Genomic DNA, 59,313 nt, shown 5'->3' on the forward strand with positions numbered 1-59,313 from the left:
GCTATATCTTTTAGTGTTTATAACGTAAAGGAGTTGATATTCACAAATATACATTGTATAAAATTCCATGCTTGTGGATGCAAATTAAAAATGTTTAATTTCTCCTCCCTTTGAATCGTATATTTTGGCTTTCTCAGAGAACAAAATCTTGAATGATCAAAACAGAATCAGAGCTCTCGCCTACAACATGGCTGATGAAGACATGAGATTGAAAGATCTGAGTGAATATTGTCGTAAACAAACGGAATATAAACAAACCGTGATTTGTTCATTTATTTTTAAAGGTATTCTTATTTGCTAAAAAAATTATTTTATTTTTTCATATTTGTTTATTTAAATAATAAATTATTTACGTTTTGTTCGTATTTATTCAATTAAGTTAAATAAATTCGTTTGTGAACATTAAACGAATATGTTCACAATATATATTAACGAACATATTCATAAATAATAAATAAATTATAATCAAACAAACCTTAAATGAATATAAAAGAATTTTAGTAAATATAAACAAATTTTAAAATACGATTAAGATAAAAAATAAAAATATAATTTTATTAGTATTATTATAAACAAACAATAAATAAATAATAAACGAACGAATTTTAAATAAATTTTAAACGAATTTATTTATGAACATAAACGAATCAGACAAATTTTTGTTGATATTCAATTCATTTAATAAATAAATATAAAAATATTATTCAAAATCATTTGTTATGCTTAATAAATGAATATAAATAGAATATAATAATAAATATATTTATGAATAATTCATCAAAAATTTTATTTATTTACACTCGATAAAAATCGTGACTTTATGCATATTTCCAATCAAGGAAATGTTTAAGGGGGGTTTTTGGATTTTACCTTTTTATAATATGCAGCTGATTGGGTACTTGGGCCGTCATTGATGCAGTAAAAGGTCGTTTTTGGGTTGGGCCATGGCAACAATCCACCTTTTTTTCTCTTCATTTTCTTCTCCTTTGCTTGTTTTAGCCCAAACCAGAGGCCACTTCAAAACCCTAGAGTCGGGAATCAATATATTTGTGCAATTGTTACATTCTGTTCGCCGCTCTTCTAACATCTTCTGCTAGGCAGACCCCCAAAAAGCACCTTAGGCAGCAGAAGCAGCAACCAGATCAGCCGCCATGGTACTCATTTTTCATCAATCGCTTCCTCAATTTATGTTTTAAAGTCTCTTCTTTTTTTATGAGATTATATAACATTAAACTCGATTTTGTTTTTAATCGTTTTTCAGGTGAAGTATTCGAAGGAGCCCGATAATACCACCAAGTGTAAAGTCCCATTTGTTCCTTTTTTGAGTTTTTTCTACTTCTTTTTATGAATCCCAATTTTTTGGTTGGAAACTGATGATCCTTGGTGTTGATTATTTGCAGCCTGCAAGGCAAGGGGCTCTGATCTCAGGGTTCATTTCAAGGTATCATCATCATATAATTTGATTTAATTCTTGATATAAATTTCTGGGTATTGGTTGGATTGTTGTTGAGAAACATCAGTCCATTATATATTGTTTAAGATCCAGTAAATCATGTGACACTAATAAATGATTGTTAAAATTAGATGTAGATTAGCTTGGCACAGTAGTTTCTTGAAATCTTGTATACTCGTATTGTTTTCATCGTTCATAATTGGATTAAATGATTGAAGGGTGATGTGAAGTTTCTCTGTTCTTATTTTTTATTTCTATTTTTGCTTGAGGGAGGACTTTTAAGTGATTTGGTTAACCTTTTTAGAATGTGTTGTTTATGGCTATAGACTTTTTTTGGCCGAGTATTTGGATCCTTATATGATGAAAGAAGCGGGGTCTTGTTGTCTTATGTGAACGAGGCTCTCCTGAACTTCGGGAAAATTACTTTCATTGCTATTGGGTGAATCTCTGGATTTTCTTGGTGACTGAAGATTCAGTAAATGATGCTGCATTTTGTAATCCTTTGGAAAGAATTTGGTTTTTATTTTAGTTATGGTATGAGAATGATAAGAATGAGTTTGTGCAATTGTTTTTTGGAGTCCCGTTGACGATTGTTGATTTTTGTGAACTATCATAGTATTGGTTTTATTATATATTCCCCATCATTTTTGGTCTTTCTAGCCTATTTTTTGTTGTTATGGTTTGCTGGTTGCCATCAATGAGTCTCATACCTGGTTATTGTTCTATAGAACACAAGGGAGACAGCTTTTGCCATTAGAAAGTTGCCTTTGGGTAAGGCTAAGAGGTATTTGGAGGATGTTATGGCCCACAAGCAAGCCATACCCTTCCGACGCTTTTGTCGTGGTGTTGGACGTACAGCTCAGGCAAAGAACAGGCATTCTAATGGACAAGGTCGCTGGCCTGTAAAATCTGCCAAGTTCATTCTAGATTTGCTGAAGAATGCTGAGAGTAATGCTGAGGTATGCCTACTCTGGTTTTTAATTTTTTTTTTTTTTCAGCTCTATTTCTTTCCTTTTCTAACAATCTGAAATTAATTTCTCAGGTTAAGGGTTTGGATGTCGATGCACTCTATATTTCTCACATCCAGGTAAACCAGGCTCAGAAACAGAGGCGTCGTACCTACCGAGCTCATGGAAGAATCAACCGTATGTTTTAGAACCACGCACTTGTTATTTTATGAAGTCTATTTTGCTTTCAGATGTTAATAGGAGACTTTGTTCTTTTTCCCAGCTTACATGTCTTCACCTTGCCACATTGAACTAATTTTGTCTGAGAAGGAAGAGCCTGTCAAGAAAGAGGTAATTTAATTAAACTTAAATGTCCTTAATGAATGAAAACAATGCTGTTTTTGTTGATAATCTTCATTTCCTTTCAGCCTGAGACTCAATTGGCTGCCAGAAAGTCCAAGAAGTCCCAAGCTCTGCGCAGCGGTGCTTCCTCTTGAGTGAAAGTTTGAAACTTTAGTCAGTGAAGGAGTGCTTTCTGGCCTTTTAATTTCTTACTTTTGAGGAAGTTTTGATATTTTTTCCAAAACAGGATGAGTTGTTTAGGTGTATTGGATGGTTTCTTTTGTTTTCAAACAATGTTCGGTCCAATGTTATCTGAGATTTTATTTTGGACATTTTTGTTTAATCTAGTCTCAGTTCAAATGTCTTTTAGTATTAAGTTGCATTGGAAAAAAGAGTAAAATATACATACTTTTTCTCAAAAATTGGCCGAGGGTTTTTAAAATTTTAATTTTTATTTGTTTTTATTAAAATTAATAATCAAAATAATTTTTTAAGATTCGCGATAAGATTACGAACATAATAAAATTTGTTTATATTTGAAGTGTAAATCATAATTAGTGAATAAATTTGATTTTTAACTGTTGGATTCGATTTTCAAACCTTTTTTGTTCGATTATTAAATTTATTAATCACGAATAATATTTCAGAGGATACGAAATAAATATAACAAAGATCCTTTAGGTTATGATCGATTACTTTCGCAACCGTGCATGAACAATTATTTTCTTTTTTTTTTTTTTAATTTGGATGCTTGCTTTCGAAACTATTTGTCCTTTTATCAGGATATATTTCTTGAATCTTACCGTCCTTTGTTGTCCGAATTCCGACTTTTGCTTTCGACAGGCGCTTTAAGGTTTCAAAGACTCAAAACATTAAAATGTTGGATATTTCAGGATATTGTCAATATGATTTAATTATAAATTATACTAATAATTTAACGGTTATGGTCTACATTGTAATTTCATCTCTAAAATAAGGTTTTATGTTGAAATTTTCTAATTCCAACTGGTATAAAATTAAGCGGCTTTTTTCTTAAAAATAAATAAATAAAAGCGGTCTTAAAAAACTATAAATAAAATAAATAATCTGCGATGAACGTGAACAAGGATAAAAGGGTAAATATCATTCATAATGTTTAATCTTTTATTATAATTTCATTTTAATTATTAATTTTTAAATTGTTACATTGAAGTTTTTAATTTTTAAAAAATAATTTTATTTAATTTGTTCGTTATATTATTTATTAATAATTAAAAAAAATCTACCATTTACGTTCCTGCTTTGATCGTGCGGCCATGAAATATCGCCAGTTCCCAATATATTAAAATCTGTACTTAAATTTTTCAGTTGTTCTTTCTTCTTTGTTTTTGACTTTCACCTTCAGACATCTTCTCGCTGTCTTCGCTTCTCACTTAACTTTCAGGTAAGTTTTACTCTTTCTCCTCTCTCATTCAATAGTAAATCACAATTCTAGGTTTAGGGTTTCAAATTCAACTTTTTTTTTTTTTTGCTTCTCTTCGAATTTAAGGATAAGTTTATTTGCGAAATTTATGAATTATGTGGAAATGGAAAGGGAATGGGCATTCCCGCTGTAAAGGAGAGGAGGATTTAAAGTTTATTTTCTCTGAAACCAAACATAGCCCTATTAGCCATCACTTTTTGATTCTCGATTTCCTATTTTAGATTATAATTAACAATTAGCTTCCATGGATTAAAGTTTCTGTTTTCTTTTGATTTCTCGCTAACCGAGCAGCATCTAGGGCTTTGATTTAGCGATCTTCGCTCCTAAATCACAATTAATGATCTCTAGGGTTTAACAAAGAATTTTACTTGAAGGAAGCAATTTGGGGATCGGGATTCTTGTGTGTAGCGAATTTGGGTATATTGGTACCTGCAATACCAGCGGAATGTGGAAATAAAATAAGCAGAGATTAATTGTAGGAATGAGAGTAGGAAGGTAAAAGAGCAATTGTTGAACTCAAGTTATAGCTTAGCTCAGTTGGGTCATGCAGGTACTCTTAAGAGATGCCATCTAGCAGGAAAGAGTTTTAATTTCAGTACTAGCAATCCCTTCTCTATTTTCTGAACGCGGCTTCATTTGTTAAAAATATATATATGTCAATTGTGCAGTGTTCCTATTGAATAAGTACAAAGCAGCTGCATATTCGAAAACTAAACCATTTTATCCAGTTGCTTTAGAAGTGTCACCAGGAGATATTAGTACTTCTGAAAAGCTTGATTAAGACTGGATGGAGTTTTAGTTATAGTTTCTTTAATTGTTTTGAGTCCTTGTTTTTGTTGTGGCTACTCAGATTTTGGCTTATGTTGATGTTGAATTGTATTACTATATTATAGATGGATTGGCAAGGGCAAAAGCTAGCAGAGCAGATAATGCAGGTAATGCTTTTGGTGTTTGCGGTGATTGCATTTGTTGCAGGTTATGTATTGGGATCGTTTCAGATGATGATTCTCATATATGCTGGTGGTGTGACTCTCACCACATTGATTACTGTTCCAAATTGGCCTTTCTTCAACCGCCACCCACTCAAATGGTTGGATCCCAGTGAAGCTGAGAAGCATCCTAAGCCACAGGTGGCTGTGAGTTCGAAGAAGAAAGCCACCAAGAAGTAGGGTCATTTTAATTTGATCTTAACATCATTAGAGTTTGGATACAGGGCTGAATTGATGTTTTATATCTTTATGTGCATCTATGGATACTGTAGTCTACTTGGTTCCCCCGAATTTTTTGAATTATAAAACAGTTAGTTGAAGAGAATCCTTATGCATCTTGTTCTCTTTGTTCTTGACGCCTCTAACATATAATTTTATGGCGTCACTATCAATTACTGGAAGTGGAGATGGGATTTGCCTTTTTATTCTTTGGTTGTGATTTAGATTTCCTTTGATTTCATTGTGGTGGCTGTTAAATTTTGTTTGCTCTGGAGAACCTTAGGATCTCATTTATGGTTCAGCCGCTGGCTTTGACAATTAATTTTGAATCAATAAAGAAAACATCTGAATTCTTTGTAGAGATTGTTATTGAGCAAAAAGTTTCTGTTTTGCTGGCTGCAGAAATAAAATCTGCTGCCCATTATACTTGTTTAAACCTGCTGAACGTCCACACTTTTCGGCGGCCAAGAAGCTTTAGTGGTAATCGACTTAAATGATATAAAAGACATTCTTACTACTTGCAATGGTACTCTTAAAGCAATGAAATAAACTGGTGGAGTTGGTTGCGGTGCGTTAGAACATCAAGTCATTCTTCACGGGCTCTAGTCCAAGACTAAAACCACTACAAAAAGTGAATTACATGCACTCTGGCAGCTGAGTAAAACCCGAAGCATGCTGTCAAATAAGGGTTTATACCAAAAAAGATTTGTCAAACCTCATTAGCATTAGAGATTTAGAAACATCAAGTTCACATTCTCTTCCACAAGGAAAGAAAGAACCTTATCATTTACACTGTGCATGCAAGGCCAGAGATTTTCCTACTGGTTTTCATTCTTTATTGCCCTTACAATTGGGTCATTGTCTAAGTCTAAGCTATTGTCATCATCGAGTTCATCTAATTCATCGAATATTGACTGGTTAATCCTTTTCCGTGATTGTCTCCTATGTTTCTTGGGTTCTAGTCGAGGTTCAGCTTGTTGAACACCCATATCTCCCACTTTGTACCTGCAAATGGCAATTTAGATTTCAGAACCAAGGCCTAAATGTTCACGAGTTAGCTATTAAAAAAACTTACCCATATCTTGGATGAAAAGGTGGGAAAAGAAGGAAAAGAAGAAGAAAATCAGTGCATTTCTTAAATTATTAACAGTACTTCATGAGCAGTAATACAAAAAAAGTGCATTGTGGACTTGGGTAAAACAAAAAATGAACATTGTAATAAAACAAAATTGGCTGCAACTTAAAAGTAAAAGGATCCTGTAGACATGAACAAGCACTTGAGAATTATGAAAATAGATCCCCTTATTGAAGATTTGGAATTAAACTATCTCATTAGAGAAAGATAAAAGCATTGGGCAGTTGTCATGATGACTATAAACAAAAGTATATGCATTTAACATAATGTAGTAACTTTTACTACTACAAATGAAGTTAGTACCTCTAATAGAATTATGTTACGTACAATATTATCAAAATATTAATGAAAACAAGACTCCTCTTTTCCTTTTGCATATTATTCTTGGCTCTTGTTGATCTATATGTCTACAGAATATATACCAACATATGAAAAGTGATTTTCTCTAAGAGTTAACTTGTAAGTGATGTGCATATGCTCCATATTTTAGTTTACATACCTAACATCACCCTCCCTCTTGGTCCCAAATGTCCTCAACTGAAATTCCTCTCTGATTCTGATCTCATCAAGAAGTTGAAAATAATATGAATATCTTTCCCAATCCCCTTTCACAACGCACCCTGGTTCACCAAGATGTAAGCAATTATTGAATGAGCATTTCGCAGGTTCACTGTCTTTTAGCATTTTCCGAATCTGAAAAGAAAAGTGGAAGAAAGATATAAGATGAAACAAACAAGTGCATATGTACATTTGAAATTGATGCAGTGCACGTAAAGAGCAAAGTGCAACCAAATTTTGTATAATAATCAGTCAACAGGCAAACAACCTCAGGGAAAGCTTGGGCAAGAGATTGCTTTGTCACTTTCATCAAACTAGGTTGGTTAAACCCAGGAGTATCAGCAACATAGCCCCCTCCTGATAGTGGAAGCAAAGAAACATGTCGAGTAGTATGTTTTCCTTTGCCACTTCTTGTTGAAACCTCCCCAACCCTTTGATCTTCAAACCACTTGCTGCCTAAAATCTAAGGAAATAACTGTTCTTTAAGTAAGAGAAAATATACAGCGCTTACCATTCTCAACACAGAAAAGAAAAATGAAGAAAGAAATCTTAAAGAATAAGCAAACAAACCCACTGGATCAAACCAATTATCTCCTTGAAGGGAATCAGAAGCATGGTGATTACTTCTGAGAACATTAATAAGGCTTGATTTGCCAACCCCACTTGGACCGACAATTACAGTTGTTTGATCCCTCAAGTAAAATGCAAGAGAGTTAAGGCCCTTTTTGGTATCAACACTGCAAAAGAGCGGTTCATAGCCCCATCTTCGCAACCTTCTCCTCCAAGCAATAAGAGTCTGCAAATGCATTTCAGAGTCCCAAAATGTAATTTGTCAAGAAAACCACACACAACCACAAAACGGGGGGATAGCAGAAATAAGAGAAGAAAAAACAAAAGTTATTTGAAAATATAAATGTGATTAGGAGATAACAAAACAGAAATTTGGGGGACTCGATAAGCAGAACCACATAAAGTGCAATAAACATTACTTTCAGCAGCAATTCATTCATTTCTTTCTCATCGTTGAATCCAAATTAAGGCAAGTAAAATTATCATGCCATAAACAAACAACCAAAAATTGGGGTAAGTTCAACTAAGAGAACGTCGAGATTCGAACCTCTTCATCAACGAGTTCCGTTTTGTTCAAAGCAAGCGTGAGGGGAATTCCAGAGGACTCAGCTTCAACTAAGAATCTTGTAAGCATAAAGGGCTCGATCCTCGGCTGTTCCATCGAGAAAAGCACGAGCAAATGATCGACATTAGCGACAGGTGGGTCAAAGATCTCGGAGCTCCGTTGAAACACATTCTCTATCAGGCCACGTCGATCCACCCAATCAATGGACCCCACCACCACCTTGTCCCCTACCAGAACCCTCCTCTTTATCTTCTTTAAAACTGCCTTCACCACGCACAGCAACTCCACCCCGATTTTAGTGCTGGAATCTTCTTCCTCGGGACCGCTAGAAGTTTCTTCTCCCTGAGGTTTCTGTTCCGCTTGCACGATGACGCGCATGAAGTTGGCCTGGGCGGCGGCGACGGTGCCGAGAGCTTGGGATTCGGAGAGGAAAGGGATTTCATTAGGAGCAAGGACAGGGGCTAGGGAGGAGTAGTCTTTGAAGAGGTGTTTGGCTTTAAGGAGATTCTTGTTCGGCTGGGGTTTCTTGGAAACGTTTTGTCTGGAGTTCGAGGGGGACTGTTTGGCAGAGAGAATAACAAGGTGGCGATTGGGTGACAAGTGGCGGAGTAGAGTGGTGGTAATGGCGGGTGCTCGGTTGCGGAACAGAGAAAACGAAGTGATCGGCATGGGGAGCAGTAGAAATTGATTGGTTGTTGAATTCGTTGTCAAATGATTTTTATATCAGAGGGAGAGACGATGAGAGTGATGAAATGTGTGAGGAGTTGTTGTGGGCGGTTGAGGAGTTTTATCCATTTTCTGTTGAGGTAGCGTTCAGCGCTTTCTTCGCGTACTTTAGGTCCGTATGGACAGTGCGAGGACCTTTTTTATTATTTCTTTTTTACCCTGCTCTGGGTTCGCCCTTTAACGGTAGATCCACGGTATTTGTTTTGGAAAAAAATGGAAGATCATTGGGGTTTTAGGGCCCATTTAAATAGCATTTCTACAGGTCAAGGCCCAGACTTTTGTAATAAATGCTAAACATTCCAATATGGAAGGTAGCCATTTTTGGGTTGGGCTAGAAGCAGTGGGTTCCCAAGCAACTGCATAAAAATGTTCTTCTTCTTTTTTTATATAAAAAAAAAAATTTACCCATGGCTGAAGAGTTGGGAGTCCTAAATGCTAAATAAATGGGATAATTAGGGAAGGAAAATTTATATGCGTTCGAAATTGAATTTTAATTTTGTGAAAATTAAAATTTTTTTAAGAGAGTTGAGTGAATCATTTGAACTAAATCTCATGTTCCTCTTTTCATTGTATTACTACAAGGAAACTATACACTATTTGTTCCCCTATGTATTTTTAAGTATCAATTGGTTCTTCTAATTTCTTAGATATTTTATATGAGTTATAACATTCAAAAAGGTTATTGTGAGACGTTTAGACACACAAATTCATTAATCTTGAGCTAAAATTTTCATTTATAATTATAAGTTGGCTAAAATTATGATTCTTATAATAGTTCATATATTTTTTATTGGTGTTTGTTAGGCAGAAAGTCCTTTAATTGATCATCCAAACAAGTAGAGGTAAAATCAAATCATAAATCATTCATGCAAGAAGATGATAATTTTAACATGGTTTGATACTTAACTTATTTAACTCTATAGATAAAAGAAAATATTTATTAATTGTAAAAAATTATAAATATACAATATCTCAATTCCAAAATGATATCTAACGATCTAAAAATGATCTTTAACAATTCCAGTTCAATATTTACACACGAGTATATCACTTATAAATTTTTTTATTAAAATATTACATTGTTCAATCATAATAAAAAATTATGTAAAGATCTATCACTTATAAGTGTGGGTTTCATATAATTTTTTATAGACTGCATATAATTATAAATTATGATTGGTTAATTGTATTACAATTATTGTAGGTGAAATGCTCTCTATATACATACTCATGTAAATTCTTTCATTCTCTTTTAATTTATTCACAAACATAACAATCTTCATATTCGTACTTTTTCAATTTCCTCTTATCCATCTAAATAAATATATATATATATATTTATATGGATCATCTCAATCTATTCTAATTTTATAAGTATTTATCTCATAAAATATTATAATTCTCTTACATATTTTTGTCATATGTAACCTGCTAACTTTATAAAGACTCACACTATTTGTAAGTCTACTAAGAATTATTTTTAATATTTCTCTTATAATTTTTTTTATCAAATAATTTATAATCAATTTTTAAAATTTTTTAACAAATATGATATACCATTTGAGTTATTATTTTAATATTGATATGTAAGAACATAAATAAAAGGCTGTCTTGGTGTGACAAAGGGTCATTAATTCTTAGTTGAGCCCAAAAATATGTGTTGATTAAATGATATTATCTCTATGAAGGGATGGAGGTTGACCATTTCTAAATTATGAAGAAGCTTTCTAGGAAAACTTAATGAGCAAAGTGAGGTTGAATTTGTAAATTGCTTTTGTCTAATGGTCATATATCTTTCTCGTCATAGGATAGAATCAAATTTCCAATTCTTGATGTGATGAATCAGCCATAGGATTGTTTCCAAGTATTTTATCTACCAAGATTATAGCATTCAATTTTCCTACTCATGATTTGGGTTAATTTTGCTCCCAAGTCCCAACTCATGTATTATCATTCCCCTGCCTATCAAATCTACTCCCAATTCCCAACAGCATGCCTTTCAGCACTCTGATCTTGATCCCTTTTTTTTTTCCTTGTTTAGCCTATTTCCTATAATGAAGAAAAAAAGTATATGTATTTTCCTAGATAGAAAATAAACTTTTCCTCTTTTAACTTGAAAAACTTCTTCTTACTTAAACTTTGTTAATTATTAAAAATCATTTCTCTAATAATTTTTTTTTCTTACTTTTACTCCAGACCCTTTTCTATCTACAAATTAAAGAGAATTCAATTAATTTTAAATTTATCTTTAATTACTATACAATTAAATTTCAATTAAGTTCTCTTTTAATTCAAGTATCTATTAAATATTTTTAATTTATCTTTAATTTAATTATATATAAATTTTGCGATGAATTAATTAAACTATCTTTAATTGCTAACCATATGTTTTTTTTTTTTTTTATCAAACGACACCAGGTCAGCGTGTTTTTCCCATCATATAATGAAAAAATCTGATAAGGACAACATTTTAAAAATGTTAATTAGTTAGGAACCGAGAAAGCCTCTCAAGTAAGGTAATGCATTTAATCAGAAATAGGCAATGACATTTCCAATATAGAATTGCATTCAATGAAAAAATAATAGATCTCATAATTTATATATTTATAATATTTAAAATATTATTAGTTTATATTTTTACATCATATTTTATATAAAAAATTATGTATTATAATTTGTGTTAACATAAAAATATAAAATTTATTTTTAATTTTTATTAAAATTTTTAATTATATTATTTTTATATTTTTATATTATATCATTATATTATATTTTAAATTATTAAATCTAAAAAAAAGGCGCATAAACTTTTTCTATTGTCTAATTATTATTATTATTATTATTTTTTAAATAATCAGTTATGTTACAATATGGGTTGCTTTAGGCCTCCTGGTGCGCTGCGCACTTTACACTTTTCACTGTTTCATTGGTGAACATTTGGTCTTTCTCTGGAGTTGCGTTTCGTGATTAATTATATAAGCCGACAGACAATGTCGGCCACTTTTCACTAGACGATGGCTGTACTGATGAAATATCAGGCGTTGGAAGAGGCAAGGCTGACTGTGAGTATCTGACTTTTTTTTTTAATTTATTTTTAACCGCTGGGTTTTGCCTCTGAAGATAGATTTTGAAGTCAGGTCCATATGAACGAATGATAAAATTAATTTAAATAAAATTAAAAAAATAATAAATTTATTATAATTATGATCGAAAAAAATTATATAAAAAATGTAATATTAAATAAATTTTATTAAAATTAATATTTAAATTTAATTAATAATATAATAAATTATATTGTATTACATTAAAAATACGATAAAATCTGAACTCCCCACTCATACACTTACAAGCATGGCATGGGTGGTGCTTTCAAAAGTTCGGGCCGAAAAGCTATAATTGTTCTTTGAACGAAGGAACCATGCCGATAAATTGGACCGCAGGGCTATCCTGAACCAGTTATAAATTTTAGTGCTGTCCTGGACAGGCCTCCATCACTATGCCCGACCACACGTCTCTTTCTTTCCTTTCTAAAAAACCAAGCTAACCCAACCAAAAACTGGCCTTTATGGCCTTTGGGCAGGCAAACTGTCAAAGTTAGCTAGCCTCATCAACTTGCGTCCCACCGAGATCCAAATCGCCCACTGGCCGTCAACTTCGACTCGGTTCCACCACCCTTCTTGACCCCAAAAAAACAAACTATTCAATTCAACCACCTGTCAAAACAAGCCTAAGAATCTTGACAGAAATTATGTCAATGCCGTAACCACACACGTAAACAAAACTGCCCAGTCGATGTCGTCGACGGGGGGCGACCCCGAAAGTGCACATCCAAAGCTCTGTATCATCCCTTGTCCCGTGATGAATCCTTATCCACACGGAGAGTGAAGATACTGGGAAAAAAAAGTCTATGGCATGAAGGAAATGCCGACTCCAAGTGAATCTCTTTGAATTGATTGTTTTTATCTTAAAACACCACAAATATGGTATGAGGTGAAGACTGCTTGCAGCAACCACAGAAACAATGAAAATTATTTGTCCATATCAAGCTATATTTGTGAAAACACCATCCATCGATTTCTATCAGAAATGAAAGATATAGAATACTAATATATACAGCACCATAAAAATTTCAAACTACGAACTAAAAAAAAAACGCAAATCCAAACTACAAAATAATTGATAATCTGAATATTAACCTCATTGCTTTTTGTTAAAGAACCAACATTCGGTTCAATCATAAATGCATGTATCAATGTAAAGAAAAATATCGAATCTCTTTCTTCTTTTAAATATAAAAAATCCTACCACTCATTGTTTTAATTGCAATTGGAAGATTTTATATTACTAAGCTTAGTTTTAAATTTCATCACATCTTTGATGTAGTGTAATTGAATTCATTATACCATTAATTAAATTTAAATGTTAATTTTAATGAAATTCATTTAGCATATATTTTTTATTGAATTTTTTTCAATTATAATTATAATAACTTTTATAAGTGAATTAGATGTAATCCCTTAATAATAAGTAAGTTTTTTAAAAAAATTTTAATTTACGTATATTTATTTTAAAAATTAATAATTATTTAATAATAAAATATAATCATAATTTATTAATAATATATAAAATTTGTATACTAACAATATATCAAATATGAATTATAAATCCATTGCTTTTTTGTTTAAAAATTAATATCCGGTTCAACCATAAAATGCATGTATCAATGTAAAATATATATATATATATATATATATATATGAAATCTCTCTTTTTCAAGTATTTAAATTTATACTATTCATTATTTTAAGTGTAATTGGAAGATTTTCTATTACTAAATTAACGATTCATTGATAATTCTACTACTCATTTATGATTGGTGCGATTGAGTCAATATTGGCGAGCACTCGTATGCAACGACCTAGTCAGCTAGACCACGAGGGACAAAGAAAATAATAAGTCAGCTGAAATTGAATGAAGGTTGATTAGCGTGGGAGATTTGAACATGCAGGTTGAAATTAAGCTAGAAGTTTGTGTTGCAATCAAGGTGATGCGTCTATTCCAACTGACAAAAACTAAAAAATTATTACTTAATAGACAAACAAATATCGTAATTCTTATCCTGGGAACCTTATTTTGCTGCGACAAGCTTGTATTTTTTTTTTTTTTGGCCAGAAAGAAAGAAAGACGCTGGTAAGAATCTTGAACTAATTGTTTGGTGACAACAGGAAAACAATCAGCCACTGACAGTGCCAGCCATGGGAATTAACAAAGATAATGACACTGTGAAAATTATGGAGCAAATTCTGGAAAAGATTTAAAGGAAACTTTTAAGGTGAATTTTGTAAAATTTTTTATTAAAAATGATTAAATAAAAATTAAATTTAAAATTAATAAATTAAAAAGATCAAGTATGTAAAATTAAAAAAAATTAATGATATACTTTTAATAAAATTTTTACTTTTCAATAAGTATTAATTAAATTTAAATTATAAATTATATTTTTAATTTTTTTTACATATTACTAGTTTTTATATTAAATTCTATCAATTTTTTATTTAAATTTTTATTCAAAATTTTATCTAAATTTTGTCCATCAAATTCTTACATCATCTCTGGCCTTTTATCTGTCAATTTCAAATGATGTTATTTTGACTTTGAAATTGATGCTCAGTCAAATATGGTAGTAAATTTATTATGTGAAAGCAAGTAAATTTTTAGTTTAACATTTTCATTGCAATAAAATACGAATTCCACTTCTTTTAAAATACTTATAATTTTGATTAGAAAAATCTAATCAAAGTGGAATTCATTAAAAAAAAATCAAACGACCTAAGAATTGCGTAGAGCAAGCACAAACGCTCAACAACTTAGAATCCATTTGAATTGAACTGGAGCTACGGTAAGCAGCGTTTATCATCAAAAAGCTCCATTTGGATGTCACCCTTCGGTGCTATTGGAAGCTTTGGCCCTGCACCAGAGCTAGAGTTTTAACTGGACGAAATTCTTCAGTCGCCAACATCACTTTGTTCCTGTTTACCTCTTATTTTTAAATAAATTTATGTTATTGATTTTTAAATAATAATAATTCCTTTAATTTGGGAATGGAAAAAATCGTGTCTTTCCTCATATGTGGCAGCGCATTGTCTGTTTTTTCTTTGTTGCTACTTTTATGGCTATATATTCGTTCCCTCATTCCTCGCTCTTTCGTATCAAACAAACACAACCCACCTCCATTTCCGCTTATCTTATAACAAAAACTCACTATTTCCTATTTTTCAGGTATCTTTTTTACATTATCTTCATGGTTTCTCTTACTTTTTTCTGTTCTAAATCTCCATATATATATGTATGAAATTTATCTACTTTCATAATCAGATTTGGATAAAAATATTTTTCCAAATGTTGTTGGGTTTTTTTCTTCCTTTTTAAAGCTGTTTTTTTAGATGTGTTACAGTCATGATTGTTCTTGTTGTTTACACCTACTAGGTAACATATGGCTTGGGATATGTATTTTTTTTGGCATTTTTTCTGTGGGTGTTTTAGTGTTCATGATCAGATCTAATGGGTCTTAATGTTCTTTGCTCCAAGCTGTTTTATTTCTTACTAGAAAACACTCTGCCCTTTGTTGTATTTTCTCACCTTTATTTTTCAGGGAATCTGGATTTCATAGTTTTGATTGATTTTTTTTTTGTTCCAATCCGAAATGGAATCAAGTTTTCCATTAATTTACACAAGTCTACTGTCCTAACTTGCTGTCCTGCCCTTTGTTTTAACTTTTCTGATTTTCTGATATACCTCATCATGATTGATGAAATTACGTCTGATCTCTCCATAGCTTAAGAACTCATTTTATGATTTTAGTTATAGTTGATTTTTTTTCTCTTATTTTTCGTTTTATTTCATTTTAATTTTCAATAGAAATGGAAGGAATCCTTTTATATATGAGATTTCAGCCCAAGTTTAGGTTGGTTTTCATGCTCTGTCTGATGGTGGGTAGGGTAGGTGAAATTGAGATCTGGGCTTTTCCAAGTTAGGGGAATATAATAATGCCTTTGAGTCGTTGTTCTTCCCATTTGTCTATTTACCACTGCAAATAAAGTATTTTTTTTTCTTTTGGGGTCACAATTGCAGCACGTTGAACTTTTAAGTTTAGAATCATAGAATTGAAGCACTTGTTCTACCAATATTAGTATTTTTTTTTTTTTTTTGTTCTTGTGATTGGATTTGGGATGTTTCCAAGCAGTACCAGGGTGCTGCTGCAGGCCTGCAAAAGTGTAGTCAAAAGAGGTTTTGTATTTTGTAGAAAAATCGCCTTATTGCTATCATGATTAATGTTATTAACTTATTTTTATATGAAATGGGTTTGTTTAAATTTGAATTGATCTTTCGTTTTTATACTTTATATGTTCAGGTGATTACTGGTTCCATCGAAATGGAAGTTATTGGGGGCTAAAACTGCTGAATTTTATGGCCTTCACAGGTATGATTTTTCTGATTTCTTCGAGTATTACCTATAGTTAAATTGTTGTTTCGTTGGTTTCCTATCTTTATACTAATTTTCTATGGTTTGCACTCTTGTATTTAGATATTTGGGCGATGTGTGGGCAAAGGAACGGGTATACAGGTGTGCAAAGAACTTTACATAGTGCAATACAAATTAACTACTCAGAGAGCAAGGCCTCTGGCATGGAATATGAATCAGACTGGATGAAGCATAGAGTATCCTCAGCATTCGCAGCTCAAGTGATCCGTTCTGCAACATCGCTTATGCCTTGGTGTTGTAAAATCCCTATAGGTGATGGGTTTCATGAGTTTCTTTAATTAGTTTACTAGTATTTAGAAATATTGACACATTCTTCGGGAGATATATTTGTACTGAATACGAGAATCATCTAGAAAATGCCTGGTTTTGTGAGAGGAAAAAAGAGAATCACAGAACCCAGTATGTGTCTCACCTCCCCGGTTAAGCAAGATATACTGATACATTCAAAAGGCGATCCTCATTCATCTGCTCAGGCCAGTGACGAATTACAAAGCCCTCTGCTTCCAGGGCTTCCAGATGATGTTGCCAAGTATTGCCTTGCTCTTGTTCCTCGTTCCAGCTTCCCTGCCATGGGTGGTGTATGCAAGAGATGGAGGTCTTTCATCCAAAGCAAAGAATTCTTAACAGAGCGAAGAATAGCTGGAATGATTGAAGAGTGGCTTTATGTTCTAACAATGGATTCTGAAGGGAAGAAAAGCCACTGGGAGGTTTTGGATTCTTTGGGACAGAAACATCAGCTACTTCCACCAATGCCTGGTCCTGCAAGAGTTGGGTTTGGGATAGCTGTCCTAAATGGAAAGCTTCTTGTCATGGCAGGCTATTCATTGATCAATGGGACTGCCTCTGTCTCAGCAGATGTTTATCAATATGATTCTTTCCTCAACAGGTTTGTTTTCAATTTTCACTTTTTATAGGAAGCTTGAAATTCTACATAGGACTGATTAAGAACTTTAGAAACTGAACCATTTTGTATGGTGGGGAGGTTTAATCCTTTTTAATATTTGAATATCTTCCAGCCAAAAATTAGGTTATTAAATTAAAAGATTTGGTTTAAAACTATTTCTATATTGAAGTATGAAATATTGTAAGATTGGTTAGACTCGAACAGAATTTAAGGTTTCTTGAATGGCCCCTCTTGTTATATTGGTTTTTATGAATCTTAAATAGTTGAGCTATCTATTTTGAACATTTATCAAATTAACTTGAAATAGTAATAGACAACTTACTGCTGGAAATTGTTACGTTCTTTACTGGCTAGGAAAATCAATAACTATTTGGAAGTCTTCATCCATTTGAATTGAGACTACAGACAATATGAATGGTCCCCCATTCCATGTTACTCTTAGAAACTCCCTCCCATTTCCTCCCTTGCCTAACATGCGTAATAAGAATTGCAACAGTTTTTCATTCTTGACGGTTTTAACACATCTTCATAACTGCAGCTGGAGCAAATTACCTGACTTGAATATTGCTCGCTATGATTTTGCTTGTGCGGAGGTAAATGGCATGGTTTATGTTGCTGGAGGCTATGGGATTGAAGGTGAGAGCCTCTCCACTGCAGAGGTGTATGACCCCGACACCGATAAGTGGACCCTTATTGAAAGCCTACGCCGACCACGCAGGGGTTGTTTTGCTTGTGGATTGAATGGAAAACTTTACGTCTTGGGTGGAAGGTCAAGCTTCACTATTGGACACTCAAGGTTTATGGATGTGTACAACCCTGAGAAGCACACTTGGTGTGAGATGAAGAATGGTTGTGTCATGGTCACTGCCCATGCTGTGCTGGAGAAGAAGCTTTTCTGCATGGAGTGGAAGAACCAGCGGAAGCTGGCAATATTCAACCCGGATGACAATTCCTGGAAGATGGTTCCTGTTCCTTTGACAGGGAGCACAAGTATAGGGTTTCGTTTCGGTATACTGGATGGGAAACTTTTACTATTCTCAGTGGAAGGAGACCCTGGTTACAATACCCTTTTGTATGATCCAAATGCAGCCCCTGGATCAGAATGGCAGACTTCTGATATAAAACCTTCTGGTTTGTGCCTATGCAGTGTGACAATCAAAGCTTGAAAGAAGTATTGCCTAGTAGTTAAGGATCTCCATTAAGTCTAGAATTTCTTTGTGCATTTGCTAGACATTTTCTCGTTAAGTTTCATTTGACTGTATTGTCATATGGCAATTACTTTGTATGAGACAATGAACACGTCTGGTTCCAAAACTTTCTTTCTGTTGAATTATCTTGATGATGTTCATATTAGTTGGATTTGCATCCACAGAGCTGTTAAAGAGATAAGCTACTCTTGGAGTCACAGGAACATGCCAGAGAGTTATACTATTTAAACCCAAAAGTTTAATTTATCGGATTTTTTGGTATAAGATATTTAATTTAAATTTTTTAGTAATATGAGATTCTTTATTAATATGTGAATTTTATTCCAACCAACAACAGCACCCTTCATTTTATAATGAAATTGAATAACTATTTTGAATATAATGAAATGGAATAACTACATTTTGTATTTGCATCCAATAAGCACCCTTCACTTTATAGATGTGATAATTTTAAATAAAATATAGTACTATAACACAATAAAATTTAAAATTTTAGGCAAAAATCACATGAGTGTTTAATAAAAATAAAAAATTATATTTTTTGTTTAATATGTTTATATAAATTATGGCATACATGTTTAATACAAAATAAACATTGTATAAATATACAAATTATTAGATTTATTTAATTAATCAACACTTTTTTTTTTCAAAAAGTCAAACACCCCTCTAAAATCTAACATTGTTATTCATCCAAACATATTAAAAGGGTTAATGTCATGAATAACCTTTGAATTATAATAAAATATTTAATTTGATATTAAAATTTAAAATTTTTTTTAATATAATATATAAATTATGAATTTATTAACTAATTTAACACTCACCATTAACGTGATTAATTTCATATAATAATACATAAGGAATAAACAACCCTCCAATGAATTTTTTCTTTAAAGTAGTTTAAAATTTTTATTTCCCAAATAAGATACTTTTAAACTTATTTCTTTATTCAAGGTATTTTAATCCAACTAGAGGTCATGTCATTTTTTAAAAAATAAAATAACAGATTGGAAAATTTGAAAAAATAATTTTTGTTCTTAACAAACATTAAAAATTAAATAATCTGTTTCTTTCTCTTTTCAACCTTAAATATATAAAAAAAAATCCACGTAAAAAATTCGTAAGGGTCAATATAATTCCAAGAACAAGGGAATGAAAACAATAGTTGCCCAACCCAACTACTAAAGGCTGATTATTGTTCAGTTAAATCAACTAACTCCTTTGGGCAGAATTAAGGTTGCATCACATGCAGGGCACACGTCAAAATCTAAGCCAGCAGAAGCCGAAGCTTTCCATTTAGTTTTCACCACTATGTTTCTTCAATTTGTTTATTTTTTGTTTGAATTGGTACCAAAGAAGCCAAGCCATTCTTCGTTATTTCAAATGGTTAATTTACCAAACAGTTATTTTGGCCCATTAAATTTAGAAAGACGTGGAAGGGGGTGGGTTAAGAAAGGAGGAGTGCATTAATTATGATTGTAAATAATATATTAGTATTCGTAAATTATTTAAATTTTATTTGAATAAAATTTAAATTTAATTTAATTATTATTTAATCGAACTTGAACTTAAGTAATTTGATTCATTGATCAAGTTAAATTTGAGTATTTTTATACTCAATTTAAATAGCTCGTAAATTTAATCAAATTTTTATATTTAAATATATTTTTATTATTTTAATTAATAAAATATTTCAAACTAAAACTTGAGCTCAAACTCAAATATAAATAATCAAATTTTTATCGAATATAAAAATTAAACTTATTTTTATATATTAATCGAACTCAATTGAACGAATTTAAATAGCTTGATTTTTATAAAATTCGATCGAATTTTAAGTCTCAAATTTCAAATTAAATTTAAACTTAAATTTAATATTACATCGACTCGAATTAAATTGATTATACTCGTAGTGCCAACTAATGTTTTAAATCTTTCAACATGTAAAAACATACAAAATTGTAAATTAGGGAGACAGAGAGGAAAGAGTATCTAAATCTAAAATCCCCAAAAAAAAAAATTGAATCAAGAAATTTTAGGGAAGGGAGAATGAGATCTGTGGGTGACAAATGGGTAAAAAGGCATATATTATTGCATTTAATAATAGTGAGTGATGAATGAGAATGATCTGAACAAAAGAGACACTGGGATTGAGGGAGATGTGAAGTATAGTTTTTAAGTTTTAAACAACTAATTTTATAGTTTTATAAAATGGAGAGCAGACGTGGAATCCAAATGTACAAAATTACCTTATTTTAGGAATAAAATTTTACATTAGTTTGGAAAATAAAATCATAAATCAGGAAAAAAATTATTTTTTTAATACTATATTAATTAACAAATTTATAATTTATATATTAAATTAAAAAAATTTTAAATTTAAATATTATATTAAAATTTTTATTATAATTTAAAATATTTATAACATTAACTCAATTTAAAAATAAATAAAAATGTCCAACTCCAAAGAGGAAAACTGAGGCAGAAAATTGAGCCTCACTCTCGAATGGCGCCTTCATCTTAAAAACGAACACGGCAATTCCTCTCTCGATTTGAGCTTTCAACAAACTCGACATTCAAGAGAATTCAACAATGTTCGGAGCTCAGGCTTCCACTTCCGCATTCGGCACTCCTCTTTCCACGCTAGCGTTTGTCACTCCTTCTTTCATACCTGCTTCGCCGCCGGCGTTTGGCACTCCGTCAACTCCGTCGGCTTTGGCGGCTCCACTCCATTCTCTTCTCAAACGCAACAGCAACAGACTCCGTTATTTCTGCAACAACAGCCAGCCGCAGCAGCACCTTCTAGTGGTCGATTGTGGATGCTTAACAAGGAGGAGGCTGGGAACCCTAAGTATGCTTTCAAGGTTCCTTTTTTTTTTCAATGCTTAATTCATATTTTAATTATTTTTAATTCAAATCAAGAGGAAGAACAATTGCAGTTTTATTATCCTGAAGCTACATTGCTCCTTTTTCATGCGGTTATTTAACTGTGAGAAATGTAATATTTTGAATCCTTGTTGATTTTCTTTTTATTCCACGCAGCCGAATAAAAGATTAGGGTTTTGGGTGGTTCACATGTGTATTGATGGTTGAGTTAATTTTTTATGCAGCATTTGTTGTTTAGTGTAATAGACCCACAATTCAGGGCAATGCCGGCTGGTGTATCGGATGTAAGTTTTCTTAAGCAATTTTTCACTTCTAATTTTTCATTCCTTATTGTTAGGTTCATTGAGCTCTACTTTTACTAAGATTGGATGATAGTATGATAAGAGATATGAATGGGTAGGATACAGAGATGATACAGTATTTTTCATTTTCATTTTCATTTTCGTTTTCAAAATTTTATATTATATCTATTTTTGTATTTATACTCAATGAGTATTTTAATTATATTCTCATTCCTATCCTATAGATATTTAACGGGTATAATCTCTATATTAATAGCTTTTTAAAATAAAATAAAATTTTATTTTTTAATTTTTTTTAAAATTTATATATTTAGATAATTTTTTATAAATATATGTTAAAATTTTTTAATAAAAATATATTAATTTTAATTACTTTAAAATAATAATTTATATTATTTAATAATAAAATCATTTTATTAATTATATATAAATATATATATAGGGTAAGATGGAGGTGTTATATTATCCCTCCCTATACTTTTGTTTAATAAAAATTTAAAATTATATCTATTTTCATTTTCATACTCACAATATAATCTCTATCTTCATCTTCATTCGAATAAAAAAATTAAATATTTCATTGAATATGAATAAAATTAACGTACCTATTTACATTTATAAATCATATAGACGTAAGGTATGGAGAGTGAGTGCCGATGGGGAAAGACTCTGGCCTCAGCTTGTTATGGGTTTTAAGGATCTTTCACAGCGGTTGAAGGTAATTATTGTTTTTATTTGAGATGTGGAGAGTGACTTTTCTTCGTTGTTTAGTTTCTTTGTGGTGGTATTGTCTGGAAAATCTTCAATGGCGAGTGATCCTAATAGCAATTTGTGCATGCATATAAGGTTTTGGTACCGGTAATTAGTGACTCCTATTTTTCCTAAGGAACTTGTCCTGATATAACTATCTAAAAGGAAGAATCTTATGCACTATTGTGCTTGTGATTTGCCAAACTGATGGAATTTTGCTGGTCGATACCTGTAGCTTTTAGAAAGGCTAGTCTTCCTATCCTGTGATCCTCTTGTTGTGTTTGCTATACTGTCATCAAGAGTTCGTGCTGACAAGCAGATAATATCACAGTTGAAAGGATCAGAAGCAGAACTTTCTAGGAGGGTTCTAAACCTGCTCATCGTGTCTTGTGTTAAAGCAAATAGTATTGGTGCTGGGATTCTCTTTATCTTCCAGGATCAACTAAAATACATGATCAGAGTCTTGCTGATACACAGGAGGTAGGACAAAGAAATTCTTGCTGATAGAAGATGTGAACTTGATGGCCGTTAACTCTGACAATTCTTTGCAATGCTTTTTTCTTTTTTTGGGTAGTTGGATTTGATAGGAACTTATAAGTTGATGTTTTGATGGTTCTCGCCAATGTTCAGTGATGCAAGCGTGTACCATGATTAATTCTATTATCATTGGCTATTATCCTATATAGAAATGTTCATGCAGTATTACATTTAATCTATGTCATCATCAACTCCATTACTAACCAATCAAAACAACACATTAATAAAGTCAACAACCACATAAACAAATCAATTATAACATCAATTTTTGTTTTTATGAAAAAATTTAACAAAATTAATAATTAAATTAAAATTATCAAATTAATTTAACACGATGACTAAATTTGTATGAATTACATTAAGCTTATAACACAGTTAATTTTTGGTTTGAAATAAGAATTTATTTACATGAAAATCAAAAGATAAAGACTTCTTTAGATATGATAAAAGTATAAAAGCTTATTTAAAAAAGTAAAATAATTCAAAGACTTTTTTAGTATTTAAGATTGAAATATCCTACATTTCATTGTAAGCTTCCGCCATGATTAATAGCACAAGCGATGTCCAACCAGTAAATAAACGTGAACGTTGTCCCTTTCCCTTCTCCTGATCATATTGTTCCCACAAGAATCCAGTTTGGTGATAGTTTTTAACTACATTTCTGCAACATTGTAGCAAAAGTATTTGAATTGAACTTAAGAAACGGTTTAGCTTGAGCATAGTAAGGTGGACAGAATGTGAATGGGTACCTTATCAAATTGTGTCTCAGCTCATCATGAATGGCTTTGGCTTTGTCTCTGTACGGTCCGTTCTCTGCAGACAATTACACGGTAGATCAGCAGAAACCAAAGATAAAGGAAAAGTATTAACTTTCTTCCTTTCATTTGTTTTCCTGTTCTTAATGTTGTGGCAGTTTTCGGGTGAAGGGGTGCGAGAGGGGAGTCGTTTACCTAGTGAGTAATGCCGGAGTGAAGAAAGAATCATGTAGTTCATGTTCATCCAAATTGGACCTCTCCAATAAGGTGCCTCGTGCTCTGTGTTGTATTTCATGTACAAGGAGCTATGGCATCCAAGAAAATGTGCAAGAGACACTCAGATTTATTGAAGCAAATAAATCAAGAAGATAAAGTATTCATTGCATTAAACCTAACAGAAAAACTAGTAATATATTTTTCTGGATTACCTGGTTTTTGCAAGCGATCGGAGTCCATAATTAGTCCACAAGATGCTCTGGTTTGAAATGAGGTCTAGCTGCTTTTCCAGAATCCATGATTCCTGTGCAAACAAAGTATAATATGAGAATTCTATTAAAAAAAAAAGTAAAGCATAAGAAATCTATAATGATGAATGAAAAGTAAAAAAGATAACAAGAGCTTCAAACTGTTTACAAAGACAACATAGAAAAAGCACAAACTGAGAATAAATTCGGCCATTAGACCATCTAGGAAACTTACAGGTGGAATAATTCTTGCTATAAATGGGAAAAGGCTAACATAACCAACATGAGGAACCAATTTCAGCTCCGGCTTTTCCAATACCTCCCGAACAAGCTCTTGATTCACATGATTATTTCCTACCATCACTTCTTTCCAAGTTAAACGGACCTATAATACGAACCAGCAGAGAGCTAATTGCAATGAAAAAGAAAAAAAGGGGTAACTCAATCACAACCTGAGATCTAAGCAAATGGCATGACAACATACTTAGCAGAAGAAAATCCATATTCACAATGTAATGTTGTGACATTTTAGCTTGTTGAATCAAAATGTTGACACACTCCATTTATGATAACAGGCACAGAACAGCCCAGGAAATTTCAATGCCCAAAAAGGAATTGTTTGCTTAAGATAATGTTTTAAATGTGCACTAAATAAGTGAGCCTTGTTCAAATTATCAACTAATGAGCACAAGGGGCAGAAACTACAAAAACATATCACTAAGTAACAACAGTTTAACAAGTAAGTGCATCAGCATATAATGCCACAGATAAAATGGAAAATATGTAAGATGTTAGATTTATTTTTGAACAAATTACAAGATAAATATCCTTTATCTAAAAAAAGCAAGATGCAAGCAGCATACCTTTTCTGTATGATTTCCAAAATCAAAATAAGTTCCAGAAGCACGGTCAAAGTGCATCTGGTAAAACATCAAGACAAGTGAGACAAGAAAAAACTAAGAGCAATTAGTAGGATTGTCTGGTGTATCTTGAAAAATATTCTAACACACTTTCATATTCTGCTCTTTGCAAAGAAGATGGGAGGAAAGAAAAAAAGGAAATCTGTGTAGAATAGCAATACTATAAAGAGTTGTCTATCACCCATTAAACGCATTGAAAGTAATAAGAAAGCAATTCAGACAACACAATGATAAAACACAAACCTGATTCAGGGTATCAAAGTCCGAAAGCAGCTTAACTATCGAACCATACTCCTGCACTAATTCGTTTCAAGATCTACTATTAATAGTTAAATTTACATTGAGGATGCTTTTTCTCATTACCATATTTCTACCTTTCCAGGTTTGTTTTCCTTATTAATCAATTTTCCAATCGAATCCATGCAATCTGCTGCAAGAACCATCCAACATCTAAGATCCACATGACGCTCATCTTCAGTTGGATGTGATGCACGAGGATAATCGTCCAGCCCAGAGGACAGTGTCTGGAGACAGCAGAAACCATTCCATTTACTACAGATGTCTTTATAAAGAAGCCCTTTTTTTAATTTTTTAATTTATTTATTTTTAATAAATCAAACTTATATAATGTAATATGAAAAAGGTAAACTGTCAGTGCAACCCAAAGCTCCACAAAAAGCTTGGATAAACTGACTTATCTCCAAAACCTTGGATTCAAAAAGCCCTTAGGCCTTTAGGTAAGGTCAGAATCCAACTACACCTAAAACATACAATCAGTAGCCCCAAATCCAAAAATAGTAAAAATTTTTTGTTTTAAACAGTTCGAGGAATTAGATTTTGCAAGCCAAGTTACTGATACATCATGCCAAAACAGCCGCAGCCTATCCTGAAAACATTATTGTTGCTGGGACCCCAGGCCCAAGCTCAGTGAGAAAAGCATGTATTTTTACAGAAACATAGCTAACATGGCATGTTCTGAGAAAAATATAAAATCATTTACTAGTTAAAAGCTTCAAAAGAAAGCAAAAAGTTATGTATATTTAGAACTGTCAATGTCATGAAATGCTCCAACATAGAACCTGTGGGTTTAGTTCACGAATTGTTGCATTGTCTCTCCCATGCCAGTAATAGCTACCACTATACTTCCCTGTAACCATAAAAATAATAGTAGAAAAGAGGGGTGGTGTCAGAAACGGCCAAATTCCATTATCTCAAGTTCCCAACAATTCAAAATGCCTACTCCAAGTATCCATGGCAAAGGCATTTGATGAACCTAGAAAACACTGATAAATATCTAATATAGAAAATCAATTCAAAGAATGTGCTTCCAAAAAGTTTCTTGCGTAACAAACTCAAGAAAGCCTTAACCCCAGCCATATTTTCTGTTCTTACATGTTAATAATTTACTATTACCATTCTACCAGCAAATCCAATGCAAAAATTTTAATAATTTTTAGTTTAGTTGTTTATTTTTGTATGAATTTGAGCTACATTGTCAATAGCATTGCTTAAACCTCAACCATATTGCCATTTATCCTTAACTGGTTGCTTTGGAAAAGTTATGACTAGAAATATGGCACAACACCCAAGGGATAAATGCTGTGAGTATGGTTAGATAGAACCTGCCAAAGTTTGGTCTGGCTCTGCATTCTTTAAATTTAACGTACTATCATAAGGCCATTGCAGATGCAAATAAATAAACTGATGACAGAAACTCAGTTCTAGTGCTTGATAAACTTCATCAGCATTGATCAAAATCTCAACCCAGCCCAAATCAACCCAACCCCCACCCCCCAAAAAAAATAATAATAATAATAATAAAAATGGAATGATCACCGCTGCCATAATAATATTCCTTTTGCCGACACCCTCCTAAAAATAAAATACTAGTAATATACCTGACTGGGTAGTATTGAACCACTGGAACCATGCTTCAAGTCGAACAAAAGCCTGTCCTAGGAAGGAAAGGATCTCATTGCTTTCAGTGGCTGTGAACTTGTTCTTCTTTATACCATTAACAAGATCTGGAAGAGACAATTTTAGACTACATTTTACATCATGTCCAGAGAATCATAATCCAGGAAAAATAATGCATATATATATATATATATATATATAATATGTGAATGTACATATATGAAAAAATTTTCTTAAGTGTCAGTAAACCCGAAACAGTAAATACACCAGTACTGGTACGTACCAGTACCAGAAAAAAGGTATGTCCACCGGTAAGGTACTGACTACCAGTGCCAGAAAAAAGATATGTCCACTGGTAAGGTACTGACTACTTTGCTCAAAATTGCTCTCCTTTCAGAAAATAACCGACTGAATTTAGATTAAAACGCCTCCTATTCACTTTAAGGAAAATAATTTTTAGTCATTTAAACCAGTATTTGTAGATTACCATCCAGTTATGCACTGGGCTGAAAAGCATACCATTGCAAGAAAGCCTAGGACCAAATCCTACAACATTCATGAATTATCATTGTGGCAATTTTTTCATGACAATGAAGTAATCCTTCTATGTCATATGAGTTGATGGACTTAAATCAGCTCCCCCCTCCCCACAGCATTATAGCATAATTCAATTTGAAAACAGCTTACCAAGTAAAACCAAAAAAAGTGTTGGAGGATTTCCATTACTTGGATGTTGTAGAACAAAGTCAGCAGGAACTTTACTGCAATTAAAGCACAGAACACCTCAGAATTATATCACCTGATATAACTTGGAACTATGAAATTACAGCAAGTTACCTTAGTGCTTCAGCACCCAAAATTTGCTCACGAGGAATCCAGCCATCGATATTTATCAGATCTAACCAGTGTCCTACAATATCCAAGCTTATATGAAGATCCCAACGCCTGCTCAACATTTTTGGACATGTGCAAGTACATGCCCCAAGCATAAGTATGATACATCCTATCAAACTATAGATTGTGTGGTATACTGAAGAAATACATTTAGGACAATGGCACAAGAAGTTTATCTTACAAAAATGTGCAACTAACCAGATTAGTAGTTGATGAAAACCTTCATCCCAGAGAAATCCCCTAGGAAAGACTGGTCGACTTGGAACAGCTGTGTATAGCTCAGCTGGCCAATATAGAAGAAAATCATCATGACTTTTAATCTGCAAGAGATATACCCCACTGTATGACATTGTCCGACAATATAAACAAGTGATTGCTTATTAATGATCATAACTAATAAGTACAAGCTCTAGCAAATTTTTCCTTTTTTTTAATGGAGAGAAGCACAAATGAAAAGTAAAAAGGGGGAAATAGCACAGAAACACATACGCACAAACAATCATGGACCAAGTTAACAAACAGCAAGAACCTAGTATCTGATCACTATATTTTCCTGGTCTTTCCTAGTCCTTTATCTTTGGTAATAGAACCCCTGCAACTACTCAAATAAGAAGTACAGCGGAGATCCTGAAGGAAGAGAACTGAATGATAAACCATCATATAAAACTAAATTTAGTTTTACTGTTAAGGACCTGGTAAAGAAAGACAATGATATGACAGCTGCATCAACAGGAAGCATTTTGGACAAAGAAACTGCTACCAACAAGTTGTTACTTGGAGCCAAGCAAACATACATCTGCAGAACTCTCAGAATCCAATGTAATAATCATACTCCCTGATGCTTATTGAATATCTGGCTCTTGCAAAATTATTAAAGTGAACTGAAAAATCAACTAAGCAAAAGCGAATAATCTAAACTATGTTCTTGGGGCATGAATTAGACAGTTAGGACCAAGCAAAACATAAGTTATTCCAAAAAGAAATATAATGACTAGAATGATCAAGCAACAAGTAAAATGTCCCTACAAAAGACCTTAGGTTACATATAACAATAATAAATAAAAAAAAATTGTAAGTCACTCACATTAGAATTTCTGGGAACAGAAATTTTAGATTGCCCATAGAAGTAGCCAATGCTACCCAACATATTTCCAATAGCGGCCTTGCCCACGGTAATAGATTTAGAATCAAGCTGCAAGTGCAATGCTACAACATCAAAGACTTCCCAGAATGGCAAAATTAACACCACTGCAGACAAAAAGGAAGGACTGCAGAGGGAAAAGAAAAACAAATCTTAATGGCTACTGATAGACCTTGAATGCCAAGGAGAGGGCATCTTTCTAATGTATTAGTGAACTCTTAATTGCCAAAACAATAAATCACGACACTGTGTCAATCAAACTTATCCTAAAAAAGGGAGGATATGATAGTTCAGTCTGTTGAGTTTGAAAATAATTGCCCAAAAGCTATGTAACTAGACAAAATTCCTTTCCCAAGTAAACTATCAGGATTGATACATAAGGCAGAACAATGTCATTTCTATAAAGCATGGGGGAAGTTAGCATCAGAAATACCTGACATGAGACAATGAGTCTCTTTATTCAACAACATACTCAAAAAACAACGCATTAGATGATTCAATAACTTAAATTTAAAGCAGCTTCAGTCAAGGATAAAGATTCTAAACAACTCCAGACATTGATAAAACAATACATGAAAAAAAAAAAAAAAGCAATTTTATTTCTTCTCCTACATGACCTAGAATGAATAGAAGGGATATCAAAGTGGCAGCAAGACAATTTAGGAAAGAGAGTTGTGTAGAGATCAAAAAATAAGTAATAAAATGTGAAGAACCAAAAAACATGCAGAAGAATGAAGTTATTTAAAAAAAATCAATACCTTGTCCACAAGCCGAAAGCAATTCTCAAATTTGGCATCAAATTCTCCTCGTTTCTCTTTTAGTTGATTGGTCAATGACATACCTAAATTAGTACAGCACAGGAAAAAGATTATAACTGAAAATTACAAGAACCTTGTAATCAGATAACTTCCTGCAAAGTCAGGAAAGGCCCAGAACAAAAAATTTTTAATAGAAAATTAAAAAAAATCTAAGCAGCAAACAATATTATAGAATCAAGTTCCAAAAGAAACTTGAACCTGAAAAACAGATCCAAAAATTTTAAATCCAAAATGTTAATATAAAAGATAACAAAGTATGAAGATTGCTTATGTGTAAGAAAAAAAACCCTATATACTGTTCAAATTTCTTAAATTAACAATAATTATATTATGGGTATAAAAGAAACCTGCAAGATTGCTCATGCGTTCTTCTCCTGTTGAATTTATACCAGTTCCAGATACAAAGACAATATCTGTTTCCAGTGGGATCCTCCCAGAAATCTGAACAGCAATTGAAAACCGAGGTAGACAAGAAAGACAAACCAAAGTTAACTTCAAGAATGTAAAATGTTTCCAGACAAGTAGTACCCATTTGTGTTTACATAAGATACCTGAAAAACTAAGATGTTTGAAGAACTCTCAATGATATCAGGTAGCTGCAGCCGACTAAATCTCATTAACTGGTAAGAGATAAAAAAACAAGAGAAGTTACAAAAAGAACCGTTAAAAACCAAAACAATATTTTGTCCAATTCTCCAACAACTGAAGAAAATGTAGGATTCATATGAAATTCTAACACACTTGGGAGGCAAGGGTTTCCCGGACAAGATCAGACAAATTGTGGATATGAGGTGTCCTGAAACCAGAATAATGTACTTCCAAATCAGTCTACAAAAGAAAACATAAGAAAGTTGGCTCCATATCAGCATCAACTACCAAGTAAAAAACTATGGAAAACAAAAGTTCATTGAAGTCCAGTATTTTTATTGAGCACAATCCAAATATTGAACCATTACAAGCAATTGGAGACAGGTTTAGCAGGAAACTTGATTAATAAATTAACTATTTCAAAAAATATTATAGGAGCATAGAAGTTATAAGCTATTTTCATGTTGACATTCAACCAGAGAAGACAAATTAATTAGCTAATATAATTCAGGTTTTTTTTGTTTGTATCCACAGTACTCAAATTTGTAATATAACTGAACCTGGGGCTCAGCCCAATTGGTTCATGTAGCCCCTTTAAGAGGTGGCAATAAGCAGGTCTGGTATTCAAATTCTAGCACCTACAACCCCTTCCCCCTATCCATAGGTTGCAGCCTCCCTTGTGCCAAAAAAAATTGTAACATAACTAAGAAACTCACATAAATATTGGGCATTGGTAAGAAGTATGATTTTGAAGCAACAGAAGACAAATTATAATGATGAGAAATTTAGGCCAGTCACTTTCCTAAATGCTAACCAGCAAAAACATGACTCTGAGTTGCTTTGGTAGCACAAATGGCAAGTAGGCCAAGAGCAATTCCTACTATATGAACTAATATACATTCATTAGAACAAAATTTTCAATCAAATAGAACTCTGTCATTCAATTACCAATTTACCTTTGATTTTAGATGTAGCTGCCAACCTCCAATGTCCGTTCGCAACCCTGATGCCAGGAGAGAATTCCTGTGAATGTCCAAGATATCTCTACCTAAACTTAGAGAATTTCCATCTTCATCAGCCAAATAGAAAAAAAGTTGCACATTTTTCTTCATCTCGTCATTCCACCTAGATATGTAAAATTGAACATGATAAAAATGATTGGACAAGAAATTTGAATAGTGAACCAAGAATGCTCTCAAAATCATTGTGTTCTGCATGGAAGTAAATATGTACTGTAGACATTTTCAGCACACCTTGTCATTCTAGCTTGAAAATAAACACGTAAGTAGGAATGCAAGGGAGAATGTAGAGAGGGAGAAATGTTTCTACTAGTTATAATTGGTCAGGTCTTCCATTAACCTCACGAAATGGTGATCATAAGCCTCATTCTTCAAGAGTAGGGCAAGCTATATGGGCAAATATATACTTCGATGCATTAATTTACCTAAAGAATTCTAGACCTAAAATTGAAAATTGCAAACCACAAAAAATTTTAAGCCACATACTTCATTATCAGTTTAATACATTTACAAATGTATATTTCTTCTTTTATTTAATATTTTTCTTGGGCAGTCAAAAATCAGCTTCAGCATTCTCCTCTGGCTGCCCTTTATCTTATTTCTAATAGCCACACAATATCTAATAGCCAAAATTTCTCCAAGAAAATTGCACATGTCTGCATGAGGAATCGCCTACTGATAACAATAAAATAAATTCAAATATATCAAACATAAAACATATGTTCTTAGTTTACCATGGACTGCCCAAATGATCAAGTCAGCTCATACAAAGTGCCAGTCAGACAACGCAGTCCCAAAAGGTCCTTCATATCTCAATCAGGTTTGTCAGTGGCATTCTTACTAAGGAAAGATGTTTCTCTTAGCAATAAATCTTCTAAAAGTAATTAAATAAAACCACCAAGTTGAACATATGCAATTAACAACATAAATGCTTAAAATAACAGATCAAGCAACATACCCTTGACTTCGCACATCAATTCTAACTGCCCAATCTCCTCCATAGCCGCTGCCATCCATCTTTGATTTCAAGAAACTTGTTGCTAAAGTCATATCTTGGTCAACCAGAAGTTGATGTCCAAAATCACGTCCATTATGACGTGTCCAACCATATGTGCTCAGTCCATCAGAATCTTGGCACACGTGTCGCACGAAATACCTCCCATCCTTTATACCAATCCACATTAGCCCAGCAATTAAAGACCGAGGAGTCCTACCAGTTACAATTGCCAATCAACGCCCACCAATTACAATCATTTTAAAGCAAAATAATTACCATACAATTATCCACTTGATTTTCATATCCTCTATTCAAATTTATAAAGCATAACTTATCAAGTTTTAAGGAATGCAAAATATGATAGTACCTAGCACGAATTCCAAAATAAACATTAGGACGATAAGTTCCCCAGTATAAGCTCTCCTTATGCTCGCCTTGAAACTGTAACAAATCTAATCCTCCATTACCAAATACGTACATATACGTATAAAAAACAAATACTCAATATATGCTTACATTTATATTAAAACTTCTATTTTAAAAAAGAAAGAAAAAAAAAACTGGATAGTGATTTACTTTCCGAGTACCTGAGGTAAGTCCATGATTTTGGGAGCGGGAAATGGAGTGACAACTCTAGGTCTCCGAGCGTCTTCAGCTGGACTAATGAGATGATTCAATAAGAAGAAGATTATCAAGGTAGCGACGATGCCGAAACTTAGCATGGCTTTAAGATTAGCGTTAAGGATTCGAAGCGCGTTGCCGTGATCTTGAGTTTTAACTCGGCGGAGCTTGGAGTTTGGTTTAGTTTTGTGGAGAGCATCTTTATCTTCATCTTCGTTGACATTGGTGGAGGTTTTACCTCTGCTTCGAGCGCTTCGTCGACCGCCTCCGGTCATTCTCAGATTAAAGGCGGAGAGATTCTAGTGATTAAGTAGAGTAGTGTTTTTTCTTGCGTTGATCGACAAAGAAATGGAGCGATGGAGCCTGAAAGTTTTCACTCTACAAGTCCATATGGAGTCTTTTTTTAAACTGAAAATTCAAGGGCGGTGGAATGGCGAAGGACCGAGGACTGAGAGGTCGCCCTTTTTCACTCTTAGGCCCTGAACTGATGGATGAGTTGGGCCTTTTATTAGGGTGCTATGCCACATTAAACAAAGATTTAGCAAAACAAGCCCAAGTGTCAATGGGTGCATATAATAATTTAATAAAAAACTCCTACAGTTGCAAAATTGTTGAAAAATTCATCCAAATTCATTAAAAAAAAATAACCCTTGTAATTTCTTTTTTCAAACAGAAGACTTCATAGAATTTTCCGTCTTATTCTTTTTCTATAAACTATTCATAGATCTTAACGTGCCTTAACTGCTGCTTAGTGTTCTTCTCTGACTTAGATATCCAAGTTCCACAGAAGGATGCTTTGGAAATCTACTGTCCCTTTACGGCAAATCATAAATTCTTTTTGTATAGATATGATAAAAGTGAAAAGTTTTATTATTCCTACGAAGGAACATTGACAACAAATCTCATGAGTATGCGAAGATAAAAAGTTATTAACAAATTTAAAATGATAATGAACAAGAATAATAGGACATGATTTAAAATTTAATGTTATGTTAAATATTTAACTTAAATTTAAAAATATATAAAAAATTCACTCAAAAAAATTATCTAATACATTATCAATATAATTTTTAACTCTAATTGCAGAATTAATAAAATATATGATATGTTTAAAAAAATTAAAAAAAAAAAGTAAGACATGCCTAATTTGCTTATAGAATTGAAAAACTTCACTGATAATATATCAAATAATGTTTTTAAAAATATATCTAATTTACAAACAAAACCCACCAAAGTAGCATCGCAGAAAATCAAAAGCGTGATAAAAATTATAATGGAAGATATATTCCTACGGAACATTGGAAAAAACCAAGTACTGTAAAAAGATTTTGCCATCATTTTCAGGTTATCTCTTCCTACTTTTATGTCCTTGTCATCTTGTCAGCCACGCAGCTCCCTTTCGGCCATCTCACACACTCGGGCCTTATCCCTCTACCAACTATATATATATATATATATAAAAGAGCCAGCTTAATCTGACAATTCTCAGGATCAGGCACCAAGTAAGTATATTCTTAGGTATGGATTGCGAAGGGATAGAGGGAGATGGGATGAGAACTAGGAGCTTTCGCAATGAAGACTACAATAACAGAAGAGCGTTTTTGCGGAGCTATCCTCTTCACTGGGGTGAAGATGATGAAGAAAACAATGAAGAAACAGTGACTGTCACCAAAGAAAGCAACAGTGGAAAGAAACCTATCAAGAAGATTATCATATCTGCATTTCATTGGAGTGGCGAAAAGGTAGTGATTTTGAGGAGATTCAAGGATAAACTCACTGTTTATGTCATTGCTTGTATTCCTGTCCGCTTTAAGTAACCTGCTGCACTGATTTCAGTTTGATCTTTTCTTTCTCTTCTTATCTTCTTCTGAATTCCATGGCCTGCATCTTTGCATCGAGCATGTAATAGGCATATGTATGGTAGTATAGCAGAGAAGACGCACTGAAAAATAATCAATAAATAATCTGCCAAAGAATGCTCAGATACATTTCAAATAAGTTTGTATATAGTTCTAGCAACAGTGTCATCATAACTCTTATCATCATACAAACCCTTTAAACATGTCAAATTTTGACAAGAAAAACATTTGTCTACATGGAAAAAATGGATCCCACTTCAGAACAACTGGATGGCGCTCGTCACTCAGAAAAATATTATTGAAACACCCATTGTGAAGCATCCAATAGCCACCCAGGGACTTAATCTTTCACCTGATTCAAGAAACATAAATGTTAGTCCCCAAGGTTACACAGCGTTGCTAATAAAAGGGTAACAAAAGTTAATTTATTTTGATCTTTTTTGCGCATCTACATTCCAAAATTGTTCAACTAAAGTTCCACATCATTTTTGTGTATGGATTCACTGATCGAATCCAAAATATATTCCTAATTTTCTCCAAAGAAACAAACTTTAAAATAAAAAGGAGTCCAGGACACATACTACTTTAAGAAACACTTGTGAAGCAACTTTTACTTTTAAGTCAGGAGAAGGAAAATACATATTTGTTTTTAGGCAAGAATTATTGGGTAAAAATGAAATATTTATCCCACATAACATGTCTTTCAAGTTTTTATATAATACATTTCCAAAAAAATTACTAATTTTTACTTAAAAAACTACCAACTTCTTAAAAAAACTACCCATACTTAACTTCTTTTTCTCTTCTAAAATATATATTTTTTCACATAATTTATTTTTCTTCCACCCACATGGTGCGTGTACATATTTCTAGTATCTCATTATGGATTTCCATCTAACAAAATCTGATATCAATTATTACAACATTCATTGTTCATTCACACCAAATCAGGCAGTAACGTCAGAGTCAATGACATATCAGTTGCCATATGAACTAACACATGGAAAAGAACTCAGTTGCTTCTAGCTAATGCAGCACCCAAGCATGCCAATGATTGCAAAAATAGATGAAGCATCAACAACTTATTCTTATGTGAAAATAACCTGACCTAAAACCCCATGGCTATGGCTGCCGTTCAATTTCATCATTATTGTTGTCCATTTCCTTTCAGGCAAAATATCAAGACCATCAAATTCCAACTCGCAACTCTGAGATTTTAAACCTAAACCTACAGCATTACCATTGCACCTTAGCCCCATTTCAATCCCCATCAATTTACCACCTAAAATAAGGCACAAGTGCTCTATAGTTCCTTTATTGAAATATAAGATAGATCTAAATATCTTTTTCATTTTATTCTCCTTTCCAGCTTTATTTTGGTATCATAGAAATTATCATCATGCGTTTTCCGGCAATTAACTATCGTATCTATTATCAACTAATTTGAAGGCTTTATAGCTGATAAACTTTAAGTTGATATTCTTTTTATCTTTGCCTTGAAAAGAAACTCTCCAGGTGAGCCCACCACTTGTTACCCATTTGTGCATTACAAATCACCCCAACCCCAAAAGATTAAATGGATGACATATATGTCCAAAGAAGATTTGCAAGGGGGAAAATATAAGCATGAATATTCCAATGATACAGAAAGAAGTAAACCAAGCTGAAAAGAAGACCCACCTATTCTGGCTGCCTTCCAAAAGAAACCACGAAACCTGTCAAATAAGCATATTATACCATATTAGCTCCATTCTCAACAAGAATGAACTACGACACTGAATTAACACCTATAAATGCTGGAAATAGAAACAATGAAATAACAAGTTTTGATAGCAAAAAAAAAGGACAAAGAATGCCAAGATTAACTGGAGTCATGCAAATTGAATTAATCTTACCTCTTCAGCGCAAAAGAAAGCAAGAAGTTGAAGTTATCCAAGAAGAAGAAAAAGATAACCAAAACCCTATTAAGACTGAGAACTATACTTTAATTTCACCAGTAGCAAAACTGACAATTATATCAATGTGACTAAATTTGCCACCACCAAAAACATTGAATTTAATTGCAAAATTGCATCAAAATCAAGACATATGTAAAGATTTTAAACAGGGCTAATGGTAAAATAATACTAGAAAAAGAAGTAAATTTGACTGCTCAAAAACCAGGGAAGGCAAAAATCTAAATAGTAACGGGAATCATCTGTCTTTGTTTCTCTTTCTATTTTATTTTCTTTGTGCAATGGCTGGTGTACACAAAAGGGGAAATCTAGTTCCACAAACACTTGGTGATAATAGCAACCGCCCCAACATCCCCAGTCTCAAAAATTTTCAGTTCAAAGTTAGTTATTCCAAATTACAAAGCTAAAACAACTATACGAACACCGTGAAACTAACTGCACGACTTGAACTGTTGGACACAAGCAACCATTCTGCCAAGACACACAATTTAACATTCAATTGCCAACAAATAAAGTTCAATTTTCATTTAACAAAAAAAACGAAAGCTCAAATCAAATGCCAATATAGTAATGAGAACTATTTACTAACAAATGATAAAGCAAAGAGAAGTAAATTACGAAGAGAGAGGGAGAGGGCATACCCAGTTCTTTGTTCAAGGATTGCTGGGAATTGCATCTTCAAGTAAGTGCAGGTGCAGATTCCCAATACCACTACCGTTAAGAATGAATGGAAATTGAAGAGTGCCGACTGAAATCGGACATCAAAAACGTTAATTTTCACTGATTCGAAAATTAAAGAATAAGAAAGCGATTTCTCAAATTTGGAAAATTAAAAAGTTAGGTTTTTCTTACCATGTTTTAGGATCCGTCTTGGATTGATTGATTTTCTCAATTCAGAAACCCTAGAGAAACAAAAAAATCGGCTTGGTTTGGATCAAAATCGAATTTTTAGAGAGCTGAAAAAGAGGATCGGATTTTCGGCTAGTGAGGATCCGAACCCGAGAAGCCAAGAAATAACGGTTTTTTCTTTTTTTTTGTCAAAGAAGAAAGAGCGGTTTGATTCTTGGAGCTAAATTGGCGGAGGTAAAATATGACTTCTCCCGACGAATCGGGACGCGCCACATCAAAATTCTTTGTTTCTTTTATATATATATATATATATATATATATATATATATATATAAATGAAAATTCTTTGAAAAATTAATCACAGTGTCAACCTGCACTACTTGAAATAATATTTGAAACATTTCGTTGAGATATGATTTACATGTAAATAAATAATTTTAAATTATTAAAAAATTTAAATGAAATATTTTATATATAGATAAAAAACTTAAGAATCTAATAGTTTAAATTTTTTTGTTCAAGTGGTGTTTAATATGTATGTATGAGCTCTTTGATGTATTCTTATAAACTTTAAATGTGATTTATCTCTCCAACAAGTAATATCAGAACTAAAAGTCATGAGTTCGAGAAGTCACCAGTTCGAGTCCTAATAATGTTAATAGAGAGAGATTGTTGACAGATTAAAAGTTGGTCGCATCCATCAACTTCATGTACTCAAACATCGATATTAAAAGAGATTATTGACAGATCGAAAGCTTATCGCATCCATCAACTTCATATATTCGAACACCGATATTAAAAGTTTGACTTTGATGCGGCTAGTATTTGATAATATACAAAAACGAAATACCTAAATGGACAATATGTTGAGTCAACCTAAAGTGTAAGCTTAAGAGAGCACTGAGACAACCAAGGTGATAAGGTTGAATGCTGTGATCTGTCCCAAAAGCGCACTAGAGATTTAAAGTTAACTAGCTCAAAAGATGTGAGGTTGGCTGGCCCAAAAGAAGTGTTGATAGGATTTACTCACACGGTATAAGATTGAATGTTGTGGTCTGTCCCAAAAACGTACTAGAGATTTAAGGTTGACTAGCCCAAAAGATATGAGATTGGTTGGCTCAAAAGAAGTGTTGATAAGATTTTCTCACACGAGAGAGTTGAAATGAGATTTGATCTGAATTCACAAATGAACGGAATATATTGTTTGGATGGAAGAGATTTGTTGGGATATGATTTACATGTGAGTAAAGAATCTCACATCATTAAAAATTATTGGGACATAATTTACATGTGAGTAAAAAATCTCATATCATTAAAAAATCTGAATGAGATATCTTATATATATATATAAAGGATAAAAAATCTAATAGCTTAAGTTTTTGGATTCAAGTGGTGTATCACATATCATTAAAAAATTTAAATGAGATATCTTATATATATGCATGAAGGATCAAAAACCTAATAGCTTAAGCTTTTAAGTTCAAATGGTATCTAATATTTATGTATAAACTCTTTGATGTGCTCTTATAGATTCAAAGTGTAATTTCTTTCCCCAACACCTTGTACTCTCGATTTAAAAAAAAATACTTTAATTTGTACTTTGAAATTAAATTTGATCATTTTCAATGACATATACATACTAATAGCTGAAACTTGAAAAAATTTTCATTTCTATTTTGATTATTTAATTAATATTTTCTATTTAGATTTCTTTTTTAAATATTAAAAAAATTAAATTAAATTAAAATATTTGAAGGAAATTATGTTTTGTAGTATATAATATAGCTCTTCGTATGTAAATAAAAAAATTTTGATTTCTAATTTTAGATTTGTTCAAATTATAAATATAAATGAATCAAATTATTTGTGAGTTAATTCTATAAGTATTTGAATTTGATTTATTTATTATTAAGGTGAACTTGAATTCAAACTACTTATAATAAGTTGAATCAAATTTGAGTATATTTTAATACTTGTTTCGACAATTCATGAATTTTATTAAACATTTATTTTTAAATATATTTTATTATATTTAATTCGTATATATAAATAATGATAAAAATATAGTATTTACCGTTTATATTTATAGTTTTAACGAGTTTAATCAAACTTATTGAGTGTAGCTCAAGCTCATAAATTATGAATCAAATTCGATAGAACTCAAGTATGAAAAATAAAATTCAATCAAACTTGAATCAAATTTTGAGTCTTAAATTTTAAAATTAAATCTGACAATAATTTAATTCTACTTGATTACACCATTAATTCAAACTCAGATTACCTACACTACATTTGATAACAAAATTGAGGCTTGAGGAGCATGATTTGTGGGTTTGTATTACTAACTTGCTGTTATATGAATAAGCATATGATAGAATGGAATTTTTATAATGATTAAGATCTAACATTACCGGTTAATTAGCTAAATGATATAATTTTTTGATAGACCTAATATGTTTTTGAGGTATAAATTACTTTTAATGCAAAATTTAGATAAATACCAAGCACCAAGCAAGTAAGAATATATGGATCTCATTCCATTGCCCTGTATATTGCAAACAAGAAAATGTTTTTAAGTATTTAATTAAACAAAAATGTATAACCAAAATGTTTAATTTTCAGGAAACTCTTGGGCCTAATCCGGATGATTTTTAGGGGAATGAATAGTTAATCTCAACAATCTTGCAAAATTTACCAGGGCAAAAATGATCGACCGTGTTCTTTTCACAGACAAAACAATAAAAACTTCTTAATTATGTTCCAATTCTTTCAAGATTCTCAGAAACAGATTTCATCCTTGGTCGAGTCTCGGGGTCTGCTTCAGTGCATGCAAGAGCTACGTGAAAAACCGCCAAAACTTCCTTCTTGGCATGCACTTCTTGTAGCAACATCGGATCCACCATGTCTGACAATGGGTTTTTTTCTTCAAATCCTTTCCTCACCCAACTCACTAGGTCTGGGACTTCCGTGGAAGTCGATGCGGTTGGTGACAGCTCAGGAGACTTCCCAGTGAGCAGTTCAAGTAAGACGAGTCCAAATGAATAGACATCCCATTTTTGAGTTAGGCGGCTGCCAGGGACTCGAGCCTCTGGTGCTCCATAATTGTTGGTTCGTTCCGTTCGGATTGATTTGTAAGGGAGTCCCCCAATAAAGCCACCTGATGAAGAGAGATTATTACCCGTTATGCTAATGAGTCTGTTGAGGCCAAAGTCAGAAATGTAAGGTTGGAATTCCTTGTCGAGGAGAATGTTGGATGGTTTGATGTCTCCATGTACAAATTTTCTTGGACTGCATTCATGAAGATAGGCCAAGCCACGAGCAGCTCCCTTTGCGATTTTCAGCCTCGTTGACCATGAGAGGCTTGTCGTTGGTTGACCATTTCTGCCTGTAAAAACAAATTTATCAGCTATAAACAACATCATTTATGAGTTAAAGTGTTCGCAAAGGATGAACAGAGAAAGCATTCACTCAAATGAGTTTCTAAACAAGCTGTTAATAATAGTGCAAGTGTTATGGTTTGAGATTCAGTCACATTTGTATGGACATGATAATTTTATACACGACACAAAAGTGATACGAATAAAAGACATAAATGATACGGTTAAAATTTTAATAAAAATTATAAATAAATTTAACAAAATTAAAAAAACGTATTTCATGTTTTCGTGTTAACACGAACTGTGACATGTAATTTTCATATAAAATACAATACGAATGCATAAATTATCAATATTACACAGGATAAGAATACATGAATTGTCAAATCTACATTTAGATAAAGACCTTTATTGGTCTCGGATGCACAAGATCTATCACTTTTAATCCGTTGCTATTAATTAAATGGATCTATTTTTAACTAGAAAAAAAAAAGTAATGGGACCTAATCCATTTTCTTGAATGTTTTAGGGTGATTTCCCCTCTGTATACAAAGTTCGCGTCAAAAGATTTAGTACGAGTACTGTATTTTCAGAAGTGACTAACAATGGCTGTGTTTTGGCCTTTCAGCCAAAACAGAGTGCTAAACAATTTCTTCACAATCTTCCACTTTAGTAGTCAAAGACTTGATGCATCATGTGAGCAACGAATGGAGACAAGAGCGCGGTAAAAGAAGACCAACAGGTCCCACCAAGAGGATTTTTACAGAACAAAACAGTGGACCTTCATGTGGAAGAAAGCCAGGCACCTTTTTTTTTTTTTGTTTTTGGGATAAAGAAAGAAAGGAGAAAATGAACATGAAAAATGGAATCAAAAGCAAACTATTTTTTTTTACCAAAAATCTAATCTCTGTTTAAAGTCAAGGAGAAAAAAAAACTATAGAGGTAGATACCCAGAACAAAGCCACTTTAAGTAAGGTTGAATGCAGAGAAAGACTTAAAAGTAAAGTTTTTAAAGTGAAGTTTGTGAAATTTTTTTTTAAAAATATTTAATAAAAATTAAAATTTAAAATAAAAATGATAGATTGAAAGTTTTTAATATATAGTTCAAGTGTATAAATTTTATAAAAAAATTATAAAATCTGATATATGTTTTAGATAAATATTTTTAATAAAAATTTTAATAAAATTTTCACTGTTAAATATATAATCATAAATTTAAATTATAAATAATAAATAATTTTTTAATATTTTTTTACACATTATTAATTTTTTTCATTCAATTTTATCAATTTATAAATTTTAATATTTAATTTTAAAAAATTTTACAAATTTCATCTAAAAAAAAATCTATATAAATCTTTTTTGATCTACAAAGGCGGAAACCATTAGATGCTCAAAGTCAAAACTCAATGATAAATATATTGTCTTCTAATGATTAAAAAATTTAAAAAAGACATAATAAAAATAAGAGCTCTAACCTCACTATCATCTGTCCCCATCCCAAAGATAAAAAAAATAAATATATTAAATGGTGAAGAGCTAAAGCATGCAAGGGAAGGCTTCAGCATTTATTTCGATTATTAAAACCCTAAATCCAAACTAAGATCACGTGAGTCATCTTCTTGAGTTGTGACCCATCCCCTTGTGATTTGAAATTCTCAAAGCCAAAACGATTTCCTATACATTACCTGTCAATGCTCTTTTTCTTTTCTTTTCATTTTATCATAAGATGCATGACCAAAGGTAAGGGACCTAACATTTCGTAGCACTCATTTACAAGTAATAGAATCAACCCACTACATAAGATACTACAAGCCACTTATCCAATTTTAAAATTTAGATCAATTGATTTGTATAATCAATTAAAAAAAATGATGTTTTGCAAATTTAAATAATAGCTCGGTTCAATTCAAATTCAATTTAATTTTTTTGGATATTGTTTAATGTTATGAAAATTTAAAATATAATCTGAATTCGAATCAAATCTTCATTCGATCCAAATCAATTTATTGGTTTTTAATTTTTTAATTTTTATATATTATTTTAATATAAAATTTTAATATATTTAAGTAAATTTTGATATAAAATTATTAATTTTATTTTATAAAAATTTAAAATATATAAAAACTAAAATATATATAATTTGGTTCAATATAATTTTTTTTCAATTTTTCACTTTCTAATCTGAAATTTGATCTGAATCTAATATATATATTTAATATCCGAATAAAAAAAAATTGATTCAAATCGAACACTAGATTTCAAATTGATTTTTGAATTTTTTCTCACCCATGATCCTAAGCACCTTCTTTATACCCAAAAAAAAAAAAATATCCTCTACCCCACAGTAACTAGCAATTTTTTCTCTTTCAGGCAAACAAGGCAGTAGCGAAAACAACTAGAAATTCTACTGTAATTTACCACTAAATTTTGTACTAAACCATAACTTTAGGATCAAAACTTTCATCCTCTTTGGGTATTTCTTTTGTTTCTTTTTCGTATGAGCAACAAATGACTACGGAAAAGTGAAGACCTAAGAAAAGTTTTGGCATTTCCAGAGTACAATTATAATGTAAAGGGACAGCATTGTCAGGCCTAATGAGTCCCTGTGTATGTCATAAAGGTCAATTGCTTGCTAGAATAATCCAAGCAGGAATCAGTAATGTTGCTTTCAAAAAGAGGGGAAGAAAACAGGAGAAAGAAACTAACCTCTCATGGCATTGGCCAAATTGCCGTTCGAGATAAAATCACTGATGAGAAGCTTCTCATCAGGGGCCCAATAGTATGCTCTCAACTTCACAATATTGGGATGCTTAACCTTCCCAATAGCTTGGACTTCAGCCGCAAACTCCTTGTATCTCTGCTCTCCACCCTCGCCTAATCTCCGTACAGCTATCGGCACCCCATTTCCAAGCACCACTTTGTACACTATCCCAAGCCCACTCTTTCCCAACACATAAGCTGACGCTTTTAGCAGCTCGTCCAGGTCAAAGCTGAAGCCTTTATCAATAGCAACAAGCCCTCCTTCTTCTTTGCTTGATATCTCCCCCTTTTCAAGGTCTTCGAATTCGGAGTCTTCGTTTCGAAACCCGTTGATGCACGCACATGAACAGAGAGAACAGAGCTTCCCTTTGTCATTATGACCAAACTTGCCTTTTCCAGTGCAGCTACATCTATTTGAAGAACCTTTCTTTTTCCAATAAATATAAACTATAATCAATCCTACCAAAGCTACACCAGCAGCATCAGCCGCTGGGATTAATATAATTAATCCAGCACTGAACCTTTTTTTCTGCCTTTCACCAGCATTAGGACCCGAATTTTGACTTCCTGAAGGACTTATATTGGAATTTTTACAGGATTTTTGCAGAGGAAACCCACATAAAAGAGGATTGTGTAGAAATGCTGTTGGTCCTTGATTTGCAAACGACCCCGTTTCAGGTATTTTCCCACTTAAATTGTTGTTTCTAAGATCAAAACTAACAGCAACTGGCAAGTCACCTAAGCTTTTCGGAAGCTTACCAGACAAGCTATTGTCAGATAAATTGAGAGTACCTGACAACGAATTTAACTCTCCGATGCTACTAGGAATCGTTCCGTTGAATTCATTGGACGAAAGATCGAGTTGAACCAAGTTGTTCAATTCCGGCCAAATTCCATCAGGAATTTCACCTGAAAACTTGTTTTGAGCTAGAATCAACCTCTGCAATGGCTTGCATTTCTTAAGATTCTCAGGCAGAGTACCTGAAAGCGAATTGTTGGAGAGATCGAGGATTTGTAACCTTGGATTGCAGATCGAGGGAGGCAGAGAACCAGACAGATTGTTACCGTACAAAAACAAGCTATGAAGCGATGAGGCATTGAAAAGTTGGTCCGGTATGGAACCATAAAAGTTGTTGTGGTGAAGATTTAACCTTCGGAGATAGGTTAATGTTCCAAGCTCTGACGGAATATACCCCCGGAGATTCTTCCCTGAAACTGCGATCCCTACAACACGTGGGTCCGCGAACCCTGTTATGTTCATGCAGGAAATGCCGGACCAATTGCACGGCGTCGTGTCATTCTCGTTCCAATCGGCGAACGCTGACTGGCCTGCAGGTTGGTCGACAGCGGATTTCAAAGAGAGAAGAGAAAGGCCCTCAGGGGAAAGAGAAAGGGCAGGTTTCAAGTTCCCGAAGAGGAAGAAGAGTACAAAGAGAGCCAGCTTCTTCATGATCAATAAAAGAGAAGCCTCTTTCTTTCTTTTAGTGAATATTAAAAATGTGGGTTTTAAAGAGGAGAAGGAAGAGCTTAGAAATGACAAAGGATTTGTTTGTTGTTTTTTTTTTTCCTTTTGTTCTTACAATGAAGAGAAAGGAGTAGGGACGTTGGGTTGAGAATGGGCATTTATGACAAAGAGAGTGAGACAGACGAGATTTTTTGATTGGGATGGGACCCAACCTGCCGCCAAAAAGAGAGTGAAAGGAATCGACTGCTGAGTTGAGGCTGAGGTGATGGAGTAGAAGATAAGCAAGTTGAAGGCAGGAAAGCAAACAAACAAGTGAAAATGGAAAAGGAAAAAAAACAATAATTTGTGGGCATCAATGGTGATTGTTTTTTATGTCTTATTATTTAGAAGTTTGCCCTTGTAGTTTGGAAACTCTGAAAAACTTTCCCTTCCTTTTGGAGTTCAGCGAAGTGCTTAAACTCTGAAAAACATTCGCTTGATTGGGTTTAAACTATTTTTTCCCAATGTAGAAGTAGAAAGGTACATCTCAAATCTAGAATTTTTACCACAAAACACAAAGCAAGGCCTAAGGGCTAAAGAGCAAGTGGCCAGATTAAGGTCAGGGAAAGCTCAAATGAGGAGGCCAAGAAAACAATTTTTGGAAGGGGACCTACAATGGCAGCATGGGACAGAATTTGCCCTTAACCCATAAATTCATGACTCACCACCAACTTAAAAGACTGTTGATGACCTGTCATATCAATAAAAATTCCTGCAACTGACAATTTTTTGAGAGCAAGTATTTTTTTTATTTAATGGTTCAAAGAGATCAAATATTTTGATTATGTCATGTCATTAAGATTTCGGAAATGTATATATCTACTTGAATAATCATGAAAAAAGATAGAAGTTTTTCAGTTGGTGTTGTTTCTTTTTTGCTTTTTTAGAGGCAAAGCAAGCTTTAATTTTAGCTTATTAACTATGTCAAGTATTTAATGAGAAAGACAGTATAAAAAGTCATGCAAAATCCCTTAACTTCAATGCCGTACCTTGTATTATTATTATCATTATTAATCTTCAGCTCCATTGCTTTAATTTTCAACAATGGAAGAAATAGTTGTGGGTAGTGATGGTGGGCAGAATTTGTCTATTAAAGTCCATCTCTTTCGAGCAACAAACCCACTTAATCACACTCATAATTATATCATTTTGTTACTGACAGACTGCTGTAAATCCTTGTTCTCCAGCATGGACAGAGACATTGAACTCTTGCTTTCATTTTTGTTGTTTTTGTTTATGGCTTCAAAGTTTCCAACTATTTTTCTGGCATTGTTTAGTGGGGAATTTGGTGAATGGTGATGATTAGATCTCACTTTCAATCATGAAAACATGCTTAGAAGCTAACAAAAGGATAAGAGAGAGAGAGGAATGAGGAAGGGGATAGATAGGTTTATTCAGGCAGGCATTAATATTGTTTGGTCATTTTATATTTCATTTCTTTTGTTCAGAGATGGATTCAAATGGGATGGTAAGATGTTTTTAAATACTTTTAATTTTTAAAAAATAAAAAAATAAAAAAATTTTAACATCTTTTTTATTGATAAAAAATAATAAATTTAATTTATTGATTTTTTTTATATATTATAAATAAACACTTTTGAAATAAATTTTAGATCTGCCACTGTCCATAACAGTAGAAATTGATAATATGCTACCATTAAACAATGATTTCCTAATATTCTATCAGCTCTTCATACATTACATCTGTGAAAGGATAAAAGAAAAAAAGAAAAATTAACTCATACTCCAATAAAAAATTCCCTATAATACATACCATCATATTCATATGCTACTCCCGATGGGAATAATTACAAAAAGTTGTTTGTTCGTATTGAGAAAAATGAGAGGAGGTGGAAGGGAAAAAGGAAGTCTTCGCTTAGTGCCAAAGGGATGTAAGAATTGGTTAGATTTTTATTTTTATTTTTTATTTTTCCTCATCAGTTTTATTTATTTAACTTTTATCATGAGCACATGGACCCATGTGTTACAAATATCAATTTTTTATTTTTTTTTTAACAAAAAAATCGCAACATAAAAGTAAAAAAATCACTTATGCACCATTATTGGATCAAATATTAATTCTAATATAAATATATTAATGTTTGATGCATTAACAATATATAAACATTATCCGTTATTAATTAATTATATAGTGATATTTTATTAATAAGAAAAATAAAAAGTAATCAAACCCTTAAAAATAATTATGAGTAAAGTTATCATGAATTTTACTAATATTTATTTTTAAAAATTTAATCACTTTTCTTTGTTCATTAATAAACTATCATTATCTAACTTAGTTTAAATTTAAATATTAGAATTTAAATCGGGACGGCTGAATGAATGAGCTATAATATGGGATGGGCTATAACGTGATAAAGGAAGTAACGCTGGACTAGGTAGATGGGCTAAAATATGGGATCATTGTCTATTTGATTGTTGATCTAACTGTTCATAAACGTTGGACCGACCACCGGGTAAGGAAGCCCATCATTGTCCGTTTTTCCCACCTTCAACAAAAATCTATTCTCCAGTTCAACTATACTAATGGGCTAAACATGGGTCACCTGCCAAAATCCACCTTCATCACCATAACTATCCCAATGTTCAGGAAACAATGCTTTCATCACTCGACTCCACAGTCCGCTAATGGATTACAGGTTTGCTTAGAAGATCAGCTCTTACCAAGCTGAAAACCAAGCACATGCATTCCTCCTCATTCGACATTTTGAAGGACACTTTTAGTGGAAAGTGGAAACGCCACTTACCCCATTTCCTAGCCATATGACTTGTGTAGTAATTTACAAAAGCCAGACCCTAGATGAAGGCAGAGTAATTCATTAAAGTTTTTCAACTTCAACAATGACAAACTGATCGAGATAACTGAATTTGAAGGATTCTTACAGCATAAAGTTGCACCCAGGTCTATCAGTGAATTGTCTTTTAAGGCTAATCCCAATATAAGTAGAGGAAACAATGTTTCAGTATCAGATTCTATCCCATTGGCCGATCGATGAATGCAAACATCTTCAACTTGGTCTAGGTTGAGTAGAACCCTCTTAGGCTCCAGCTACTTCAACCATTTCTTGTTCAACCGTGCTTGGTATCACTGGATAGTATTTGTAGTGAAGTTCTCCAACATCATCACCAGATAGCTTCTTCCAGCCATTTGGTCCCACGTAATAAACTGATTAAAAATTCAGCCCATTAAAAGTAGGATACACACATAAAACATAATCAGATGTAACTTTTGTTCTAGAGTTGAGAAAGAGACAGTACCGCTGGCAACACCACCACTGGCTCCATCTCGGAATGTGGCATGATAAATAGCTCTTCTGGCCAACTCTGCCGCTTCTTCAATGGACATATCATACCGATAGCTAGTACCAATGTCACCCAAAAATAGAAATTAATGACTATGAATACAGAGTGCACAATATGAGACAAAAGTATAAATGTCAAGCATAATTTAATAAAGTGAGCATGGAACATGAGAAAATCTTTTGATTTACTAGCCAGGAGCCAAGCAAGTTTAAGTCTAACACACATTTTTAGAATTAATGACAGGAACAACCGTGTTATTGTTGACCATGCCAATAAAAAAGATTCAAACAAGGCAGTCCAATATTATGGTCAAAGCTTTGATTAGGTAGCAAAATATCCTTATTATTAGACCGCAATGTTTTCAAAAGGAGCAATTGGAAGTAAATGGAGCCAGAACACAGGTGTAAAGCATTTAACAGGTTTCTTCCACATGTTCCTCTTCCATTAGCTTGTTTGTTTCTTAACGAACTTATTCTTATATCTAACTTTAGGAGGAGACCATGACAACTTTTACATCATAGTATTTGAATTTATCAATGGAATGGAACAAATGGCTATCAAAAAACAAGGAGAAAAATGCATACCCATTATCCAGCACACCATAAGCATAAGGTGAACCAGATCCAACAGAGAAACGCATTCCCTTTAACCTTCCACCTTCACTGTCCACATAGTATAGTCCAGGACCCTAGAATCCACATTAGGCAGCATTGTAAAACATGCAGGCATATGCATAGAAAGCAAGAGGAAAAAGGGAAAGGAAGCAGGGAAAAGAGAGTAAAATTTAGTTTCAAATACTGTTTCATCCCATCCAGCAATCATGGTTCCAACTGATAGTCCCATTCCTCGGTAAGAATAGAGAATGTTTGCCAACAGTTTTGATGCCCCTGTAACAGAAATTCTACGCTTGTTTGCCAATTCATGCAGCCGGCACTAAATCATGGCAAATGGTTATCCATTAGCACTTTCAATGTGTAACAGAAATTGGCAAAACACAATCACGGGGCCTAAGAGTTTTTTAAACTAAATAAAAGCCAGGAAGGTTGCATTGTGTTGTCATACCATTGTCACAAAAGGAAAAGCACACATCAGAAACCTGAGGGCACACCTTCTTTTGACTCTTTTCTAATTCAATAGCTAGGCAATTAGGCAAATAGAATGCATTACATTCAACCGCCTAAAAAATCAGGAACTATGCCTCAACTCATTTTCACAAACTTCCTCCTTGAAAGTTTGTTTCAGTAACAAGAAAAAAGACTTAATATTAGAAATCTACTTAGGCTTTGAGTGCATAAGTGCATATTCATACAGTAAGAGTCATTGAGATCATGCATAAAGCCTTGTTTAGTTAGAACTCAAAAGGGTTAATCTCTGTGTGTAAGTCACATTTGAAAGGGATGTTGCCACTTAGCCATTACTAGGCTATGCTAAATCTCAAATCTTTTTATTTGCTTTTGTTCACATACATGAGTTTTAGGGAAGTCAGGGCATCTGTACTTTGATTTTAGAGCCAATGAAAACAAAAAAACTGAAACCTTTGAGATGCTAGCGTACTCTCACTTTCAATGTTTTAGAAAAACTGCAATACACTAGTATCAATGAAAAATGCAAGGAAAGATTGCTAAAATGACCCATTATGCATAAAAGGCACCAATAGACTACTATTTCTCTACAATTCCTTACATAACAAGCAATGTCCAAACACATACGGTATACAGCAAAGAACACAAATCTAAGGCAAAAAAAAAAAAAAAGGACCCAGATGGTAGCCCACTGAAAAGAGGTAAATTTTTTATTTCACTACCTTGATGCCTAAATTTCTGTGCCAAAACTGGCAGTCAGCAGCTCCACCAGCCATTGTACCAAGCATGTATGGATTGATTTCAATAATTTTCTTCACCGACTGTGATGCTGCCAAAATTTAGAAAAAGAAATGATATAGCAGTTTCATCATTACCATCCAAAAACAACAAAAAGGCACAGAAGAATGAAAAACTTTTAGAAATTGATTCAAGTTCAAGGTTTTAATTTAGCGTGATGATAAACAAATTATTTCCCTACAAAGAAATTTCTGATTAAAAAAATAATTTCACTATGCAATTCAATTTAATAATTCTTGCAAACAGACATAACAAAATAAAATAAAATAAAATAAAATAAAATAACACATACAGATATAGCCTCCCATGCTAGCTCTAGAATCAGCAGCAACCATGACGCCTTCCTTAAAAATGAAGGCAAGCGTGGTGGTACCCTTAGCAGGTTTCACCATCTTAACAGCTTCCTTCTGAAACACATCAAACTGCAATACGACAACCAAACATAAAATAATCCGCAAAGCTCCCTTCCTCTTCTATCAGAAAAACAATACTACTACTAAATGGCACAAGATCTTAACTCACATCAGTGGTATTTGGAAGCTCGAACGACGGAGCAGCCGAAAACCCACCAACAAGCTCACTAGGAGCACCCCAGACCGGCGCAGCCGATTCTAGACCGCTGGTATCAAGCTTCATGCTTGGTACTTTTTTTAAAAAATCTACAAAACAGAGATATTGAATTAGGAAATTCCATACTTTTACAGTAATTTTTCCCAAAAAATAAACGAAAAAATGGGATTCGAGAAGAATACCTTTTCAATCAGATTGCAGAAGATCGACGATGAGAAAAGAGAAACGGAGTGAGATGCAGCGATAGACATATACGAAAAGGAGTTTTTATTTTTAATAAATGAAAGTGGGAGTTTTCTTGTGCAAGGGGCAGTATGCTTGTTTGGGTCGTACCAGCTAGGCCCAAGATCTGATCCAAAACCCTTATTGATTTTACTTTGTATAAACCCATCAAATATCAAGATTATTGATGGACCGAGCTTGGTTAATATTTCCAAAACTTAAGCTTAAATCTGGATTCGATTCGATCTAATTTATCCATTTAATTTATTTTTATCATTAATATTAAACATATTTTTTGTGTTAATATTTTTATATATTTTAGAATTCAAATTAAATAAAAATAATGATTTATTATTTATATTTATTTAAGATCGTCAATCCAACCCGTCTCCGACGGGTTTCGACCTGACCCTATGAAATTGAATTTTTATTTTTTTTTAAATTTGAGTTTCGAGTCGGGTCGGGTTCGGATTTTAGACAAATCCGACCCGACCCGATATTATAAAAAAATTTATTTTAAATTAATTATTTAATTTTTATTTATATATATAATATTATTTTTAAATATTTATATTTTAAAAATAATATTTTATTAATTTCAAATCGGATCGGATTCGAAACGAACAAAACTTTCTCCAAATTCGACCCGATGTCAATCCTATATTTATTGGATCGAACCTAAACTTAAAAAATACCTAGTATCTTGAGTCAAGTTATACTCGTAGATTTGATGAACAACTCAATTCATGTACAATTTTAATTGTAACATTAGTTGGTTTATTAATGGTTCTTTGTTCTTACTATTTAGTACTTAAATTGTTTGCTTAAAATGCAAAACCTATAACCGCAGAAGTACGAATAATTGCATCAGAAATAATATAATAATCACTCAAATTTGCATCAAAATCAAATGAATTGATTTAATCATCGTAGTTAAATAAAAAGTTGCTCCCCTTTGATTTTATTTTTAATAGCTTCAATTTCCCGTTATAGTTTTTGTCCCCTTTATTATTATCATTATTATTATTATTATTTTACATAACGCTGTATTGGTTGGATAGAACCAAATTTTCTTCATGTTTTTAGTACTTAATGTAAACGTCGCCGTTCAACCCAAATTATTAGTCTCACTTAGAGATGTCAATGAGTTAGGTATAAGTAGGGTAAAGTATCATCACCTTCGTCTCCAAAATTTTATATCATACCTATTTCTTACGATATTTTAAATTTATTTATATTTTCATCTTTATGGGTATTTAATAAGTTAATTCTCGTACCCATAGCTTTTAAAAATAACTAAAAACTAAAATATTTTTTAGTTTATTTTATTTTTAACTTGTATATTTAGATCATTTTTATAAATATATATTAATATATATTTTTTAATAAAAACATATTAATTTTAGTTACTCTATAATAATAATTTATATTATTTAATAAAAAATCTATATATTAAATATATATAAATATATAGAAGATATGGGCACGAGATAAGTGTTATATTATTTATTTTTATTATTTATTTTTATATTCATAATATAATACCCATCATCATTTTTTATTAAAATAAAATTTTTAATTTTCAATTAAATAAAAATAAAATTAATATCCTTAATCTCAATCCTTCAAGAAAATCCAAATGAGCATAACAATTTCGTTAAATGAAATCATTTGCCATAAATTAATTAAAAATTTATTTGACAATTCGATGAGAGAAACTTTTGATGCACTAGAATTATATTTAATCCTAAAATTATTAAATAGCTTTTGTTTCCTTTTAACATTTGAATTTAAGTTTTTTTAGTTACTCTGTCAATTTTTATTTTGAAAAGCCTTTTGGTTATGATAACAACTTTGGGGACAAAAGTTGTCCTCGAGTTATGATTTCCATTACTTCAATCAATAGCCCCAACTAAAATCCATCCCTCATCCTTAACAGTGTTAACGTTGGAAAAAAAAAAAAAACCAAATTAATCAAATGGGAGCAATTCTTTGGTCCAACCACGATCTAACCCTACAACAAGGGCAGCAGAATTGAAGAAACAACCCCTTTTCAAGCATTACCCGTCCGAGCAATGGAGGTTTTAAATGCGAAGTAGTTTTCAACACTTTGAAAATCACATGCAACACGTGACCTACACAATCCCACGTTAGCACAGCTTGTTTCCAGCTGCTAGCTTTCGAACCTACTTTATATTTTTTACCAGAAACTTTTAAATAGAAATCCAAATAGATTTTACTTCAGAGAGTACAATAATGTAATCATGATAAAGACGTAACGGTAACTTTTAATTGTTTGAAAGCACCTGGTCAAAGCAGATTAGCTAAAGGTCCCACGCTCAATGATTTGGTTTTGCAGCTGCAGAAAGATTTAGTAAATTCGTTTCATCTGCAGTGGAATGTATGGTTTTAAATTCTTGGGGAGAAATGAATATACGGTAAAGTAAATATGACAGGGTATCGGTGGAATATAAAAATTTTAAAATTAATTTTTATGAGATTAAAAATAATAATAATAATTAAATTAATAATTATAGTGATAAAATTAAAATTAATAGTGAAATATATATTTGAATGTAAAAATAATTATGATGATGAGATTAATTGTTATAAGAAAAAAAGTTATCATTAAGAATATTAGATTAATAATTTAATATAATAAATTTATTTAAAGTTTGAATATTATAATTTTTATATTTAATGTTTAAACATATTAAATTAATAAAATTTAATTATTATATTAAAATAATAAAATTATTTAATTAAAATAAAATGCACTATATACTCAGGAAAAAAAAGCATGAATAAAATTAAAAAATCAAGTAAATAAGGTAAAAGAAAGCCATAGTGTTGCCTAGTTTAATTTTTGGCGTAAAAAAACTGGCTGCAATGGTTAAGATTTACTTGCTTTTTCTTGCAGGAGTGTGGAACTATAGATGATGGATCACTTTCATGATGGTTTATAGGAACAAAAGGGTTAAAAGGGGCAAAAGGGACCTTTTTCGGATCCAGCCTGCGATGATTATGACAACCATTGAAGAAGAATGTGGAAGCTACAGCTCAAGATGCCGACATTCCAAATAGTTTGAATCTATAGATCAATAATAATGTATTTATATATATATATATATATATCATTGGAGATTTTGAATAGCTAAAAATATAAGTTAATTTTTTAAAAGAAATCGATGATATTGATTTCGATAAAATTAAAGTTAATTATATGATATATATATTTAAATATAAATATAATGGTAATATTAAAATATAATATGAATAAAAAATATTATTAAAATATTATATTTATAATTTATATTTGATATTTTAAAAATTATTTAAATTATTTTATATCAAATAATATTTTTATTAATAAATTAAAAATTAATACATTTATTTTTATATCTAATAATATTTTTATTGTCAGGGACATAATAGAAATGAAATAAAATTGAGAGTAACAGAGTCCAATTATGACTACGGTTGTTCCATGGACCCTTCGAGTTTCAATGCCCAACTTATGTTTCGGTGTGGGCCAGACACCCAAACGTACCGTAACTTATGTTATCCAAACATGTCACGCGGTGTGATTGAGAAAAAACAAAAAACAAAAAGTCCTAATCACTCCACACCAAGGGCCTAAGAACGAAATAAGTTATTAGTAGATTTGATAATTTATATATTTATATTATATTTTATATAAAAAGTATATGTTTTAATTTGTATTGATATAAAAATAAAAAAAAATATATTTTTTAATTTTATTAAACATATATATAATAATTATTATAATTTTAAATTATATCATTTTTGTGTTTTATTTTTAAATTTTGTTCGTATCATCGTATCATATTTTAAATTATTAAGCCTTTGAGTTAATAAACGTAAATAAAAAATAGTTTTCATATTTATTTTATATGTAGAGAGAGATTAGATCTTTAATTATATAATAAAAAAGTATTTTTTTTATTAATATGAGACTTAAATTATAGTAAATGATTCCATGTAATACTTAATTTTTAAATTTTTTTAATATAATATTTAAATTATAAATTTGTTAACTAATGGCATACTCACATTTAATATAGTTAGTTTCAAATGAGAATACGTGACGGATAAACAATATTTTAAATATTATATTAATTAAGATATTCATATTTCAAGTATCATATTAAAGATTTTTAAAGTTTAAACATTATATTAAATATTTTATTATAATTTAAAAACCTTTCATAACATTAACTTTTTTTTTTTTTATATCTCCTATGATTATATAATTTAATTCAATATTCTAATATCTCTAAATTGAAATATCAAAATTTAATAACTCCAAACATACATAGTTTTGAGGACATTTGTATTATTTGTTAATGTGTTTAGTTACTTTTTTTTTATAAGGAGGTCATAGAGCAAATAATGATATTCAAATATTAGACTTGTTATATGTCACATTTTAAAGATGATTGCATTTGAGTTACGTTCTAAAATTATTTATTTTTTAAATTTTATAATATTCAATTTTTATTTTAAAATAACAAAATTAGTTTAAAAGAAATTATTTCATTTCAATGTCAAAATATATCGTAAATTTAAGTGAAAACTTATATTGAATTTATAAATTATTTATCAAAGTAAATTACTAATAACAAGAATCGAATTTAAAAAATTCACTTTTTACCAATTAAAAAAAATCTCATTGACATAATAATAGAGATTTTCGTTTTGGTTTAATACCAACTCAAACTCAAACAATGTTTACTTCTTTTGTTCCGGTCTATTAAAAATAACAACTAATTAACCAAGTTCAGTTCATTAAAAAAAAAAGTTTTGTTATAGTAAAAACTTATAAAAAAAATTCTAATGCATATATAATTTCCTTCGGTTGATTGAATTAATCCTAAATTTATGACCGGTCGAACTGTTTTTGTTAATAATTGATTCATCCACGGTTCAGATCTGCCTCCAAGAATTAGCGAATTAAAGCACCAAACACTATTAAACACAATAATTATTATGGGTTATTTCCTATTAATAATTTCAATCTAACTACAACAAAAAAAAAAAAAAAAGGAACCCAGGAGGATAACTAGAGATGTGTTCACAAGTTATTCGGTTTGAATAAAATTCGAATTCGGTTCGATTATTATCGAATCGAGCTCGAACTCGAGTAACTCGATTCATCGATTGAGTCGAGTTCGAGTAGCTCGCGAATCTAATCAAATTTTTTTTATTTAAATATTTTTATTATTTTAATTAATAAAATATCTCGAATTCAAGTTCAAACACAAATAATTGAGCTATTGTCAAGTATAAGATCAAACTTAATCAAGTGAGCTCAAATAACTTGATTTCGATAACGTATCGAGTGAGTTCGAGTAGCTTGATTTCGATAACGAATCGAGCTTGAACTAAAAAAATAAAATTTAATTGAGTTTAAATCGAATATCGAACAACGAATTAAAAGTCGAGTTCGAACTCGAGCTTCTCATTATATCGGTTCGACTTGACTCAATTAAATTTCTAAAAATAATCATTTTTTTTGGTACATGTGGAACAACATTTTCAATGTCACTTCAAAGTTCAACCATTCAATCTAATCCTTTTTCTAGTTAATTCTATTTCAAAGTTTTTTTGAATAATAGGGTATTAAATAAATTATTATCTTACATATAGATCATATAAAATTTGAATAATAAAAACAGTGTTAAAAGATAAAAATATATTTATTAAATTATTATAAAATTAATAAAATTATTTTTTAAAAAAATATACTGATGCTTAATTTTTGTGCAAAAATATGTTAATGTTAACGTGTTACGACTAATAATAATAATAATCAACATTTATTAATTCAAGTGATAAAAAATTAAGTATTTTTAAAATAAATTTTAATTTTAAATTTTATAAATAAATAAAATAAATATTAAAATTTTTTTTTATGAGATTCGATTTTATTCGAATTTTAAATAATCAAATTCTAAATAGCAATTGAATGCAAAATATCTCAGATAAAAAAATAATAATACTAATAATGGGATGAATTTGTAGGTCAAAAGCTGAGAGATCACGTCTCTCCTTTTTCGGCCATAAGATAATAAAAAAATCTGACTTTTGACCCAAAAGATATGACGTGACCACTTTTGTTTTCTTTTGCTTCCTTTTCCTTTCGACTCAGGCCATTGGGTTGAGGCTTTATATTTTGGTCAAGATTTATGGACCGTGACCCCACCTTTTTTTCTCCTCCGCTCGATCCTTTGACCCACCCCAACTGCCTCAATATTTTCTGAAATAACTCAGTTTGTTCTCGTCCCACCAATTAATATTCTTGTACGTACGGGGATAGAAGAATTAATGGCTTTGATATGAATTCAAAGTTCTTGCTTATTTTTAAGTGGTTTTGTTGGATATAATTATACAATTCTAAATGTCTCCTTCATTGTTTCTACTTGCTACTTATATACACTGTAAATATAATTAATTATTAATTATTATTATTATTATATCTTTAATCAATTATAATTTTAAAAATTTTATCAAGTAATAGCTCGAATGATACGTATGTTGATCACATTTTTAGAAATTACGAGTTGGACTTGAATGTATAATAATTTCTTTAAATGAGTTAAGTATATAAAGATTGTGGGTTAAGGGTGGATTAAAATTAAAAAAAAAATTATAATTTTGGAAGAAAATAGAGTACTTAAAATTCAGCTTTTTAAATGAAGATGATATATACATTTATATTGAGCAAAATAATTTTTTTCCATTAATGAGAATAATATTCATTATTAATATATACTTACTATTTCATCTTAACTATATTGGTTTATAGCTTTACTAGTAATATTTTTTTTTAACTATTATATATATTTAGGTTTTTTTCTAATTATATCAAATCAAAATTTAGGTAGGTTAATAATAAACCATTATACTCAATTTCATGAATTATATAACTTTTCTAGCTATAGCTAAGATTTTAATCCACAACTAATTAAACTTTTTTTTTTTTCAATTTGAGGAAAAGGTGATTCGAAGTTACCTTTAGAGCAAAAAATTATGCATAAACTATCGAATCAAATGTTGATCAGGTGCAAATGTGTTAACTATTGAACTATTAGATTTTTATCAAAAAAATTTTGAATCAAATTTAATTCAATTGAATCTCGTCATCATCGTAAAATGTGATATTCAGTAAATTTAAAATTTAAATTTTAACATTTATAACCTCTTTTCATATATTTAAACTATAATCCCATTTGTAAAAAAAAAATAAAATAATTTTGGTAGTTATATCAAGAGAGATCAAGAGAGCTACCATGCACCATCGATATAAAAAAGATTAATATCCAAGAATCCAATCAAAGAAAAGGAATGAAAATAAGGGAAAGAGTTAAAATGGAGGAACTTATAGATTTTAAATTGGAGAGTCTTTTTGTTTTGCCCTTTGACATAATGAGAGGCCAATGAGAAAGTGGAGTTCTCAAAGTGTTTGACACACATTTGTTTAGTGCTCCCACAAACAAAAAATTAAAGTGAACAGCTAGCATTAACATTGTTGGGTGGGAGATGATGTGCACCATTTGCTTTGCAAATTCCAACATTATATATATATATATATAATATTACTAATAAATTTATCAATTTTATTTATAAAAAAAGTCATCAGAAGAAAATTTTGGAGTGTTCAGAAAATTTTTCCTTTTTAATTTTCCAATTTTTATGACATCGAAGAGAAAATTTTAAAGGTGCTCAAGAAAAAAATTTTAAAATGTTTTTGTTT

The 59,313-nt window shown here is 31.7% G+C and overlaps 11 protein-coding genes and 1 non-coding gene across 18 annotated transcripts in view; 7 read left to right on the forward strand and 5 right to left on the reverse strand.

Annotated features, from left to right (window-relative positions):
• LOC111282137 (uncharacterized) overlaps window positions 1-104 on the forward strand; it is an 8,948-nt gene extending 8,844 nt beyond the window's left edge. Inside the window, exon 21 of the mRNA XM_022870098.2 lies at window positions 1-104. This exon is cut by the window's left edge and continues 130 nt beyond it. Coding sequence (XP_022725833.1) covers window positions 1-14 — 14 coding nt within the window. The 3' untranslated portion in view covers window positions 15-104.
• A 967-nt stretch (window positions 105-1,071) lies between these two features.
• On the forward strand, window positions 1,072-3,085 carry LOC111282049 (large ribosomal subunit protein uL22y). The gene is made up of 7 exons (XM_022869953.2): window positions 1,072-1,154; window positions 1,262-1,298; window positions 1,401-1,441; window positions 2,182-2,412; window positions 2,496-2,598; window positions 2,684-2,751; window positions 2,829-3,085. The coding sequence occupies exons 1-7, from the start codon at window positions 1,152-1,154 to the stop codon at window positions 2,895-2,897; spliced, it is 552 nt and encodes a 183-aa protein (XP_022725688.1). The 5' UTR covers window positions 1,072-1,151; the 3' UTR covers window positions 2,898-3,085.
• LOC149518696 (small nucleolar RNA snoR74) lies at window positions 1,817-1,946 on the forward strand. Its single transcript, XR_016342539.1, has one exon. It is a non-coding gene; the product is annotated as a small nucleolar RNA snoR74 (small nucleolar RNA).
• A 945-nt stretch (window positions 3,086-4,030) lies between the features above and the next one.
• LOC111282182 (Microsomal signal peptidase 12 kDa subunit (SPC12)) lies at window positions 4,031-5,518 on the forward strand. The gene is made up of 2 exons (XM_022870176.2): window positions 4,031-4,165; window positions 5,098-5,518. Exon 2 carries the CDS (start codon window positions 5,098-5,100, stop codon window positions 5,371-5,373), a length of 276 nt encoding a protein of 91 aa, XP_022725911.1. The 5' UTR covers window positions 4,031-4,165; the 3' UTR covers window positions 5,374-5,518.
• Window positions 5,519-6,117: 599 nt separating this feature from the next.
• Window positions 6,118-9,138, reverse strand: EMB1688 (Minichromosome maintenance (MCM2/3/5) family protein). Its single transcript, XM_022870175.2, has 5 exons — window positions 8,223-9,138; window positions 7,680-7,901; window positions 7,374-7,568; window positions 7,047-7,240; window positions 6,118-6,417 (listed from the first exon to the last, which is right to left on the reverse strand). The coding sequence occupies exons 1-5, from the start codon at window positions 8,907-8,909 to the stop codon at window positions 6,231-6,233; spliced, it is 1,485 nt and encodes a 494-aa protein (XP_022725910.2). The 5' UTR covers window positions 8,910-9,138; the 3' UTR covers window positions 6,118-6,230.
• A 5,666-nt stretch (window positions 9,139-14,804) lies between these two features.
• LOC111282907 (F-box/kelch-repeat protein At1g67480-like) lies at window positions 14,805-18,746 on the forward strand. 2 transcript variants are annotated; one of them, XM_022871196.2, is made up of 4 exons: window positions 14,805-16,253; window positions 16,378-16,446; window positions 16,552-17,395; window positions 17,952-18,746. In XM_022871196.2, the coding sequence occupies exons 3-4, from the start codon at window positions 16,866-16,868 to the stop codon at window positions 18,577-18,579; spliced, it is 1,158 nt and encodes a 385-aa protein (XP_022726931.2). In that variant the 5' UTR covers window positions 14,805-16,253; window positions 16,378-16,446; window positions 16,552-16,865; the 3' UTR covers window positions 18,580-18,746. The 2 variants fall into 2 exon arrangements, with proteins under 2 accessions (XP_022726931.2, XP_022726930.2); XM_022871195.2 differs by having other exon boundaries at window positions 15,117-15,245.
• A 2,333-nt stretch (window positions 18,747-21,079) lies between these two features.
• Window positions 21,080-23,261, forward strand: LOC149518697 (uncharacterized). Its single transcript, XM_089760694.1, has 3 exons — window positions 21,080-21,488; window positions 21,735-21,794; window positions 22,798-23,261. Exons 1-3 carry the CDS (start codon window positions 21,444-21,446, stop codon window positions 23,044-23,046), a joined length of 354 nt encoding a protein of 117 aa, XP_089616820.1. The 5' UTR covers window positions 21,080-21,443; the 3' UTR covers window positions 23,047-23,261.
• A 123-nt stretch (window positions 23,262-23,384) lies between these two features.
• On the reverse strand, window positions 23,385-35,149 carry LOC111281979 (mannosyl-oligosaccharide glucosidase GCS1-like). 5 transcript variants are annotated; one of them, XM_022869826.2, is made up of 23 exons: window positions 35,011-35,149; window positions 33,200-33,749; window positions 32,980-33,053; window positions 32,574-32,825; window positions 31,553-31,721; window positions 30,750-30,836; window positions 30,560-30,628; window positions 30,356-30,449; window positions 29,949-30,031; window positions 29,134-29,241; window positions 28,248-28,369; window positions 27,993-28,100; window positions 27,843-27,916; window positions 27,137-27,262; window positions 26,318-26,385; window positions 25,613-25,762; window positions 25,482-25,532; window positions 25,182-25,238; window positions 24,554-24,703; window positions 24,283-24,374; window positions 24,050-24,159; window positions 23,849-23,912; window positions 23,385-23,760 (listed from the first exon to the last, which is right to left on the reverse strand). In XM_022869826.2, exons 2-23 carry the CDS (start codon window positions 33,506-33,508, stop codon window positions 23,616-23,618), a joined length of 2,562 nt encoding a protein of 853 aa, XP_022725561.2. In that variant the 5' UTR covers window positions 33,509-33,749; window positions 35,011-35,149; the 3' UTR covers window positions 23,385-23,615. The 5 variants fall into 5 exon arrangements, with proteins under 5 accessions (XP_022725561.2, XP_089616816.1, XP_022725562.2 ...); XM_089760690.1 differs by lacking the exon at window positions 30,750-30,836; XM_022869827.2 differs by lacking the exon at window positions 29,134-29,241.
• Window positions 34,742-35,071, forward strand: LOC111281980 (uncharacterized). The gene has a single exon (XM_022869828.2). The coding sequence runs from the start codon at window positions 34,754-34,756 to the stop codon at window positions 35,048-35,050; it is 297 nt and encodes a 98-aa protein (XP_022725563.2). The 5' UTR covers window positions 34,742-34,753; the 3' UTR covers window positions 35,051-35,071.
• Window positions 35,150-35,176: 27 nt separating the features above from the next.
• Window positions 35,177-38,123, reverse strand: LOC111281981 (uncharacterized). The gene is made up of 4 exons (XM_022869830.2): window positions 37,900-38,123; window positions 37,689-37,795; window positions 36,773-36,807; window positions 35,177-35,444 (listed from the first exon to the last, which is right to left on the reverse strand). The coding sequence occupies exons 1-4, from the start codon at window positions 37,900-37,902 to the stop codon at window positions 35,377-35,379; spliced, it is 213 nt and encodes a 70-aa protein (XP_022725565.2). The 5' UTR covers window positions 37,903-38,123; the 3' UTR covers window positions 35,177-35,376.
• Window positions 38,124-40,406: 2,283 nt separating this feature from the next.
• On the reverse strand, window positions 40,407-45,907 carry LOC111282461 (receptor protein kinase-like protein ZAR1). The gene is made up of 2 exons (XM_022870550.2): window positions 43,983-45,907; window positions 40,407-41,281 (listed from the first exon to the last, which is right to left on the reverse strand). Exons 1-2 carry the CDS (start codon window positions 45,484-45,486, stop codon window positions 40,650-40,652), a joined length of 2,136 nt encoding a protein of 711 aa, XP_022726285.2. The 5' UTR covers window positions 45,487-45,907; the 3' UTR covers window positions 40,407-40,649.
• Window positions 45,908-48,103: 2,196 nt separating this feature from the next.
• Window positions 48,104-51,617, reverse strand: LOC111282676 (proteasome subunit beta type-5). 2 transcript variants are annotated; one of them, XR_002689257.2, is made up of 9 exons: window positions 51,497-51,617; window positions 51,267-51,403; window positions 51,037-51,166; window positions 50,669-50,775; window positions 49,663-49,797; window positions 49,449-49,552; window positions 48,820-48,920; window positions 48,445-48,727; window positions 48,104-48,357 (listed from the first exon to the last, which is right to left on the reverse strand). XR_002689257.2 is itself a non-coding variant. In XM_022870876.2 (8 exons), exons 2-8 carry the CDS (start codon window positions 51,378-51,380, stop codon window positions 48,600-48,602), a joined length of 819 nt encoding a protein of 272 aa, XP_022726611.1. In that variant the 5' UTR covers window positions 51,381-51,403; window positions 51,497-51,617; the 3' UTR covers window positions 48,359-48,599. The 2 variants fall into 2 exon arrangements, 1 of the variants encoding a protein (XP_022726611.1); XM_022870876.2 differs by lacking the exon at window positions 48,104-48,357 and having other exon boundaries at window positions 48,359-48,727.
• Window positions 51,618-59,313: the final 7,696 nt, after the last annotated feature.

The sequence above is a fragment of the Durio zibethinus genome, chromosome 5 (genome assembly GCF_047325235.1).
Source record: "Durio zibethinus cultivar Kanyao isolate XHJ-2024 chromosome 5, ASM4732523v1, whole genome shotgun sequence".
Lineage (NCBI taxonomy): Eukaryota > Viridiplantae > Streptophyta > Magnoliopsida > Malvales > Malvaceae > Durio > Durio zibethinus.

What these genes read in the sequence shown, in the direction of transcription:
- LOC111282049 (XM_022869953.2), top strand. An exon ending in ATCTCAGGGTTCATTTCAAG is followed by an intron (nt 1,442 to 2,181) that starts GTATCATCATCA and finishes ATTGTTCTATAG; the next exon opens with AACACAAGGGAGACAGCTTT. An exon ending in AGCTCATGGAAGAATCAACC is followed by an intron (nt 2,599 to 2,683) that starts GTATGTTTTAGA and finishes TCTTTTTCCCAG; the next exon opens with CTTACATGTCTTCACCTTGC.
- LOC111282182 (XM_022870176.2), top strand. Translation starts at nt 5,098, where the DNA reads ATGGATTGGCAAGGGCAAAAGCTAGCAGAGCAGATAATGCAGGTAATG.
- EMB1688 (XM_022870175.2), bottom strand. Translation starts at nt 8,909, where the DNA reads ATGCCGATCACTTCGTTTTCTCTGTTCCGCAACCGAGCACCCGCCATT. An exon ending in GAGATAATTGGTTTGATCCA is followed by an intron (nt 7,569 to 7,679) that starts GTGGGTTTGTTT and finishes TTATTTCCTTAG; the next exon opens with ATTTTAGGCAGCAAGTGGTT. An exon ending in AAGAGGGAGGGTGATGTTAG is followed by an intron (nt 6,418 to 7,046) that starts GTATGTAAACTA and finishes TGCCATTTGCAG; the next exon opens with GTACAAAGTGGGAGATATGG.
- LOC111282907 (XM_022871196.2), top strand. Translation starts at nt 16,866, where the DNA reads ATGCCTGGTTTTGTGAGAGGAAAAAAGAGAATCACAGAACCCAGTATG. An exon ending in TATGATTCTTTCCTCAACAG is followed by an intron (nt 17,396 to 17,951) that starts GTTTGTTTTCAA and finishes TCATAACTGCAG; the next exon opens with CTGGAGCAAATTACCTGACT.
- LOC149518697 (XM_089760694.1), top strand. Translation starts at nt 21,444, where the DNA reads ATGCTTAACAAGGAGGAGGCTGGGAACCCTAAGTATGCTTTCAAG. An exon ending in ACCCTAAGTATGCTTTCAAG is followed by an intron (nt 21,489 to 21,734) that starts GTTCCTTTTTTT and finishes TTTTTTATGCAG; the next exon opens with CATTTGTTGTTTAGTGTAAT. An exon ending in TGCCGGCTGGTGTATCGGAT is followed by an intron (nt 21,795 to 22,797) that starts GTAAGTTTTCTT and finishes CGATACCTGTAG; the next exon opens with CTTTTAGAAAGGCTAGTCTT.
- LOC111281979 (XM_022869826.2), bottom strand. Translation starts at nt 33,508, where the DNA reads ATGACCGGAGGCGGTCGACGAAGCGCTCGAAGCAGAGGTAAAACCTCC. An exon ending in AGCTACATCTAAAATCAAAG is followed by an intron (nt 30,837 to 31,552) that starts GTAAATTGGTAA and finishes TTTCTTTTGTAG; the next exon opens with ACTGATTTGGAAGTACATTA. An exon ending in CTGAGACACAATTTGATAAG is followed by an intron (nt 23,761 to 23,848) that starts GTACCCATTCAC and finishes ACAATGTTGCAG; the next exon opens with AAATGTAGTTAAAAACTATC.
- LOC111281980 (XM_022869828.2), top strand. Translation starts at nt 34,754, where the DNA reads ATGGATTGCGAAGGGATAGAGGGAGATGGGATGAGAACTAGGAGCTTT.
- LOC111281981 (XM_022869830.2), bottom strand. An exon ending in ATCCTTGAACAAAGAACTGG is followed by an intron (nt 36,808 to 37,688) that starts GTATGCCCTCTC and finishes CTTATTTGACAG; the next exon opens with GTTTCGTGGTTTCTTTTGGA. An exon ending in TTGGAAGGCAGCCAGAATAG is followed by an intron (nt 35,445 to 36,772) that starts GTGGGTCTTCTT and finishes TTCTTGAATCAG; the next exon opens with GTGAAAGATTAAGTCCCTGG.
- LOC111282461 (XM_022870550.2), bottom strand. Translation starts at nt 45,486, where the DNA reads ATGAAGAAGCTGGCTCTCTTTGTACTCTTCTTCCTCTTCGGGAACTTG. An exon ending in TTTGGCCAATGCCATGAGAG is followed by an intron (nt 41,282 to 43,982) that starts GTTAGTTTCTTT and finishes TTGTTTTTACAG; the next exon opens with GCAGAAATGGTCAACCAACG.
- LOC111282676 (XM_022870876.2), bottom strand. Translation starts at nt 51,380, where the DNA reads ATGAAGCTTGATACCAGCGGTCTAGAATCGGCTGCGCCGGTCTGGGGT. An exon ending in TTGCTGGATGGGATGAAACA is followed by an intron (nt 49,553 to 49,662) that starts GTATTTGAAACT and finishes TGTGGATTCTAG; the next exon opens with GGTCCTGGACTATACTATGT. An exon ending in TATGGTGTGCTGGATAATGG is followed by an intron (nt 48,921 to 49,448) that starts GTATGCATTTTT and finishes CATTGGTACTAG; the next exon opens with CTATCGGTATGATATGTCCA.